The sequence below is a fragment of the Pongo abelii genome, chromosome 3, assembly GCF_028885655.2.
Source record: "Pongo abelii isolate AG06213 chromosome 3, NHGRI_mPonAbe1-v2.0_pri, whole genome shotgun sequence".
NCBI classification, from domain to species: Eukaryota; Metazoa; Chordata; class Mammalia; order Primates; family Hominidae; genus Pongo; species Pongo abelii.
Genome location: NC_071988.2, coordinates 94,576,068 through 94,648,156, shown reverse-complemented (window position 1 = coordinate 94,648,156; position 72,089 = coordinate 94,576,068). Strand labels below are relative to the sequence as shown.

At 36.2% G+C, this 72,089-nt stretch overlaps 3 protein-coding genes across 3 annotated transcripts in view; all 3 read right to left on the bottom strand.

Annotated features, from left to right (window-relative positions):
- AFM (afamin) overlaps positions 1-2,218 on the bottom strand; it is a 22,200-nt gene extending 19,982 nt beyond the window's left edge. Inside the window, exons 1-2 of the mRNA XM_002814855.5 lie at positions 2,100-2,218; positions 1-18 (exon numbers count right to left, since the gene is read on the bottom strand). The exon at positions 1-18 is cut by the window's left edge and continues 31 nt beyond it. Coding sequence (XP_002814901.3) covers positions 1-18; positions 2,100-2,187 — 106 coding nt within the window. The 5' untranslated portion in view covers positions 2,188-2,218. The remainder of the gene's footprint in view (positions 19-2,099) is intronic.
- A 25,028-nt stretch (positions 2,219-27,246) lies between these two features.
- AFP (alpha fetoprotein) lies at positions 27,247-46,658 on the bottom strand. The gene is made up of 15 exons (XM_002814854.6): positions 46,532-46,658; positions 45,663-45,714; positions 44,574-44,706; positions 42,075-42,286; positions 40,771-40,903; positions 39,744-39,841; positions 38,068-38,197; positions 35,884-36,098; positions 34,089-34,221; positions 33,421-33,518; positions 32,695-32,833; positions 30,798-31,021; positions 29,527-29,659; positions 28,131-28,185; positions 27,247-27,791 (listed from the first exon to the last, which is right to left on the bottom strand). Exons 1-14 carry the CDS (start codon positions 46,614-46,616, stop codon positions 28,141-28,143), a joined length of 1,830 nt encoding a protein of 609 aa, XP_002814900.1. The 5' UTR covers positions 46,617-46,658; the 3' UTR covers positions 27,247-27,791; positions 28,131-28,140.
- Positions 46,659-61,607: 14,949 nt separating this feature from the next.
- Positions 61,608-72,089, bottom strand: part of ALB (albumin) — a 17,983-nt gene continuing 7,501 nt past the window's right edge. Inside the window, 9 exon segments of the mRNA NM_001133634.2 lie at positions 61,608-61,772; positions 63,517-63,584; positions 64,199-64,331; positions 65,529-65,752; positions 66,172-66,310; positions 67,487-67,584; positions 68,683-68,815; positions 70,223-70,437; positions 71,736-71,865. Of these exon segments, the coding sequence (NP_001127106.2) occupies positions 63,540-63,584; positions 64,199-64,331; positions 65,529-65,752; positions 66,172-66,310; positions 67,487-67,584; positions 68,683-68,815; positions 70,223-70,437; positions 71,736-71,865 (1,117 nt within the window). The 3' untranslated portion in view covers positions 61,608-61,772; positions 63,517-63,539.

Here is a 72,089-nt window from a genome sequence, read left to right as displayed (position 1 = left end):
GAGTACTATTGAAGTTCTCTGAAAAGCAAGAATATTTAGGTTATTACATAGCATGGTTTTCTAACATTTTTCAAACAAATAACTATACATGGCATTTAAGTGTATAAAATACAAAATAGACCACTGATGACAGGAGATAATTTTGCATATTTAACAAGAAACAAATAAGTCATGTGAACAAAATAGGAAATCTTAATCATTGTTGATTATGTGTTCAAGAAATATTTACCAAATTGAATTGACCTAAATAAATCTTAATCTGACTAGACTTTAAATTTGCCATTGATGGCTCCCCAGATAGAAATGTCAAATACATTACCATGCTAAATGTCTATCATTTATGACTAGAGAAGTGATATGAAGATTAACTAATGGCTGATTCAATGCCATAACAGAGCCTGATGAGAGATGCTGTAGCATGCTGGTGGTCAGCATAGTTTATAGCACTACTCAGTCATAGCTATTTAGGTCATCTCCAGATCCACCTAAAATCATGGATTCCCTCCCAATGAGCATATACTAATTGGAGCACATTTATGTTTGTTCACATCAACTACGTTTATTTTTTGCAAAGTGTTGTGCTGGACCCTGTGAAGCAATCAACAATGACTAAAATATCTCCCTTTCACAACAGGTTCCTAAGCTGCTCTCTAATGGAAGTTACTCATGCATGTGACAATAATCTAATTTAGAATGGGATTAAGTTGGCAATGCATTATGAATCCTGGGTGAGAAAGAAAGAAAAAAAAGGATTATAGGAGGAGTGAGATATGAGTTGAGCATGAGTAAATGTAAGAGATTCAGCTAACAGAAAAATGAAAAACCCTGTCTGTCTGTGTGGAGAGAGAATGATGTGAGTAAAAGCATTAAGGTAAGAAATCTTGAGAAGTATTTAGGGAAAGTCTATCTATTTTGATGAGAAAGTGGGTCACAAAGAGGAATAATGGTACCTAGGATAGAAAGAACCTGGGTCCAGATTATAGGAGTCTTGTATATAAAGCTGAGGAGTGTGGGCTTCATTTGGAAGACATGGAGAGCCCTGGAAAATGTTTATATAGGATAGTAATCTGATCATTTCTATACACTAAGAAATACGAGTCAGGTAGTGGTGTATCTAATGTCATGGGACTTTCCACAGTGCCTGACAAATAGAAAAAGATAGAAAGAACTATTGTCAAATAAATGGGCAAAAGAAGGGTGGATGGGACAAAGTAAGAAGGCAATAGGAGACTTTGCAACTGTCACTCTGAGAAATCAGCAAGTTGTAAATTTTGGTAGGAGTAATGGAAATGAAAAGGAAAATATAGATACAAAAGATATTAAAGAGGCAAAAAATCAAGATTTTGAAACAGGTTGTTACAAAGGAAAAGAAGCAGGAAAACTCAAAAATGATCAGTCTTCACTAGCTGGTATTGTAGGGGCATGTCAAATTGAGTAAGACACGTAAGACACGATCCATGCCTTCAAGGCCACTGCCATGCTTAGGGCACATTTGTTCAACTCAAAGAAAGGAGCTCCTTCTAGGCCAAAAGGATTAGAAAAAGACACCTCGTCTAGACATATGAGGTTCAAAATATTTCCCCTTTGGATGGAAGAAATAAAAAAAGTCATCCCTTCCTCCAGACTGAGATGGCCTTGGCCAGGCTCAGGAGAGATGTTCAAACTGTACAGTTGAAGGAGGAACTAGGTTCTGCATTCCATAAAGATATAGTTGGAAAATATGTTGGACAATCAAAGGTTCCAGAAAAATCCCAGTTAACATCTATCATTCCACTGTTACCATAAACTATACACATATGCAAGAAATACCAATATTAAAATCCAAATGTATCTCCTAGCAACACTTTCTGTCCTGTCATAGACTGCTGATTATTTTTCAGATGTGACAACTCTTTCTTCATATAGACTTGGTAATATAAAAATTACCATCAAAATAAAAATTCTGAAAAGGTTAGTTTTGGATAACTGGTTAGTCTATGTAAATTAGTGAGAGGGTGAAAAAAGCAAGTAAAGAATTAACTTGAAAGAAAACAAAATTTTAAAAACAGAAATTATCCTAACTGGTCATGCTTTAGCTGATATACAAGTAAATTTCTTACCTACATCCTGAGGTTGTGTGGGCAGGGTTAGGGATTCAGTCAAAAAAAACAAGAAAAAAATAAAACCTGTAAGTTTTAATTGTTTCATCTTTCTAGAAACCACATTTACAAAAGAAAGTAATGTTGCTGAGGAAAATCAAGTTTTTATATCATTCTTTCACATTACCAGTAAAAAAGTAACCTATTTAATCTATTTCTGAAATACTGAGTATTTGATTTTTTTGATCAGTCTGCAGAATTCTTGCTAAATATTAACCAGAAAAAAAAATTACCTTTGTGTTTCACTGGAAAAAATCTACTGAGTTGGAACAAAAGTCCACAGGCTAAGTATGCACAATACCTAATCAAATAGACAACCAAAAAAAACTTAAAATACTGCAAATGTTAAAGGAATAAAGGGCCAGAACAGATATAATCCAGCAATCTCTCTTATGCATATATATCCAAAGGAAGTGAGATCAGTATCTCAAAGATATAAATATGTACGCCTACTATGTACTCACAAAAATTAAAAATAAAAAATTAAGAAGATATACCTGCACTTCCATGTTTATTACCTCATTATTCACAATAGCCAAAATATGAAAACAACCTGTCAGTCAACATATAAAAAACTAACTAAATAAATAAATCTCACACGCACACACACATACACACAATGGAATACTATTTAATCTTTAAAAAGAAGGAAATTCTGCCATATGAGAATATGTGAATGAACCTGGAGAACATCATGTTAAGTGAAATAAATCAGACACAGAAAGAAAAGCGCTGCATAATCCTACTTATATGTGGAATCTAAAAAATCAAACTAGAAACAGAGCATAAAATGGTGGTTATCAAGGGCAGGAGGTAGAGGAAATGGGGAGATGCTTGTCAAATGGTGCAAAGTTTCAGTTATGTAGAATGAGTAAGTTCAAATGCATCACATGGACTACAGCTAATAATACTGTATTGTATGCTTAGAATTTGCTAAGAGACTAGTTCTTAAGAATTCACACTGTCTTAAAAGAAAAAAAATAGATAACTGACTAGGCATGGTGGCTCACACCTGTAATGCTAGCACTTTGGGAAGCCGAGACAGGTGGATCTCTTGAGGCCAGGAGGTCAAGACCAACCTGTGCCAACATGGCAAAACCCTGTCTCTACAAAACCCTGTCTCTACAAAAATTAGCTGGGAGTGGTGGCATGCGCCTGTAATCCCAGCTACTCAGGTGACTGAGGCACGAGAATGACTTAAACCTGGGAGGCAGAGGTTGCAGTGAGCCGAGATCGCGCACTGCACTCCAGCCTGGGGGACAGAGCAAGACTATGTCTCAAAAATAAATAAATAAATAAAATACGTCAAGAGATGGATATGTTGATTAGCTGTAGTACTCAAGTCACTATGTATATGTATTCAAAACATCATGTTGCACTCTTTAAATATATATTTTTTATTACATTTTTTTTTTGAGACAGAGTTTCACTCTGTCACCCAGGCTGGGGTGCAGTGGCATGATCGTGGCTCACTGCAACGTCTGCCTCCCGGGTCCAAGCGATTCTCCTACTTCAGCTTCCTGAGTAGCTGGGATTACAGGTGCGCACCACCATGCCAGGCTATTTTTTGTATTTTTAGTACAGACAGGGTTTTACCGTGTTAGCCAGGATGGTCTTGATCTCCCGACCTTGTGATCCGTCCATCTCAGCCTCCCAAAGTGCTGGGATTACAGGCATGAGCCACCGCACCAGGCCTTTAAAGTAAAAAGAGTTTTTTAAATGCAATGGAAGCCGATGAGAACTTGATAATTAAAATAAATAATTACTGGAATATATTATAACATTAATTTTTTTTAATTCATGAACCTATACCAATACAAAATTTAAAATTGGGAAAGGAAAGTTCTTCTCTACAGAAGAATGCCAACTAATAAATGTAGTTAGAAACAAAGCATAAACATTTGTAACCACCATAGTAATAGCCGATTTAGGCCAGTTTCATGAATGCATGATAAAGTCATAGGTGAAAAATTATTGAGGAATAGCATATTTATACTTTCAAAATATCACTTCACAAGTCACTTATTAATTTAAAAGTGCAAAAGACACCTTTGCAGGTGAATACACAAACAATGATATAGTCACTCTATGGATTATTATTTGTCTTTAAATCTAATGAATATTAAAAATATGTCATATCAGAGGAAATATTTACTAAATGACTTTTGGTAAAACAGTAGAATACAAAATTTTATATGTGATGTGTAGAAAATGGCAGGGTAGACAGACTCACTAAACCAAAGAAAGGGAGGGAGAGAGATAAGAGAGAGACAGACAGGGAGATTGAGAGATCGATTTTGTCTCCAAACAGAATTATGTAACAGTATGGTCAGCATCTTTGCTTGCAGTTAGTGAAATGTCCTAATTGTGCTGACCTCTCATTGTTGCCTCTGTTCTAATTGCCTTTTGTCAGATGATTAAAAAGACCAAAACTGTTGCTAAGTATATTCAATTGTTAGTCAGAGATCCATTCACTTTTTATTTTCTTCTCAGATATGGTACTTCTTATTTCCAAGTTGACATCTGGCAAGTAGAAAATAGCTCTAATTCATCTATTCCACAAATTTAGTCCTCCCTACCATTAATAAGCATGGGATATTTTTATGGCCATATGAAGTGAAATAGCAGTCTGTGCCTACTTAGAAACTCAATGTATCTAAGCTAATTTTCTTCCTGGTTATTTTGTATTTGCCTCAAATGATCTAATTACTGACTCCTTCATTAATGAGTAAAGTATTTTTAAATTTTCTTCAGTAAATACTTCAAATTTTGCTTCAACAGTATACATACATACATACATATACATCCAGACACTGAAGAAAGAAAGAGAAGAAGCCAGCAGTATATGAAAAGCTTGAGAAAATCCTGGAAACTATAAAACAGATGGGATCAAGTTAATGGAGAAAATAGATAAGAGCGAGCTTCAACCCAAACCTTGGGAGATGACATCCATTCTTCCCAAGAGCATTCCAGAACTGTTTCAAGTCTAAAGAATATAAAGAACCGATATGGGCCATGGGGAAATAATCAGGAGAAGAAGCTAAAACCTTATATTCTGAACAGCTAAATTAGGATAGGACATTACTTGCTCCTCTCTTTCTCTACCACCACACACAAATATATAACATACTTGGGTAACAGTGTTTGATATCTTTTACATCTAGGTCAAAATCCAAAAATGACTCTTTCTTAGTTTGGATTTCCCAAAAGCAGACCTCTAGGGAAAGACTTGTACTTTATTTGGAAGGCAACTGGAGGAGGCACAGTGAGGAAGTAGGACCAAAAAGGGAGAAAAGCAGCCAGTAATTCAGGTGTTAATGAGAACAATAATAGTGTAGGCAACTGGGATGTAAGCTTCTTCAGAACTATCTGGGAAGTGGAAGATGCCCTAGAATCATCCTGACAGAGGACTGAGAGGCTGGGCCATTATTCCATTAACTAAAGACTACATGAGCAAGAATAACCATCAAGACTAATCAGATATACCTGAGCAACAAAAACAATAATTCATAATTATTCATAATTCAGGAAAAAAAAAAGCTATTGAGGCATACATTCTAAAAACATAATAGTTAAAACAGTGCGATGATATTGGCAATATGCAGATACAACAAAATGAAAGTCTAAAATTTGATCCAAATTTTAGCCTATCTGTACGGTAATATACTTCTAAAAAGATCAGAGATCCAAATGTAGAAATTAAAAAAAGAGAGAGAAATTATAAAAGTACCAGAAGAAAGATAAGTGATGAGGGAAAAACTTCCCTAATTGTAATGCAAAATAAATTCAACTACATAAACAAATTTTTAAAGACTTTGCATGAAGACTTGGCTGGGCAAGACATCCTACTAGACACAGCCAGGTGGAATAGCCTTCCCTGCGGGACTGAGATGACCGGCACACTCCTAACAGATCTTCAGGGGGAAGGCACTGAGAGTGGACAGAGGAAAGACACAGAAGCTGGGCTGAAGTGGGACAAAGCCGAGAACCCTGCATGGGGTTACTATGCACTGGGACTCACTCCCAGACCCCAGCAACTCTGCGGGAATGGGTGAGTTGAACTGGCAAGGAGCAACTCGCTTTCACCATGGGCCTCAGGAATCCTGACATAGGAGACCCCTCAACCACCATGGACACTCAAGTTGGCAGAAAGAGCTGCTTAGAGAAGTGGTAGGGGCCAGCACAACAGCTGATGTGTAGGCCAAAGGGATCGGTACGGATGTATCTGTAACAGAACACAGCCAAAGACACCCATCCCCCTAGGCTCGACTTGCTCCTACAGGAGACTTTAGCCCTAGGGGAACTGCAGGACCTAAACTATACAGGGTGGTCTCGCCCACCAGACAGGGCTGGTCTGACCTGAGCACTCCTGGGTCTGCTGGGCAACCTCGGGTGCCGTGGGGCCCACATCACAGCTCCTGCACTGGCAAACTGTGCCTAACCGGCAGAAAGCCCCAGGGAGGCAGCCGCCATGGCCATGCACCAGCCCACCTGCTCCCTCTCCACACTGCACCATCTCTCAGACACACAGCAACCCTCCACCCCCAACCTGCATCACTTTGCAGGCACATGTGTGCACACGTAGGTTTTGCCTTCCTAGCCTCGCAAGTGTGCCTGTGCATGAGCCCTGCCTTGCCACTGCTTCAGCGGGGAAGTGCACTTTGTCCCCCCTCCTTCCACCAGACGGGCCTTGCAGTTGGAACCTTGGTGGGCACAGAGCCAGACAACACTGCACCCTCCAGTACCCTTCCCTTGCACAAACACGGCCACAGGAGTGAAACTAGGCACGGAGAACAGCAGACCCTCCCATATGCTGAGCAACCATCCCTGCCTGTGGCTCATAGAGAGCCAAACGGACCTGCACCTACCAGTGCCCTGCCTCCCTACCAACACGACCACCAGTGAGACCATGCACACAGTAAGCATCAGGGGTCCTTCACCCTCCCCAAGCCATGCTGCCTCTGTCACTGTGGTGAATGCCCACACCCTGCTACACAGCCAACAAGTGTGCACCCCACCGTGCTGGCTTGCTGACGCTGCCACTGCTGCTGACACATGTAAATTAAGACAGATCCTAGGCCAGGCACAGTGGCTCACGCCTGTAATCCCAGCACTTTGGGAGGCCGAGGTGGGCAGATCACCTGAAGTCAGGAGTTCAAGACCAGCCTGACCAACATGGCAAAACCCCATCTCTACTAAAAATACAAAAATAGCCAGGTGTGGTAGTCCGTGCCTGTAATCACAGCTACTTGGAAGGGCAGGAGAATCACTTGAACCTGGGGGATGGAGGTTGCAGTGAGCCAAGATCATTCCGTTGCACTCCAGCCCGGGCAACAGAGCGAGACTCTGTCTCAAAAAAAAAAAAAAAGACATCCTGATGCCACCACACTACAAAATGCTTTGTGCTACTGGCACATGTGAATTAAGACAGATCCTGTTACCACTACACTACAAAATGCTTTAGCTGACACCATTTGATTACTTGATATGGTTTGGTTCTGTGTCCCCACCCAAACCTTACCTAGAATTGTAATCCCCATAATCCTCACGTGTCAACAGGGTGAAGTGTAGGGGACCAGGTGGAGGTAATTGGATCATGGGGGTGATTCCCCCATGCTGTTTTCATGATAATGAGTGAGTGTCTTACGAGATCTGATGGTTTTATAAACATATAGCATTTCCCCTGCTTGCACTCACTCTGTCCTGCTGTCCTGTGAAGAAGGTACCTGCTACTTCTTTGCCTTCCACCATGATTGTAAGATTCCTCCCCAGCCATGTGGAACCATGAGTCAATTTTACCTCCATCCTTTATTTACCCAGTCTCAGGTATTTCTTCATAGCAGTGTGAGAATGAACTAATACAGTAAATTGATACTGCAGAGAGTGGGGTGCTGCTATAAAGATCCCCAAAAATATGGAAGTGACTTTGGAACTGTGTAACAGGTAGTGTTAGAACAGTTTGAAGGGCTCAGAAGAAGACAGGAAATGTGGGAAAGTTTGGAACTTCACTGAGACTTGTTGAATGGCTTTCACCAAAATGCTGATAGTGACATGGAAAATGAAGTCTAGATGGAGATGGTCTCAGATGCAGATGAGAAACTCCCTGGGAACTTGAACAAAGGTGACTCTTGTTATGCTTTAGCAAAGAGACTGGCATTTTGCCCCTGCCTTAGAGATCTATGGAACTTTGAACCTGAGAGACAGAATTTAGGGTGTCTGGCAGAAGAAATTTCTAAGCAGCAAAGCATTCAAGAGGTGACAGAGCATAAAAGTTTGGAAAATTTGCAGCCTGATGATGTGGTAGAAAAGAAAAGCCTATTTTCTGAGAAGAAATTCAAGCCAGCTGCAGAAATTTGCATAAGAATGTTAATTGCCAAAACAAGGGGGAAAATGTCTCCAGGGCATGTCAGAGACCTTCCTAGCAGTCCCTCCCATCACAGGCCCGGAGGCCTAGGAAGGAAAAATGGTTTCATGGGCTGGGTCCAGGGCCCCCTGCTGTGTGAAGCCTTGGGATTTGGTACCCTGCTTCCCAGTTACTCCAGTCATAGTTAAAAGGGGCCAAGGTACAGCTCATGCCATTGCTTCAGAGGGTGTAAGCCCCAAGCCTTGGCACCTTCCATGTGGTGTTGGTCCATTGAGTGCACAGAAGATAAGAATTGAGGTTTGGGAACCTCCACCTAGATTTCAGAGGAGTATGAAATGCCTGGATGTCAAGGCAAAAGTTTGTTTCAGGGGTGGAACCCACAGGGAGAATCCCTGTTAGGGCAATGCAGAAGGAAAATGTGGATCTGGAGCCACCACACAGAGTCCCCACTGGGGCACTGCCTAGTGGAGCTGTGAGAAGAAGGCCACCAACCTCCAGATCCCAGAATGGTAGATCCACCAACAACTTGCACTGTGCACCTGGAAAAGCCACAGACACTCAATGCCAGCCCATGAAAGCAGCCAGGAGAGGAACTATACCCTGCAAAGCCACAGAGGTGGAGCTTCTCAAGGCCATGGGAGCCCGCCTCTTCCATCAGCATGACTTGGATGTGAGACATGGTGTCAAAGGAGATCATTTGGAACTTTAGGGTTTAATGACTGCCCTATTGGATTTTGGACTTGCATGGTAGCCCCTTTGTTTTTGATTGTCCTATTGGATTTTGGTCTTGCATGGGGCTTGTAGCCCCTTTGTTTTGGCCAATTTCTCCCATTTGGAATGGCTGTATTACACAATGCCTGTACCCCCATTGTATCTAAGAAGTAACTAACTGGCTTTTGATTTTACAGGCTCATAAGTGGAAGGAACTTGCCTTGTCTCAGATGAGACTTTGGACTTGGACTTTTGCATTAATGCTGGAATGAGTTAAGACTTTGAGAAACTGTTGGAAGGACATGGTTGTGTTTTGAAATATGAGGACATGAGATTTGGAAGGGACCAGGGACAGAATTATATGGTTTGGCTTGGTGTTCTCACCCTAATTTCACTTTGAGTTGTAATCCCCATAATCCCCACATGTCAAGGGCAGGAATAGGTGGAGGTAATTGAATCATGGGGCCAGTTTTCTCCATGCTGTTCTGGTAATAATGAGTGAGTCTTACAAAATCTGATGGTTTTATATAAGCATTTGGCATTTCCGCTGCTTGCACTCACTCCATCCTGCCACCCTGTGAAGAAGATGCTGCTTCTCCTTTGCCTTCTGCCATGATTGTGAGTTTCCTGAGGTCTCCACAGACATGCAGAACTGTGAATCAATTAAACCTCTTTCCTTTATAAATTACCCAGTCTTGGGTATTTCTTCATAGCAATGTGAGAACACTACCATCTGAGTGTAGTGAACAGTGGTCCAGAAGCACCTCAACCCTCCACAGTGCAGTTAGATTCCTAACTTTGAGGAGCCAGAGAATGAAGTCAGGGCCTGATACAAATCCTCCAGAATTAGAGCACACAGTCCAGGAGTTGAGAGCTGAGTGTTGGCCCCCCTAAAATCTTCTATAAATGAAGCAAGTCAGCTGAACCTACTTTATACCACAATCAAACCCTTAAGGTCATCAAACAGGATAAAAGGAAAAAGAAACCCGACCAATGGTCAGAACTTCAAAGATTGAAGAAACATCAGCCCACAAAGAAAGAACTCTAACAACTCAAAAAGCCAGAATGCCTTCTTTCCTCCAAATGACTGCTCTACCTCTCCACCAAGTGTTCTGAACTGAGCAGAGATAGCAAAAATAACAGAAATAGGATTCAGAATATGAATAGAAAGAAAGATCATTGAGATGCAAGAGATGTTGAAACGCAATCTGAGAAAACTAAGAATCACAATAAAATAATACTGGAGTTGACAGACAAAGTAGCCAGTATAGAAAATAATATAACTGGTACAATAAAGCTGAAAAACACACTACAAGAACTTCATAATGCATTCACAAGTATTAATAGAGAAAAAACCAACCAGAGGAAAAAAATTTCTGAGCTTAAAGACTGACTTTCTGAAACAAGATAGTCAGACAAGAAAAGAGAAAGAAGAATGAAAGGTAATGAACAAACTTCTAAGAAACATTGGATCATGTAAAAAGACCAAATCTACAACTCATTAGTGTTCCTGAAAGAGATGGGCAGAATATAAGCAACTTGGAAAACAAATTTCTGGATATCACCCATGAGAACTTCCCCAACCTAGCTAGAGAAGCCAACATTCAATTCAGGAAATGCAGAGAACCCCAGTAAGACACTCCCCAAAAAGATAATCCCCAAAACTAATAATCACCAGATTCTCAAAGGTTGAAATGAAAGAAAAAATGTTACAAGCAGCTAGAGAGAATGGGCAGGTCACCTACAAAGAAAAACTCATCAGACTAGTAGCTGATCCTTCAGCAGAAACCCTACAAGCCAGAAGAGATTGGGAGCCAATATTCAGCACTCTTAAATAAAAGAAATTCCAACCCAAAATTTTATATCCAGCCAAACTAAGCTTCATAAGCAAAAGAGAAATAAGATCCTTTTCAGACAAACAAATGCTATGAAAATTTGTTACCACCAGAAGTGCTTTACAAGAGCTCCTGAAGAAAGTGCCAAATATGGAAAGGAAAGACTATTACCAGCCACTACAAAAAAACACACTTAAATACACATACCAATAACACTATAAAGCAATCACGCAAACAAGTCTGCAAAATATCCAGCTAACATCACGATGACAGGATCAAATCTGCACATAGCAATACTTACCTTGAATGTAAACAGGCTACATGCCCCAATTAAAAGATACAGGGTGTGAGCTGGATAAAGAACCAAGACTATTGGTATGCTGTCTTCAAGAAATCTATCTCACATGCAATGACACACATAGGCTCAAAAGAAAAGGATAAAGAAAAATCAACCAAGCAAACAGAAAAAAAAAGCACAGGTTGCAATCCTAATTTCAGACAAAATAGACTTTAAACCAACAAAGATAAAAAAATAGAGAGAGACAGAAGGGCATTACATAATGGCAAAGGTTCAATTCAACAAGAATACCCAACCATCCTAAATATATATATGCACCCAACGCAGGAGCACTTAGATTCACAAAGCAAGTTCTTAGAACCTTAAAAGAGACTTAGACTCCCACACAATAATAGTGGGACACTTTACCACCTCTCCACTGACAATATGAGACAGATCATCAAGGCAGAAAACTAACAAAGATATTCAGGACCTGAACTCAGCCCTGGATCAAATGAACCTGATAGACATCTACAGAGCTCTCCACCCTAAAAGAACATAATATACATTCTTATCACCACATGGGACACATACTCTAAAATCAATCACATAATCTAATAGAAAATACTGCTCAGCAAATGCAAAGAGCTGAAATCATAACAACCACTCTCTCTGACCATGGCACTTACAAATTAGAAATCAAGACTAAGAAATTCAGTTAAAAACATACAGTTACATAGAAATTGAATAACCTGCTCCTGAATGACTTTTGGGTAAATAACGAAATTAAGGCAGAAATCAAGAAGTTATTTGAAACTAATGAGAACAAAAATACAACATATCAGCATCTCTGGAACAGAGCTAAGGTAGTGTTAAGAGGAAAACTTACAGCACTAAGTGCGCACATTAAAAAGTTAGAAAGAGCTCAATTTAACAACCTAAGAGCACAACTAAAAGAACTAAAGAATCAAGAGCAAACCAACCCCAAAGCTAGCAAAGACAAGAAATAACCAAATTAAAGCCAAACTGAAGGAGATTGAAACATGAAAAACTGTTTAAAAGATCAATGATCCCATGAGTTTGTTGTTTGAAAACTGTGATAAAATAGACCACTAGCTAGACTAATAAAGGAAAAAAAGCAGAGAAGTTCCAAATAAACACAGTTAGAAACAACAAAGGAGATATTATCACTGACCCCACAGAAATACAAATAAATATCAGAGAATATTATGAACACCTCTATACACACAAACTAGGAAATCTAGAAAAAATGGGTAAACTCCTGGAAACATACAGTCTCCAAATACTGAGCCAGGAAGAAATTGAATCCCTGAACAGAAAAATAATGAGCTTCAAAATTGAATCAGTGATAAATAGCATACCAACCAAAAAGAGCCCAGGACCAGACAGACTGGGCCAATTTCTACCAGATGTACAAAGAAGAGCTGGTAATGTTCCTACTAAAACTATTCCCAGAAATTAAGGAGGAGGGACTCCTACCTAACTCATTCTATGAGGCCAGCATCATCCTGCTACCAAAACTTGGAAGAGACACAACAACAACAACAACTTCAGGCCAGTATCCTTGATGAACATCGTTGCAAAAATCCTCAACAAAGTACTGGCAAACTGAATTCAGTAGCATGTCGAAAAGCTTATTCAGCACAATCAAGTAGGCTTTATCCCTGGGATGAAAGGTAAGTTCAACATATACAAACCAACAAATGTGATTCATCATATAAACAGAACTAAAGACAAAAATGAAATGATTATCTCAATAGATGAAGAAAAGGCTTCTGATAAAATTTAACACTGCTTTATGTTAAAAACTCTCAATAAACTAGATATCAAAGGAACATACCTCAAGATAATAAGAGCCATCTATGACTAATCTACAGCCAACATCATACTGAATGCACAACAGTTGGACACATTCTCCTTGAAAACCTGCACAAGACAAGGATGCCCTCTTTCACCACTCCTATTCAACATAGTATCGGAAGTCCTGGCCAGAGCAATCAGGCAAGAGAAAGAAATAAATGTCATCCAAATAGGAAGAGAGGAAGTCAAACTATCCCTGTTTGCAGATGACATGGTCCTCTATCTAGGAAACCCCATAGTGTCAGCCCAAAAGCTCTTTCAACTGCTAAACAAGTGCAGCAAAGTTTCAGGATACAAAATCAATGTGCAAAAATCACTAGCATTTCTATACACCAACAACAGTCAAGCTGACAGACAAATCAGGAATGCAATCCCATTCACAAGTGCCAAAAATAAAATACAATACTTGTAAATACAGCTAACCAGAGACATAAAAGATCTCTATAAGGAGAACTACAAAACACTGCTCAAAGAAATTAGAGATGACACAAATGGAAAAACATCCCATGCTCATGGATAGGAAGAATCAATATTGTTAAAACGGCTATATTGTCCAAAGCAATTTATAGTTTCAATGCTATTTCTATCAAACTACCATTGAAATTCTTCACAGAACTAGAGAAAAACTATTTGAAAACTATTTGAAAAACTATTTTAAAATTATTGTGGACCTACAGAATGGGACAAAATATTTGCAAACTATTTATCTGACAATGGTCTAATATCCAGCATATATAAGGAACTTAGGTAAATCTACAGGAAAAGAAACCCATTAAAAAGTGGGCAAAGGACATGAACAAACACTTTTCAAAAGAAGACATACATGCCGCCAATAAGCATATGAAAAAAAGCTCAACATCACTGATTGAGCCCAACATCACCGATAACATCATTAGAGAAATGCAAATCAAAACCACAATGGGATACCATCTAACACCAGTCAGAATAGTTATTATTAAAAATTTAAAAATATCAAATGCTGAAAAGGTTGCAGAGAAAAAGTAACACTTACACACTGTTGGTGGGAGGGTAAATTAGTTGAGTCATTATGGAAAACAGTGTGGTGATTCCTCAAAGACCTAAAAACAAAACTACCATTTAACCCAGTAAAGCCATTACTGGGTATATACCCAAAGAAATAGAAATCGTTCTATCACCAAGATACGTGCACGTGTATGTCCATTGCAGCACTATTTACAATAGCAAAGACATGGAATCAACCTAAATGCCCATTAGTGGTAGTCTGGATAAAGAAAACATGGTACATATACACCACAGAATACTATGCAGCCATAAAAAATAACAAGATCATGTTCTTTACAAGAATACAGATGGAGCTGGAGGCCATCATCCCTAGCAAATTCAGGAACAGAAAATCAAATACCTCATATTCTCACTTGTAAGTGGAAGCTAAATGATGAGAACACATGGACACATGGAGGAGAACAACATACACTGGGGCCTGTCAGAGAAGGGAGGGCAGGAGAAGGGAGATGAGGAAAAATAACTAGTGGGTACTAGGTTGAATACCTGGGTAATGAAACGATCTGTACAACAAACCCCCATGACACAAGTTTACCTATATAGCAAACCTGTACATGTACCCCTGAATTTAAAATAAATGATTAAATATATATATATATTTAAAAATAGAAAAACATAGAGACATCACTGGTATCATAATAATAAAAAGAGTTTACATGAAGAAAATACTACAGGCAAAGTAAAAGCACAAAGGAAAAAAAGAAAATATCTACAACTTATATCACAACACACGAAGAGCTCCTGAAAACTTGAGGGAACAAAAAGACCAATAATCTCATAGAAAAATAGTCAAGTGATATAAACAGATAGTGCACCGAATGAAAAAGATTAATGAACCTTAACATAAGAAAAAATGCACATAATAAGAGAAATGCTTATCTAAGCAATAACACAGCACCATTTGTTACCCATCTAACTGGCAAAAATCTAAAAGTTTGACAACATACTGTGAAGATAAAATTGTGGAAAAATAAGCCCTCTCATTCGTTGCTGGTGGGAATGCAAAATGGAAAAATATCCATGGAGGAAAATTTGGCAATATCTTTAAAAATATGCATTTGTTGTTTGAGCCAAGCAATCCTCTAATAGCCACCTATACTAAAAATACCCTGTCAATATTACTAAATGACAAAAGCACTAAGGTAATCATTGTGGCATTATTTGCAATAGAAAAAGCCTGGAAATAATCCAAATGTCCATAAATAGAAGGTCAAATGAATCAACTATAACATATCTACACAAAGGAATTATATAAAGCTGCTAAAATTTTTGAAGAAAAAAATTATAATATGTAGCAATCTTCAAGATTATATTTTTAAATGAAAAAAGCAAGATATAGAAGAATACATGTAATTTGCAACCCTTTGACTAATAAAGGTTAAGATGACGTAATAGGAATATGCTGCTACATATATTTGCTTAGATCTTTAAAATAAAGAATAGAATGGGTAAACTAAGAACTAAGAAAATCTATTTTCTATAGGAGGAAGTAGGAACAGGGTAGAAGAGATAGAAGTGAAAGTGAGACTTATCTGAATATACTTTGTCATAGAGTTTAGCTTTGGAATCATATATTTTACAAATATAAAAAATCAAATAAATCTAAAAGAACAGAGAAAGCAATCTGAAAATAAACCAAAACAAATGAAACTAGGTAGCTATAAATTGAATTTATGACACAAGCACAAACAAAAAACTATTCTAAATTATTTTAGGGCACAGTGTTTTCACTGTAAATTATTAGTTGAATATGCTTTCAGAGAAAACAGCTGCAAATAAATCTTTTTTAATTGACAATAATTATATATATATTTATGAGATGCAATGTAATGTTTTGATGTATGTATACATTATGAAATGATTAAATTGAGCTAATTAAATCCATACCCTCACACACTTATCGATTTTTCTGGTGAGAACATTTGAAATTTACTATTAGAAACGTTGAAATAAACAATACATTACTATTAACTATAGTCACCATGCTGTGCAATAGATCTCAAAAACTTATTTCTCCCACCCCTAACCTCTCTGGTAACTACCATTAGACTCTCCACTTCTATGAGTTCAGCTTATTTCAGATTTCACCTACGCGTGAGATCACACACTATTTGTCTCTTTGTACCTGGCTTACTTAACTTAGCATAATGTCTTTTAGATTTCTTCATGTTGTCTCAAATGAAAAATTTCCTTCTTTTTTCAAGGCTGAATAGTATCCCATCCCACAATTTCTTTATTCATTTATATGTTGACAAGCAGTAAGGTTGCTTCCATATCCTAGTTACTGTGAATAATGCTGCAGTGAATATAGGAGGACAGATAACTCTTCAACATACTGATTTCATTTCCTTTGTATGTATAGCTAGAAGAGGGATCGCTAAATCATACGGTAATTCTATTTTTGCTTTTTTGAGAAACCTCCGTGCTATCCTTCATATCTGCATATTCTTTCTCTCCAACCTTGCCAACACTTACTGTCTTTTGTCTTTTTGATAATAGTCATCCTAACAGTTGTGAGGTAATATCTCATTGTGATTTTAATTTTTGTTTTCCTGATGATTAGAGGTGTTGATCATTTTTAATGTATCTGTTGGCCATATGTATATGCTCTTTTGAGAAATTCCTATCCAGGTATTTTGCCCCTTTTTAATTGAGTTATTTGGGGTTTTTCTTCTACTGAGTGATTTGAGTTCCTTATATATTTGGGATATTAACCCTTTATCAGATGTATGGTTTACAAATATTTCCTCCCAGTCCATGAGTTGTCTCTTCACTCTATTAATTGTTCCTTTGCTGTGCAGATTTATAGTTTGATAAAACCCCGTTTATCTATGTTTGCTTTTATTGCCTGTGCTTTTGGGAATCAAATCCAAAAAATCATTGCCCAGAACAATATTATGAAGACTTTTCCCTGTGTATTTTTCCAGGAATTTTATAGTTTTAAATCTTACAGAAAGTATTTAACCATTTTAAGTTTATTTTTGTGTGTGGTGTAAAGTAAGGGTCCAATTTCATTCTTTTGTATGTGAATGAAGAGACTGTTTACCATTGTGTCTTCTCAACATCTTTGTTGAAAATCAACAGAGCATAATTCATGGGTTCATTTCTAAGTTCTCTATTCTGTTTCACTGATTGATGTGTCTGTTTTATTGTTTTGTTTTGTTTTTGTTTTGGACAGTATCAAAAGTTTTGATTACTATGGCCTTGAAATATATTTTGTAGTGCAATTACTGCAGCTTTGTCCTTTATATTTAACACTGTTTAGGCTCCTCAGGCTCTTTTATAGTTTTATATAAATTGCAGGGTTTTTTTTCTATTTTTGTGAAAAAGACCATTTGAATAGGGATTACATTTAATCTGTAGATTACTTTGTGTAGTATGGACATTTTAACAATATTAATTCTTCCAATTCATGAATGTGAGATATCTTTCCATTTGTCTGTGTTTTCTTCATGAATATTTTATAGTTTTCAGTAAATATTGATTATATATGATTATATGTGACAACATAATCTTACATATGGAAATCCCCCAGACTCTCTGGCCTTTTAAAATGAGATTGGAAGTACTTCCTCCTCTTTTATTTTTTGGAAGAGTTTGAGAAGGATTAACATGAGTTATTCCTTAAGTGTTTGGTAGAATTCAGCTATGAAGCTATTCAGTGCTAGAATTTTCTTTAATTGGAGACTTCTACATTATTGATTCAATATCCTTATTCATAACTGGTCTTTGCAGATATTCTGTTTCTTCATGATTCTGTCTTGGTAGTTTATATGTTTTATGAGTTTATACATTTCTGTATGTTATCCAATTGTTTGGCATATAATTGTTCATAGTAGTCTTTTATTCTTTGTATTTCTGTAGTTATCAGTTTTAATGTCTCCTGTTTACTTTTTGATTTTGTTTATTTGACTCTTTTTGTTAGTCTAGGTAAAGATTTGTTGATTTTATCTTTTCAAAAACTTAGCTTTTAGTTTCATTATTCTTTTAATCATTTTTCTAGTCTCTATTCCTGTTATTTCTGCTCTGATCTCGATTTTCTTTCTTCTACTAACATTGGGCTTAATTTTTCCTTCTTTTTCTTTGATGTGTAACATTATTTATTTGAGAGGTCTCTTTTGTTTCTCGATGTAGGCATTTATTGCTGCAAACTTTCCTCTTAGAACTGCTTTTGCTGCAGCCTATAAATACTGTATATTGTGTTTTCATTTTTGTCTCAAGACATGCTTTAATTTCTCTTTAATTTCATTCTTCATCTATTCGCATTGTTCAGGAACAGGTTGTTTAATTTCCACATATTTGTTACTTTTTCAAGATTCCTCCTGCTATTGATATCTAGTTTTATACCATGGTCAGAAACAATACTAGATATTAATTGATTAATTGTAGTCAGAAAAGATACATTAAAAAAAAGCTATGATTCCAAACTTAAATTTGTCAAGACTTGTTTCATGGTCTAAGGTATGATCTATGCTGGAGAATGTTCCATGTGCATTTGAAAAGAATGTGTATTCTGTTGCTGCTGGATGGAATGTTCTATATATATGTGTTAGGTCCATATGCTCTGACATGTAGTTCAAATCTAGTGTTTTCTTATTTCTGTCTGGATGATCTGTCCATTGCAGAAAGTGGAGTAGTAAAGTTCCCTACTAGTATTGTATTGCAGCCTATCTCTACTTTCAGATCTATTCATTTTACTTTATTTATTCAGGTGCTATATTTATCATTTTTATATCTTCTTGATGAACTGACCCTTTTATCATTATATAATGATTTCTTTGTACCTTTTTACAGTTTTTAATTTAAATTCTATTTTGTCTGAAGTAAGTGTAGCTACCTCTGTTCTTTTGGTTTCCATTTGCATATAGTATCTCTTCTACCCATTTACCTTCTGTCCATGTGTGTCCTTAAAAGTGAAGTCAGTCTTTCATAGGCAGAACGTAGTCTTGTTGTTTCTTAACCATTCCAAGACTACATTTTAAAAAAATTAATCTTTTTGCATTCAAGGTAATTATTGATGGGTAAGGACTTCCTATTACCATTTTGTTCATTGGTTTCTGGTTGCTTTGTAGATCTATTGTTCTTTTCTTCCACTCTTGCTGTCTTCCTTTGTGGTTTGATGACTTTCTGTAATAATAGACTTTGATTCTGTTCTTTTTCTCCTCCATGTATTTACCATAGGTTGGTGTTTTGTGGTTATCATTAGACTTATATAACCATATTATTCTTTAAACAGTCTATTTGAAGTTGATAACAACTTAAGTTTTATTGCATGCCAAAACTCTACACTTTCACTTACACACACATATTTTATGTTTTTGATGTCATAATCTATATCTTTTCATAATGTATATCTATTGTAGTTGTAGGTTTGTTTGTTTGTTTGTTTTGAGACAGAGTCTCACTCTGCCACCCAGGCAGTGGTGCAATCTTGGCTCACTGCAACCTCTGCTTCCCAGATTCAAGCAATTCTCCTGCCTCAGCTTCCCCAGTAGCTGGGATTACAGGCGCACACCACCATGCCCAGCTTTTTTTTTTTTTTTTTTTTTGGTACTTTTAGTACAGATGGGTTTTCATCATGTTGGCCAGGCTGGTCTCGAACTCCTGATCTCGTGATCTGCCCACCTTGGCCTCCCAAAGTGCTGGGAGTACAGACGTGAGCCACCGCACCCAGCCTGTAGTTGTAGTTTTTTTTTGTAACAGTTTTGACTTTTAACTTCCATGCTAGAGATATTATTGATTTACACACCATCATTACAGTATTAGAATATTCTAAATTTGACTATGTGCTTACTTTTATAATTACTTTTATACTGGGCAGATGTCCTCACAGAAGTATTTCTTGTGTACGATTGTGGTGGCCTTTGTGCAAGGTTGTAATTTTTGCAGAGTATTTTGTGATAGGTCTTGTTATTACACATTTATATGTGAGAACCATCTCTTCATGGCCTTCTCAGCTCTATTTTTCAGAGTATTTAATGCGTGTGACTCTATTTTGATTCTGAAAATTTCCACAGAGCTTAATTAGTTTTTTTCCATGGTATCGCAATTCCTTGATACTTCATAATCCTTGTGTGTTTGCATTATGTACATTTGAAAAAGCAGCCAGCTCTTTTGGACTTCACAGGTGTTCTTTGGCATGGAGAGAACTCCACTATTTAGTCTAGCCTGGGATTCTGAATGGGCCAGCTGGTAATGACCACAGGCAGGCAGAGCTTGCTGTTAGTTCTCTGTTTGGACTGGGCTTTTGCTCTGACATCAGATGGGGCTGCTAACTGGGCTGCACTTTCTGTGTAACTACAGGCTAGACACTTCGGTTAGAGAGAATTGATGGATAGGCATTGCTATTATCTATGACCAGGCAGGTTTACAGACTGTATTTCCTGGCCAGGCAGTACTGCTGTTTGTGTTCTTCCATTGGACAGGGCTGCACACTAGGCCCCATGTTTAAGCAGATTTGTTGCTTGAGACAGACATTAACAGAGCCTATGAGCCATAGAAATACGTAGTTGAAATTTGCCTGATTTCCTGGGCAAAAGTTTAAGATGAGCTCTGAGACTGGGTCAAATTGCTGTTATGACTTCCATATTGGGCAGGGTCAGCCCCTATGCTCTGCATAAATGTGCAAGTTTTTGTTTGCCTGGCCAAGTTTTTATCTCTCCCTTGTTTCTAAAGAATAGCTTTTATGGATAAGGTATTCTTGGTTAAATTTTTTTTCCTTTCAGCACTTTGAATTATCATCCCACTCCCTCCTGGCCTGGAAGGTTTCTATGGAGATGTCAGCTGCCAGATGTATTGCATCTCTCTTATGTTATTTGCTTATTTTCTCTTGCTGCTTTCAGGATGCTCTCTTTGTCCTTGACCTTTGAAAGTTTGATTATAAATATGTCTTAGGGTAGTGTTAGCCCTTCAATTTGATCTTTCTTTTTCAAAGCTGTCTTGGTTATCCTAGCTCCTTTGCATTTCCATATGACTTTTAGAATCAGTTTATTGATTTCTAGAAAGAAATTAGGTGATTCTGATTGAGATTGCATTAACTCTATAGATCAAATTTGAAAGAATTGATATTTTAACATTATTAAGTTTTTCAACCTGTGAACAAGATATAACTCACCCTTTCTAAATGGCTTCTTTAATCTTCCTCAGCAATATTTTGTAGCACACAGGTTATTCACATCTTTTATAACACTTATCTCTAAGCAGAACATATTTTGATGTCACTATATTTTTAAAATTAAATTTCCAACTTTTTGTTGCTAATATAAAATATACAAATGATTTTTGTATATTATTCTGCAACCTTTCTAAACTCACTAATTAGTTCTATTAGTTTTTTGTAGAATCCATTGGATTTTCTATACCAAAAATTATGCTATCTTCAAATGAAGACAATTTTAGTTCTTTATTTCCATTCTAGATGCCTTTTGTTCCTTTTTCTTGCATGATTTATTGTTAAAGCCTCTAGTACAGTGTTCAATAGAAGTAATGAAAGCAGATGACCTTATCTCTTTTCCTTTCCTTAGGAAAAAGCATTCAGTCTTTCACAACTAAATATAAACTTAGCTGTAGGTTTTCATTTATGCCCTTTATCAGGTTTAGGAAGTTCCATTCTGCTTTTAGTTTGCTGACAGTTTTTATCAGGAATGAATGTTGGATTTTGTCAAATGTGTTTTCTGTATCTATTAAGATCATTATGATTTTTTTAAAATAATAAACATATTGAATTATATTCATGGATTTTTCCAATGTTAAAGTAACCCTGTATTTCTGAAATAAATCTCACTTAGTCATAATATATTATCTTTTTGGCTTTTTGGTAGATTCAATTTTATTTATGTTCATGTGCAGGGGTCAACATACTATGGCCCACATGCTAAATTCAGCTTTTAGTTCATTTTTGTATGGTATATGAGCTTAAAATGTTTTTACATTCTAAAGTATTAAAGAGAAGAGAATGAAAGAGGAGGAGAAAGACCAAGAGAAAGAGAAGAGGGGAAGAAGGAGAAGAAGAAGGAGAAGAGAAGGAGGAGAAAGAAAATAAAGATGAAGAAAAAGAGGAGGAAGAAGAAGGAGGAAGAAGAAGAAGAAGAAAGAGAAAGAAGAAGAGGAAGAGGAGGAAGGGGAGGAGGGAAGGGAAGGGGAGGGGGAGGAGAAGGGGGGGGGAGAAGAAGGGGAAGATGGGAGAGGGGGGAAAGGGATGGGGGAGGGGGAGGGGAAGGGGGAGGGGACGATGATGACTGTAAATAGCCTGCAAAGCCTAAAACACTTATCTAACCTTTTACAGAAATTATTTGTTGACCTCTGTTCATAAGGACTATTGGCCCATAGTTTTATTTTTATGCATTATCTTTGACTTATTTTAGTATTGGGGTAATGCTGGCCTCATAGAATGAATCAAAAAATATTTCCATCTCTTCGATTTCTTTGGAAGAGTTAGTATAGAATTAGTATTATTTTTCCTTAAATGTTTAATAGAATTCATCATGAAGCCTGGAGTTTTCTTTGTGGGAATGATTTTAATTACAACTTCAATTTCCTTAATACATAAATAACCATGTTAACTACTTGTTCTTGCATGAGCTTTTGTAAGTGTGTCTCTCAAGGAATCTGTCCTTTTCATATGTCATTGAATTTATTGACATATTTTTTTCACAATATTTTCTTCTTATTATTTTAATACTTGTAATACTATCACCTCTCTCATTCCAAACATTGGTAGTGAGAAATCTGGATAGAGGTTTATTAATAGTATTGATCTTAAAGAACCGCATTTGGTTGCAGTGATTATATCTATTGATTTCTTCTGTTTTCTATTCTATTGATTCTCCTTTGTTCTTTATTATCTTCTTTCTCATGACTAGTTTTTTAATTTGCTCTTTCATCTCTAGATTCATAAGGAAGAAGCTAATGTCATTGATTTGAGATCTTCCTTCTTTTCTATAACACATAGGCCTTTAGCGTTATAAATTTCCTTTAATTTAAATGTCACTGTTTTAGTGACATTCTATAAATTCTGACACATTTTTCATTTTCACTCAGGCAAAAATATTTTTTAAATATGCTTTTGATTTATTTTTTGAGTCATGAATGTTTATAAGCATGTTACTTAGTTAATGGATGTTTGGGGACTTTCTAGAGATCTTACTGTTATTGGTTATTAATTTAATTCCATACTGTGGAGCAATTCTCTGGACCCTTCCTTAACTCTTTGAAAGCAGCATCATTGGAGGAGACAAATTCCTTATACGGTAATCCACAAGTCCTGGGAAAGTAGGCATGAAAGAGATTGGAATGATGGTTTCCAACTTCATCCATGTCCCTACAAAGGACATGAACTCATCCTTTTTTATGGCTGCATAGTATTCCATGGTGTATATGTGCCATGTTTTCTTAATCCAGTCTATCATTGTTGGACATTTGGGTTGGTTCCAAGTCTTTGCTATTGTGAATAGTGCCGCAATAAACATACGTGTGCATGTGTCTTTATAGCAGCATGATTTATAATCCTTTGGGTATATACCCAGTAATGGGATTGCTGGGCACATGTACCCTAAAACTTAAAGTATAATACAAAAATAAATAAATAAATAAATAAATAAAATAAAATAAAGATATTGGAAGACTTAATTTTTAACGGTAGCTGTTCTGCACCCAGCTGTTTTCACCAGTCTTTTGCCCCAGCTGGAGTTTAGCCTTATCCCAATATTATCCTGTGGTCACCCAGCAATTTGAGCTACTGCTTCTGACTTATGCTTCACAGTGGCAGTGAAGCAAGTGGCAGTCTTCATTGTAATTTAGTGTATAGACAAAAGCACAAGTTAAAATCTATCCCCCAAACCTACCCACCCTCTTTCAAGCCAGCTATTCTAAAATGCCACCACTCCCTAATTCTCATTCTACACAATACACACACACACGCCTACACACACATACACATGCATACACACACACACACACACATGCATACACACACACACACACACACACACACAAGTCTTTAACATCCTCAGTGGTATCTTATGGTTTTTATGTTAATTTCTTAGGCCTGTGCTTTTTTTTTTTCTCTAGAAAAAAAATTTTATTAGAGGAAGTTAACAACCCCTCTAGTTTCACCACCTTATAAGAAAATATAGCCCATGGCATGTAGCATTCCTCCACATACTCAAATAAATATTTCTAGAATGCCTATTATGTTTCAGGCACTGTTCTATATGCTGAAGATAGCCGAAGTAAACAAAGCAGACAAAAGTTACTGTTCTCATGGAGCTTACACTCTAGTGAGGTAGACAGATAATAAACAAGTAAAATCTAGTGTTTGTCAGATGGTGATAAGTGTTGTGGGGACTGGGAATGGCATTTCTGAATTAAAATAAGGTAATTGAGTAAAACATCATCATTTAGCAGATAACTATGAGTAGAAGCTTGAAGTTGGTGATGAAGTGAGCCTCACACATATCTGAGGGTATTCCAAGCCAGAAGGATCATGAGGGCAAAACCCTGAGCAGGACATTGATTGGTAACTTGAAGAGCAGCAGGGAGACCTCTGTGCCTGATCAGAGGAGTAACAAAAAAGGTCGGAAAGATATTATCATGTAGGGTCATTGGACAGACTTTGCATTTTACTCTGAGAGAGGTGGGAAGCCACTAGAGGATTTTGAGTGGAAAAGTGACATAATGTTCACTTTTGAGAATAGGGTTGAGGGTGGAGCAAGGTCACTTGTAAAAAGACCAATTAGTAATCTATTGCAATAACCTCAGTGAGGCATATGATTGTGACTGGTACCAAAGTATTGAGAAATAGTCAAATTCTGGATACTTTTTAAAGGTAGAGCCAACAAGCTTTGCTCATAGATTGAATGTGTGGGTGATGTGCAAGAGAGGGGTCATCAATAAATCCAAAATGTCTGACTCGTAAAAACAGACAGATGGACAAGATGGAGGTACAAGTTTGGGACAAGGAGTAGATTCACATTCAATTTGTAATGTGCTAAGTTTGTGTTGTCTATACATTATCAGCATGGAGATGTGAGGGAGGAAGCTAACATAAGCGCCTGGAAGTCGAGGAAGAAATCCAGGCTGGAGCTATAAACATGTGTTGTCAACATCTAGATGGTATTTAATGCACTGAGTCTGGATGAGTGAATTTCGGTCAAGGAAGAACTGTTCTGGGACACTCCAACATTTAGAGGTCAAAGAGTTAGGAAGACACAGCAAAGAAGATTGAGGTGAAACAGCCAATGAGGTTGGAAGAAAGTCCGAACACTAAGTGAGGAAAATGTTTCAAGGAAAAGACAGTGATCAATTGTGTCAAATGCTACTGAGAGAACTCAGATAAGCTGAAGACTAAGAATCCACTATTGGATTTTGCAGTGTGAAAGTTGTTGGTAATCCTGACTACAGCAGTTTAATACCCTGAGTCTTTATTTGTTATTTGCCTAACTTGTTCTGTTAATGAAGTAGAGATGTTTTAAAATCTCCAATTTGCCTGGGCGTGGTGGCTCACGCCTGTAATACCAACACTTTGGGAGGCCGAGGCGGGCGGATCATGAGGCCAGGAGTTCGAGGTCAGCCTGGCCAACATGGTGAAACCCCTTCTCTACTAAAAATACAAAAATTAGCTGGGCGTCGTGGCGCGTGCCTGTAATCCCAGCAACTCAGGAGGCTGAGGCAGGAGAATCGCTTGAACCAGAACCAGAGAGTCAGAGCTTGCAGTGAGCCAAGATCGCACCACTGCACTCCAGGCTGATGACAGAGTGAGACTCCGTCTCAAAAAAATAAACAAATAAAATAAAATAAATTTTAAAAAATCCCCTATTTACAATTGTACTTGTGTCAGTTTATCCTTGTGTCTCCAATCATTTTTTCTTTATATATTTCAACAAAATATTATTTGACTCATAAATTTCCCTAACAGTTTTACCTTCATTGTGCTTTTCCCTTAAAAATAATAAAGCATTTTCCAGTTTAAGGCTTTTATATTGAATGTGATTTTATTTTATTGTGATCTTTAAATTAATACCTTTTAGAATTACACCAAAATCAGACAAAGTTCATAGATGTTGCAGTACAATGGAAAGAAAAATGTCAAGCAGAAAGCGATCTAGTTAGAACTAAAAGGGTTAGGTGTAGTGGTTCATGGCTCTAGTCCCAGCTACTCAGGAGGCCAAGGTAGGAGGATCTTTTGAGCCCAGGATTTTGAGACCAGCTGGGCAACATAGTGGACTCCAACTCAAAAAAAAAAAAAAAAGAAGAAGAACCAAAAGCACATTTTATTGCTCTAAAGCCCTTGTTTTCTCCCAGAGCTCAGGCCAAAGTACGCATGTAATTTTTAGATTTCTATTCAAAGCTAATAAGATAAACAGCTTCCCTACTGGTGGAATGGTCTTTTTGTCACCTCTCGCTGACTTTGCCCCCTCTACCCTTTTCCCTGCCCCATTGCCCATGCTCCATATCTCATGGATTATCTTCCTAAAAGCTAATTATTAATAGCATACCTCTCCTTAGCTATCACTTTGGTCCTCTATTACTCATAAGATATCGTCTAACTTCTTTAGAATAGAGCCATGAGAGTCTGGATTAGCCCTTCATAGCTTCCACATCCTGCCTGGCATTCTACATCTCTACCCTTCCTACCTACCCTGTACTCCTCTAAAACTGTTCATCATGCTTTGTCATACCCAGTACCTCTGACCATGTTTTCCTGTCTCATAAAATGGCCTTCTCTTTTACTTGAACTGATGAATGCTCATTCATTTCCTAAGACTCTTCTTAAACATTTATGGCACCTTCTCCAGTCAGAACTGATGTCACCCACCCTTTGGTTCCCGCAACAATTTGTTACCAACTCCTTGTGGTCATAATCTGAGGCATTGTTATTGTTTTGCTTCCTTCTCTACTGAAGCAACTGGAGAACAGTGACTGTACCCAGCATAGGGGCCTGGTACTCAGTGAGGGCTTAGTAAACATTTGTGGAATAAAAATTTAATTGATGAAAATATTAATTATATTCAATCAAAACTGTAATATTCTTATGTTTTAAAATGTCTGTGAATAGAGAACTGAAGAAGATTGAGAAAAAAAGTAGATGTTAAATTTTCCTAGATCCCATAGAAGAATAAAAATTTCTTTTCTCATCTCCAGATTATCTGTTAGAATACTTCAGTGATGGTCATTTAATGAACCAAATGCCCTGGCAGCATCAAGTAGTGTTTAACTTGGGAACATTTTTCAGTTCACCAAGTGATCTAGTGCTGTAAATCCATCCTTGGATGGCTTTAATATCCTATAATAACCAATACTTCATGCTATTTTAACAGAATCTGCTTCAGACAATGGTATACAAAACTAAAGAAATTATCCATAACTTTTCATAAATAAGCAAACTCGGAAAAGGAAACTTTTGGAGATATTTTATTTCTATGATAAGGAAATCTCACATAAAAGTCTTTATCATTTCATTAATTCACAAAAAATGTTAAATCAGTTAAAATTAAAGAGAAAAGTTCACACCAAATGAAAGACTCGTTTTGTCTTCTCTTCCCCTGCAATATGAGCAAAAATATATTAAATACTAATTAAACTAATAGATGCAGTAAGTAACTGGTTCTATTATTTTATATCAGAGTAACATTGGATACATGGGAAAGTCTTCTAATAGCATTTGTTGAAGCCTTTTAAATAATCAAAAAGGATTTTCATAGTTGAGCCACTAATTTAACGTTGTGAGTATAATTTTGTTCAAGTGTTTATAAAATAAACTTTTTTTTGAATTCCATTTATTTTTAAGAGAATTAATGGCACTCTTCATGATCTATCTCATTATGGATTGATATTTCCGGAGAAACAACATTGCATTCAGGCTTGTCTGAATGTTTTGTTACCTGAAGTAATTTAAACTCCCAAAGCAGCACGAGTTTTTGAAATCAGTTTTTGTCCCTGAAAATTAATAATAAACATAATCAGATAAAGAAATGGATTATTATACCAATTGTACAGTTAACACTCTACAATCCGGGGTGAATTCATAGGTTTGTAGATTAACTAAGTTAAAAATGAAGAAATACATCTCTGATGCCAACAATCTAGGATAATAAAAGCCAGGGAGAAAACAATATTCATTCATATCAACAGTTTTTTTCTATAACAATCTCCAAATCTATGCCTATTCTCACTCAATCTTTCCCCTTCCTCTACAAATTACAAGTTATTAGAAATTAAAAGGTTTGCAGATAAAGCACTGCTACTATTTGTTCCTGTTCTCTATATCTAAATAAATGTTTTCTCAGATTAGAGAACATTAATCTTCTTGTGTCATGTTTTTCAGAAATGTTTCATATCAAATCTGTTTTACCAGTTTTATCTAATTTGGTTATCTATGTCCCACTCCACCTGATCCCACCAAAAACACACACATATACTGATAAGTGCACACACTCAAATGCATCTAATTATATTATTTATAGAAAAACTCTACATTTCTAAATATATCTGTCTTTGGATTTTACATGGTGAGAAACGTAAAACTGACAAAAAGGCTAAGTTATAGAATATCTTTTTAAAGTATAGTGTTGCTATATTCAAATATATGTAGCAATACAAACTAAAGATTTGTAAAATTTAGTCAATTATCTTGATTGTGATAATCATTTCACAATGTATAAATATATCAAAACATCACATGTACACCCTAAACATATATAATTTGTATTTGTCAATCACGCCTCAATAAAGCCGAAAAAAGGTAATTTTTTTAAATGTTAAGTAGAATTCCCCAGTTAAAAAAAATCTAGCTAATTATCCAGCTAAAATTACTATGTAATTAAAATAACTCCTAAGTACTACTCTGCTGATGTACAAAAGCAAGCTTCTAAATGAGCTCAAAAACATTTTCTACAAATATTCTCCTAATATTCTGTTTGCATAATTAATTTGCTATTAAATCCTTTATCCATTTAGCTGAATTGATCAATTTTAGGCCAGAAACTATCTAAATTACCATCAATTATTTATACATTCACTTTATGGGTCTCTCTACTAGGAAATAAATTAAAATTACTAATTCTATTAATGTATTTTAATATTATAATTCTTCCTAATATTAGGTAAGAAAATGTGATTATTTTTTAAATCTCATAAAATCCTTCAGTCTGTTTCTCAATGAAATTTAAATCTCTCTGAAAATATTTTAAAGTTATAAATTTGTAGGGTCTTCCTTTCATTATCCACTACAGAAAATTCCATAGCAAGTATTTTGAGTATGAAATGAGCTGCATGTACCTCTTCAGCAAAGCAGACTTCCTGTTCCTGGCCTTGGCAGCATTTCTCCAACAGGCCTGAGAAATCTGCAATGACAGCCTCAAGTTGTTCCTCTGTTATTTGTGGCTTTTGCTTCACAAGGTTAATGAGAAATCTGTGATTTAAAACAAAACAAAATACAAGAGAAGTCTGTTATGCAATGCTATTTTTCTACAGCCTTCCTAGTAGAGAATTTTCAGAGACTAAACCCTTACTCCATCAACCTGTCACCAGACTGACCACACACACCTTGTCTAGTACTTTCAGTAGAAAGACTGAGGCTGAAAACATGCCGTGTTCCACCAGCCTGGAGTTGTGCAGGTTATGGATGAAACACTATTTCATACTTGACCATACTTACGTGTAGTGGAAGGCAATCTCCTCCCATCCCCCAGGAATATCCTTTCCTGTCCTCTCTTCTTAACTGCGTCTTATCCACACTCAAAGATCCAGATCTCCGAATCCTGCCCATCCAGTTATCACACTCCTTATCTGGGCACTGGCAGCACTAATTGCCTGCACTACTCATTTAGCAAGCCTTTCATGTTGGACTTAGACCAGAGCAATAGAAAGTAGACCAGAGCAATAGGAAAAGCTTGCCAAAAGAGGCAACATTCCTATCATACCTTGAAACATACCTCAGACTGTGATAGAGGAAAAAAGAGAAGAATGGGTTTTCCAATGAAGGAAGACTATTTACAAAACAAGTGAGGATTAAAATGCATGGGAGTTTGAAGAACATAAGCTCCATTGACTTGCATGACCATCACCATTACAAAAGAGCTCCTACAATGAACTGAAATGTACATGTCATTTCTTAACACCCAAACTGCATGGTTGAATTAAGTAAGATGGTTATTCTCTTCAAAGTGTAAATAGTGTAAAAAAAGATTCAATGATGTGTTTCCTGTGCTTGGAATGGAAGTACCCAAATTTGCTGCAAAGATACACTCTAATTCCTCAGAATAGATTGCCCACTTTTCCTCAACCCCCAAATACATATCACAATAATAGTTACAACAGAGATTATTTTTACAAACAGGAAATTGTCCACCCTCGTCAATTTTTCTAGACCTGCTTCCCAAATGAGACTGTGAAGACACTGAGACAAAACTATTTTCAAAGGCATTTTAAGTGCTTTGGGAGTAATGCTCTGTTAGTGAGCCCAATAGTGTTAGGTGAGTGAGGTAGAAGTCTCAGTTACTCTTTGGGGTTGTCATTCTTTTCCATGCTAGCAAGTAACAGTTTCTTACTCTTGCTTCATCGTTTGCAGCGCTACACCCTGAGCTTGGCACAGATCCTTATGGAAAATGAACTTGTCATCAGAGAATGCAGGAGGGACATATGTTTCATCCACCACCAAACTGCTGAAGCATGGCCTCCTGTTGGCATATGAAGAAGTGCAGCACTGGCCAACACCAGGGTTTACTGGAGTCGTTTCATGTCTGATACATAAGTGTCCAATAATAATGTCAGCCTGGTTAGGAGAATGAGAAAAAAAAGCAAGGAGATTGGGCATTAGTCAAAAAGTTGGTTCAGTTTTTCAGAAAACTGCTGCAATAATTTCTAATGTCCAGCAATTTATAATTAATATTACAGGAAAATTTGCTATGTAGGATCATGTGACACTATATTGTAAATTCCAGCATTTACCCATTTGTTTGGGCTAAGCCTTAGCATGTAGTAGCAGATGGTCCATATGTGATGTTGAGGATAGTCATTTAGCTATTTGTGTCAGCTATTTGAAACATGCTTCCAGTTACATACACACTTCTAAAGGACAAAAATGTCTCTGCCTTTATGTTTCCCATGTGTATTTAGTTGAACTTTCCATTTTCCTTTTGATAATCACTATCTGAAGGTAAGAATAGCACAAACTTACCCCCTTTATTTACATACATATACACATGTATACACTTGCAGCTAATATATCATCCTAATTGAAAAGAAATAGGACCTATTTTGTGGGTTTTTAAGACTTTCCTAATGTAGAATCTTGCTACCTTGCCTACTTTGGAGATATTTCTTAATCACCTAGTAATAACTTGTAATAAGAAATAATATGTTTCGTTTGCACTTTATCTATCAGACTAGTGCTGTGTGAATTATGCAGATTATCTTGTTTAAAACAGTTGTCATATGAGGGTGGTATAATCTGTATTCTCAAATGTCAGATGAAAAACTCAAGCTTAATGACATAAGTTGCTTTCCCACTGTGATACAACTAAAGAATAGCGAAAGTAGAATGCAGTTGTTGGCTGGTGGCCTCCAGAACATACACTCCTGAACCATTACACCATCCTGCATCCCTGCAGCCTCCCAACATGGGGAATTCAACAAACAATTGAGGTAACGTTTAATCACAAGAGCTCTCCTTTTACTCTTAACCTTTGGGGAAAAATTTTACGACATGAAGATTAACAGCAAATAATTCTCCATTATGAAAAAGAGGAAAAGGGATAAAATAGTTAGACAATTTTGTTTGCAATTATGACTTTATAGGAAAAATATTTTTAATTCATCCTGTAATCTTATGTATGACACTAGTGACATTAGGAAGTAAAGAATATTGGCATTACTGACTCGAAAGTCATTTTACTATTCAGAACATAATACTTATCCTGTGCTGTACCATATACTCTGCGAAAGGGAACAAATTATTCCTGATGTCATAATAATAATATTATAGTACAAAAGGTGAAAATATAAGTATGGCTAAAATAGCATGACTAATTTTGGCTAAAATAGCATGACTAATTTTAATCAATCGAAGATAAAGCTTTTTTAAAACATCAAAGTAAGTATATGAAAAAGCAGAAATTATGAGTTGAAGTTATGAATTATGAATTAAGTTATGAATTATGAGTTACATATTGGTCATTCTGTCTTTCCAATATATAAAGTTGGCTCAGATGTTGTTGACTAAACTGGCTGCACTTCTACCAGCCACCCTGGAGGAACAGGAAGCATGGCCATATGCCAGCCATCCAGAGCTGGGTTCTCACACCCCTCCAACCGTGACTAATCAAACAAGCCTCCTAAGGCCGTCTCTACATTGGTTTTTACCATCTTCCCTAGAGGGGAATTATGAGGCTGTTTCAAGTCAAACAGGGCAGAAATGAGATGGGACTAAACCAAGCAGACACTCACCGCTCCCTCGCCACAGGCCAATAGTTTGTCCTCACTGAGTTGGCAACAAGTGGCTGCTGTGGCTGCCATTTTTCTGGTGATGGCCATCAGCTCCGATGAAGTCAGCTGGGGGGCTTTCTTTGTGTAAGCAACGAGAAACCTGAAAGAAGCATTTTTTAACTAAGTCCTGCTGAGTCATTCATGAGTTTTTAGCCACCTTGCTTCTTCCCACAGACTCTTTTCTCTCATGCCAGAAGACATGAGGTCAGCTCGTTTGTTTCATCTACATGGTATTTGAACCAACTTTTGAGAGGCATTTACTCTTACAACCACTCCCTGTACTCCTATTATAGAAGCATATCACAATGAAAAAGCAAACTCCAGGCAGAAGGCTGACTTGTATTCTCAACCTCGGAGCTTCATTGATTTTAACTGTGATCTTTTGGTGCTTTAACTAGGACAGACTATGGCAGAATGGATATCTTTACTGCAAAAATTTGCACAGTATGGGGAACTTAAAGCCAATACCACAGATCAGACCTCACAGGTCATTCTTGTTGCTTCCAAAGGAGGAGAATGGGGAAGGCTACATTCTCTTCCAGAATATTGGGTAGTCAGATTACACTGACTTCTAATCTGAAATAGGAACTGAAATTAGAGTAGCTATGAAGTTGCTAATTTGAATTTATATTTCCCTTGTCTGTTAATAATTTTAATTCACTAAAAATACTGTTTACAAAAACATACGCATTTTGTAAGTAATATTCTCCTAGTTTCTGGAAGAGGCCGCAGCTTCGCTTTGCCAATGCTTGGCTCTCCTGGATGTATTTCTGTAATTCTTCTTCCTGAAAACAAAGAATTATTACATATACATTTTTCTCTTCTTGGATGCATAACTTTGTGTATAAAATTGATCAATATTATATACTATTATGAAACCAGAGATTTTTTAATATTAAATATGGTAAAGTGTAAATTTTGATAATTAAAGAAAATGGATTTTGGGGAGATTAAGTTTAACACTTTATGAATCACAAAATCATTTAATGGCAAAACTCAATCTTTGGATAAATGGTTACAGTTCTTTCTGTACCAAATTCTTGCCTTTCTGAAGTTATCCAAAAATGAATAATGAATACTACCTTTATTTGTGGATCAAAGAACTTTTGGTTAACATTTTTATTTCTACACTTGATCTTAGCCAAAAGGCCGAGAAACGATTAACATTTTTATTTCTAAAGCAAGCCACTAGCTGCTGACTGCTAGTTAATAACAGCTTAATATCTAGACAACTAATTAATAGATATAACTGGCTAACAACTATTTAACAACTAGAGGCTTTCAAACAGCAGCATTTTTAACAGATTATATCAATCCAGTTTTTCATACTCCCCTAAAATTCTAGAGCAACTTACTCCTTTATCTTGGCATTCAAGAGGGTTTTCAGTCTGGAAACACTTCTCCAATAACTCCTGGTATCCTTTAGCAACTCTTAGAATTACTGAGACAGCCAGCTGAGGATGTCTTCTTGAATATTCATGAACAAAACTGAAATATGTGGAGAAAAATATTTCAAGTTATTGGAACTAAGAGACAAAAGGAGCCATCACTTCTCCAGTTATTCCTATATAATATGGCAGGTAGAAGTTAAATTCAAATAAATAAACCTGAAAATCAAATATGATTTGAATTATATGAATGGCAAAACTGTTAATACAGACCGTGATCCTTCAAATTGTCCTGTAAAATGGCTTTTTGTCTTCTCCTGCATCTCTCTATTTGACTTTTCAATTATGGACTTTATATTCATTTATTCAACAAATATTTTTCCAGTGTTTACTCTTTGCTAGCATTGCTTTAAGCAGAATGGATTCAGTGATGTGTAAAATAAATACCTGCCCTCTGAAAAGCACACATTATAGGGAGGCAGAACAAATAAACAAGAAATAGGCCATCTCATTTCAGTTAGCGATGAATCAATGAAAATAAATAAAGATGAAAAAGAGAAAAAAGGATGATACCCAAGGTGGAGAGGCCAGTAACTTTGTGTGTGGTCAAGAAAATTCTCTCTAGGCAGCTGATATCAGAACAGAGATCAGCTGAGTGAAAGAAGCCATGCAAGTATCTGGGGGAAGATCATTCCTGGCTGAGAAAATTCTACTGCAAAGAACCTTTGCAACTGAAGAACTGCTTCTATTAAACAATTAGATTTAGATGTGCATGGATGTGTAAACTTAAAGGTAATTCTTGACTTTACTAACTGTATTCCCAGATTATAGGATTAGTTCTGTCACCAATAAGTTGTCACTATGTGTCTCTTAAATCTGAACTTTATTCTAGCTTACATAATTTTATTTAGCAGTGCAAACAATGTGTGACTGTTTAATTTTAATGCAATAATAGAGTAATATCTTCAGGCAATAGTAAAGAGAAAATTGGGCCATTATTTTTATTACTATGTTAGAATCAGACTTTTAAATCTAGAAAGACCCTTGGAAATTATCAAGTATAATGTCCTAAGTGCTGCACAAATCCCTCCTCTAATAGTGTCCACAGTTACATACTATACAATGAAGGAAAACGTATGAACTTGATTGCTTTCTTCCCTTAAAGGCAAATAGAGTGAGAACATGACCTATCAATTGTATTAAAACAAACTACTGTACTGCAAATGTCTCTAAACATGTTTTGATTTTCTTAAAAAATATAAAGCATGTATTTAATACATAGTCAATAAGCTGTTCCTATAAAAGCTCTTCTATCTAGCATTATCTATTGTGTTATCTCTTGGAGAAAAGTTTTTTTTTTTTTTAACATGCGTAGCAAGAGTTCATTCTTAATCATGAACTCTTCTTATTACAAAAATATCCATATCCTACTTGAGAGTTCAGTGGCGGCCTTGATGTGAGTAATCTTTACAGGATGACAATGCTTCTGATTCCAGAGAAATTGATGTGAAATAAAATTCAGCTTCATAAGCAAAGCACTTAATGAGTCACAGTGGTGAACGCTTCACCGTTATACACCAAATCCCATTACTTATTCCCTGGTTATCTACTGAAATCTATTTTGGCTCAGAACATTCTAGCCAAATATCCTCACATATTGAACTCAAAAACTGTAATCATCACTCTCCATTTCAACAACGCAAATCTGTCAGCCACATAATCATTTTTACTTGTATGAACATACATTTACAGAGTGTGTTACCTTGCCAAGAAGATATTTTTTTCCCCTGAAGAAAATTGGTTAAAATCTCTGTCTCCTAAAAACCTGCTTAGATTTGGAGATAGACCTTCAGGTTTTTCATCATTTTCTGCATGAATTATACATTGACCACGTTCCAGTGTGGTCAGTTTGCAGCATTCTGTTATTTTGTTTGACAGAGTGTCTTGTTGAGAACATATGTAGGACATAATTTTTTCCTGCAACAGGGAAAATAAAGTATAAGTTTTAAAGATTTATTCTTTAATAAAGGATCTCAAAGCCAGCTTTAGAAAAAGGAAGAAAGGGAAGGGAGGGAGGGAGAAGGGAACAAAGAAAGAAGGAAAAAAGGCCAGGAAAGAAGGAAGGGGAAAGCGAAGTAGGGATGGGGGAAGGAGGAAGGAAAGAAGAAGAAAGAAGACATTTTAACTTGTCTCCCATTTTAGTGCTTTCTCCTCACTTTTGCCTCTTCTCATTCCTTTCCACTTACCTGTTTGTTCAATTCTTCTTTCCATAGTTGTAAGTTAAACCCTATGTTATTTTAATTAAAAACCTTTACAAATAAGAGGGAAATGTACTCAAATAAAATAGGATGCATGTTGCTATATATATTTCTATTAGCATTCAAACTTGCCACTAAACAACACTTGCAACTGATGTCATAACATGGAGAGCAAACTTTCTGCTCCATGAGAAATTCCATAAGAATGATAATCATCTTTATCAGAATATACTGCAGCGACTGACTATGACCTTCAGAGGGCAGTCTATAGATAATAAAATGGCAATGCACCTAAGTGGCCAGAGAAAGGCAGAGCTTACATGTACTTGTCATGGGACTGAAAATTCTGTACATTCTCAGCAAAGACAATTAGAACCCATTATTCAGCTGTCAAAATCCAACTTACATATCATACTGAAATTAATGTTTCCACTTTAAAGGAAAACGGTGGTTATGAGCTCCAAAAATTGAAAAAACTAACTTTTTAAAAATGACAATGAGAAACAGTAAAATTGTCAGTTCAAAATGGGAAAACTGAGCTCAAAGAAAAACAAAATATTTCTTGTTGGTTTTCCTAGTATGCGATACTTCCAGAAGAAAAACAAGTAAAGTAGTACAGTCGCCTGTCAGGCTGCCTCCTCCCACTTGTTCCCCAGCTCCTCAGGGACTGTCACTCTCAGGCCTCCCCTGCAGCCTCGGCTTCTTGCTGACTTCAAGCATCTCAGCTGAATTGCCATCGGAGTGGGCTGAAATGAGCATTTCATCTTCACTTTCAGCCTTCTAGAAACCATAGTCCAGTGCTGGTTATCAAGCCATTTGAGTACTTAAGAGCAGTAATTTTTAAGCTCCTTGGATTTTAATCTCTTTGGTGTGTCATGGGGCCCATAGAGAGAGAGTAATCTGAGGGTCAACGGTCCTCTCTTGTAATATCTAGGAAGTCTAGGGTTAGCCAAAATAAGCCAATGCCACACTGCTTAAGTCACCACTGACTACAGCACACTCAAGAAATTGTTGCTGGGTTTTTTAAATTTTGTTTTCTAATTCTCCGAGACCCCTTTATTCACACTTCTCTTTGGCATGGCTAACTTTTTACCTTGTAGGACAGTTTCTTGTGCTATTTTTATTGTATTCATTCATTTAACAAACTATTATAGAGTGCCTTCCATGTGCCAGGCATTGTGCTATGGAGATAACAGTAAACCAAGGCAGTCCCTAACTCCAAGGAGGTCACTGTCTTATCTCTCCTATCAGACTGTGAATTCCTCAAGGTCAGCCTATGCTTTTACAACAAGTGTCTGTCATAGTGCTAGCAGATAGAAAGTATTTAATATATATTTATTTGTCAAATGAAAGAATAAATGAATGAAAAAATAAATACATTAAAACTTAGTTTCCTCCCGTCCTCCAAGTAACTATGTAGAAGCCTTCTGAGAAGTTCCCATGGTTTTTTTAGAAGTAAGAAATAGATGGGCCTTGGTTTCACAAAAAGGGGTATAGCTAAAGTGAAAGCCAGGATCAACAAAAGATGGTTTAAGTTTTACTACCAAGAAGTCTGCAAATTTAAGGAGTCACCTAGTTTACATACTCTGTAACCAATTCAAGTCAAACAACCTTCTCCCTTTTAGAATGAGACAAAAAGAAAGAAAAGGGAGTGAAAGTCATCTTTTTTAAGAAGCGAGACTCTTCACCCCATCCTGCAGACAATCCAGCACGTCTCCTCTGCAACAGTGCTCATGTACGTGGGCCACATCCAGGACTAATTTCTGGATTTCAGTAAAATTAACTTTGGTAAACTTCTGACTCAGTTTAGTAACAGTTCTAGGGAAAAAAAGAAATTAGAAATTAATTTCTTGGTTATCTGTCAAAATAAAATAGAATTTATAGAGTATTACTACAGTAGAAGTTTCAAAGAGAAACAACTGAAATTCCCTTGTTTAAAAAGAAAAGGAAACATGTTTTAAGGCTTGATTCCAGCTGTGTCTTTCAAGGTGGTAGCTCTGTAAATTGTGAGCTGGTCCCACAAATGGTTTAGAAGTAATTTCTCTTTTCCTAAAACATGTCTTAAGAAGTAAAGGTACATTATTTTTGCCATTCAACCCTGATGCTGAGCATTTGTATTGAGTGGACATAAAACTTTAAAAGGATAAACGATTCAGAAACGGAAAATTTTCATGGAAATGAGAACCATTTTTTACTGGGGTAAAAAATACTTCTGAGAATCCAGGAAAGGAGGCGTATGTGCAAATCAATGAAATGGGACAAGAAAGTGGAGCAGATTAAACATTTCAGGCATACCAGTGTGCCAAGAGAGTAAAGTGGCCAAAAAAGAAGTAAGAAATAAAAATTCTGGTCTCCTCTGCATATTTCATTAAATTTTAAGAGTTGTCTTTGTAAAACCACTGCTCCTAGAGAAAATAGTGTTACTCCTGCTTCTGATAAAGATGGATCTTCTCTATAAATTTAGACCACTTAGCTTTCACTTATGGATAGCAAACGATAAGGTTATTATAATACTATCTCAATTTCTGTTTTATTACTAAGAAAAATTTTTTAAAAGTAGGTCATAAATTAATCTTTCAATTTCTAATTGAGTTGGAGGGTAGTTAAGGCATAAATCTGACTTCTTACAAGAAGAAATTTCAGTCTTTAGAACTAATACCATTACTAAAAACTTCATTCTAGATTTCCATTGTCTACAATATGTTTTAACGTGTTATTTAACCAAACAGCAATCAAATAAACTCTGAATATATATACTTACTACTATTTGATTAGCAGCTCAGATATTTTCATATACTAGAAATGTTTCATCATAAAAGAGTTGACGAGTACTTTAAGTAAGTTATGTAATTTAAAATGTTCTTTTCTCCTGACACTAGATTCTAATATTATTTCCTCAAGGGAATATTTTTATGGGAAGCAATAAATGCTATAAAGAGCCTTACAGAAGATTAAGAAACACAATTAATGTAAAGAATTTCTTGTTAAGGCAAAAGTTTTAAATGATAGTCAGTGAAAGCTGACTTATTTTGTAGAAGAGCTAGAAAAATATAGTCTAGTGATGAGGTATAATTTGATGGCAGACCAGAACTTAAGTGTCTTAAAGAACAGGTAAATATCATACATTTTAAAAGTCTTTTCTATGTATTATCTCAGCTAGGCTTTAGTAAGTGTTAAACTGACTTATCCGTTAGCTTCCTTCTGATCCTAAGAGTTCATGGTTCTAATCCCGTTAGCCCTCATCAAAGGGGTCACAAAGTGGTCTTCATTCTCTAAAACAGCAACAATTAGAAAAATGAACCCAAATTGCACAACGGTAGTTCTATAGCTCTCACCCTCTTCCCTAGATAGAGCTTGAACTTACATGGCTTGGAAAGTTCGGGTCCCAAAATTTTTCATTACTGCACATGCATGTTGATTTAACAAGCTGCTTTCTCTTAATTCTTTTGTAACTGTTGCTTCCTAGATGTAGAGGAAACAAGATGTCATGAAAGCATATACTAACATTTTCTTTACTAGCTCTAATATTTAGAAAAACAACAAGTATAGGTAAAATGAAATTCCATAAAATATGTTTTTTATTAAAAATTATAAATGTCATACATTATTGCAGAATATTATTGACTCATTTATTCCTTTAGGTTAGTTTATACGCATCTGCGCCAGACAAATTTACTCAAAATAGCTTGAAACAAAAACATAACTTTTATACTGGGGATCATAAATGAACAACTGTACTTTTAAACAGCTTAAAGACAAATTGAAGCCTCCTAATTTCTTAAATGTCTTCTCAGTTACAAAAAATACAATTGTATCACAGCTTGACTCTGAGAGTAGTCACAGTTCTTAGGAAATTTTTGTTATAGGACTGCTGGTAGCAAGTAGTTAATGGTGGATATTATTCTACCTCTCTAAACCTAAAAAAATATTTTCTTCTCTAAACCTCTTTCCTGGTTTGTTAAAGGACAAAAATACTTACACCTCAAATTTGTTCTAACGTTTAAAAAAACAGTGAGTATAAAGCATTTATCATAGTTATTCTTCATTTTTTCTCTCTCCTCTGCTCCTCCTTTTCTCCGTTTTCTTTCACTTACTCCTTCCCATTTATAGCACCCTCTCTTTCTCTTTCTCTCTTTCTCTCTGTCTTTCCTTCTTTATCCCATCAAACTCACTTCCTTAATCATAAAATTATTGTTGACTTAATGAACAGATAATAAAAACCAGCAAATCCAGTTTTGTTCACAGGAAGAATATCAGACTGCTGAACTATTCCTCTATTCCAAAAATGATACTCTCCACATTAAGCACGTTTTCATTTTTAACTTTGTTTTGTTTTAATGAGTCATAGTCAGACTACAGTATTGGTTCAGATATCCACGCAAATATGATACCTTTGTTTGGAAGCATTCAACTGCATTTTCAGCTTTGCAGCAAGATGGAATTATTTTGTCATAGCGAGCAGCCCAAAGAAGAATTGTAGGTGCATACAGGAAGGGATGCCTTCTTGCTATCTCATAAATGAATCTGTGAAATAAAATAGAGCTAGAAGATTTATAAACACCTAAAAATAGGACTACTACTGCTTGGAACTGGACTCTGGGATTTATTTAAAGATTCAAATAACAATAACAACAAAATGCATTTGACTTTGTCTTTACTGTGTTTCTTAGGGGAAAATCATCATATTTTTTCCACATGTTGTCAAAATTTTCCTCACTAAAGATCCTGGGGGGAAAAAATATCTGACAGATGGTACCAGATTCTATTATGAGAAGAAAATAGGCAGACATGCTAACCATGATTCTTATTAAAAGGTCCTTTTCAATAAGCCTACTCAGATATGTTTCAGGGATCAGCAAAGCCAGACTTCTGCTAAGTGCAACAGAAAGATGGACATTTTATCCCTTGTCAGTGCAGAATGGTGTTATGCACCTGGATAGTCACCATAGCAGAGATGTTCTAAGGGCAATCTCTCTGTTTATCTGGTTTAGGAAGTAACATGGAAGGCAGAAGTGCTGAAAAGTTACATACAGGCTTCTCCAACAGAGAACTTGGGATCAAATGTACTAGCTGTGTGCCCTTAGCCAGTTGTTTTAGCCTTCCAACTTTCAATTTCCTATCAACAAAATGGGGGAAAGAAGAAGAATGAAGAGGAAGAGGAGAAGGAGGCTTCAAAGTTTGTTTGTGAGTGTTAATCTGATCCTCTGTGCAAGCAGACATGTTTCCACAACATCCTAAGTGTTCAGTAAACCTTTGCCATGTGTGTGTATCTTGACCATGCTTGACCATGCTTGGATCTCTAACTTTTATTTCTAGGCAATTTGGTGAACACAAAACACCAATATATGGCTCTGGAAAGCACCAGTTTTGTGCAATACTAATATATTCTTGAACAAGGTAAAATCGAGAGTAGAATGGGTAAAAAGAAAAAAAAAAGGTGTATATCTCTCAAGGGACTAATGGAACCTCTAATAGGTTTGTCCTGTGGTCTGCCCTACATCTAGCGTGCTATGGAAACAAAGTTACACTGAATGTTGCTCTCCTAATTATCTTGCCTGGGACCTCAGCAGACACAACACCAAAGAAACATTATACCTCTTACTGGGAGCACATGAGTACATTGCAAAAATACTAAATTAGGCTTGCCATTGCTGTGTTTCTGAGGTTTGCATCTACCTTTAAACTGGATCCTTACTTGTTCATGAATGTCTCCCTGTCTTCTTCATATGCTTCACAACTCGTGACAGGTTCTGGAACTTGGAAAAGTGGGATGGACGCTGGAGTGGGCTTTTTGTGTGCAAGAAAACAGTTATGTCTTCCCTCTTCACTTTGGCTGCAGCAGTCTGAAAGTCCGTACTTTTCCAAAATTTCTTTCTCATGGCAAAGTTCTTCCAGAAAGGCAGGTAGCTATAAGAAATATGTTATGTTTGGTGAAAGACAACTAACTTTGCTTTAAAAATCTACAAGACACATGAAACATTTTCTAATGTCTAAAATCAGAACTATAGATTCTGAAAAATTTTCCATACAAATTCTAATGTATTTTGTTTCAGCCTGATGAAATAGATTTTTTTGCTGCCTTATGGAAAATGAAACTTTAATGTCCAAACAATAAAAGGAAAAAAGCCATGCAATCTCTTGTTTCTCTTTCCCAATTTTGAATTATTTTATTTTTCCTTTTTGTGTTATCAAAAATTTGGACTAGGATATATAAGCTTTTATAAATCTATAAACCACGTTTCATGGACACAGGGAGGGAAACAGCACACACTGGGGCCTGTCAGGGAGTGGAGTGCAGGGAGGGAGAGCATTAGGAAAAATAGGTAATGCATGCTGGGCTTAATACCCAGGTGATAGGTTGGTAGGTGCAGCAAACCACCATGCCACATGTTTACCTATGTAACAAACCTGCGCATCCTGCCCATGTACACCAGAACTTTAAATTTAAATTTAAATAAAAAAAGAAACTGAGCAAAATAATATTTTCATGATTCTCATTAAAGATGTAACTTTTGGAATTGCAAATACATATGTATATATTATGGTATATGCATACATATATATACACACACACACAGACATACCACATCTCAGACATAAATGTTCATTTTACATGCCATCCTTACAAGACAATAAAAAACTGCATATTATTTTCAATTATAAATAAAAATGATTTTGAAATGAAATAATGATTTTTTTAAAAAACACTTTTCTTGGTCATAATTACATATTTAGCTAAAATGTTTTAAAATGTATGTGCTTCCTCCTCTGTGACTTACTCTTACCAAACTCAGATGACAGCACCAATATTCCACAGAAAGCATCTGAGGAATACATGTGTTCCATGCATCTGAGGGAACTTTTATGTAGCTTTTATAGCTGCTACAGTAATATTTAGAGAATCTTGGAAAGCTTACATAAGATTTCTAATTCCCAATCCTCATTTAAAAGACATACCTTTGAATTTACAAGAATAAATCAGTGATCTGTAACATTACCTTGAACCTCTAATTGGTTGCAAAGTTGCAATAGATAATGTATTCTGTGTTTTTTATACACATTTTGAAAAGATTATCAGAACAAGACAAAAATAGAGATGGAAAACAGAAATTTTTGTCAGTTCATAAATTTCAAAGTTGGAAAGTACTTAAACTATATCCTTAAAAGGGCATCTCTTCTATGATATTCCAGGTACATTGTCTTTCAGCCACCTAATTAACCCCACCATAACAGAGTATTCTCTGGGCATGTTGTTTTATAATTGGAGAGTTCTAATCATTATAAAGTTTGTTTCTATGTTGAGATAAAATAAATAACAATAAATATTATTTGTTGAGCTTCTACATTGAAATATCCTTATACTAAGAAAAGTATTTAGTGTTTATCTAAAATTCAGATTGAACCGGGTATTATGTTTTGTTGTTGTTTGCTAAACCTGGCAACCCTAACGATGTGCTATGCATCTTACATTCACTATAATTATAGTGTAATGAAGCTACTAAGACTGTCAATTTTAAGCCAGATGGTCTAGTTCAAATCTCGGCTCTGCCATTTGGTGGTTCCCTTAAGAACGTTACTTAAATTCTCTGCGCCTCAGCTTCCTCAATTGGAAGATTAGCATCTGTCTTCAAGGATTATTTTAAATGTTTAATAAATAAATATAGGTAAGCAAAGCTGATATCCTGCCCAGAAGCCCCAGCCAGCATCTCTTGACTCACTGGACAACCATTCTGATTCGTCAGTGCTATCTATCCCCTATGTCGTAAAATACTTTTATTATCAATATACACATTATGCTCCCTAGAATAATGCCAGTCACATTGTGTGTATAATAAAAGTTAGCTACTATTACTGTTATATCAATTGCCATGCTAACTCTGAAGTGGGAGCTATTATCATCCTTTATTTTATAGATAAGAATACTGAAGCTCAAAAAGGTTAATATGCCCATAGTCATCAAGATAATCTTATTTCAGAAACTTAGCTCTTAGTCATCATATTTATATGGTCTCTTTATAATAGCTACCTATTGTTCTCTTCTGCCCTCTTTAGCAATTCAGAATGAATCTTATCCCTCTTTCATACAATAGCTCTTCAAACATTTAAATGCATTTTTCACTATTTTTGTGTCTTCTCTTCAGCATGCTAAATTTTTGTCAAATATCACAATGCTTTTTTTAAATTATTCACTCACCTGGTTTTCTAAACACCCTGCAGACTGTTCATCTCCAGTGGGTTTCTCAATTGCAGTCAATGCATCTTTCACCATTTTGCTTACTTCCTTGTAAGTGGCTTCTTGAACAAACTGGGCAAAAAATATGGTAGCCCTGAAACAAAAATACGTGTGAATCCTTAAGGAACAGACCTGTAGCAAGCTTATTTTTCTCAAGTATAGTTATTCGTTTGTTTGTTTTGTTTTCTATTTATGTTGTAATCTGTTTCGACATTTGATTTGTAAAATTATGTAAAATTAGCTTCTAGGTCATCCGAGAAGAAACTTTAGTGTTTTTGTTGTTTTCTTTTGCCATAAATATACATATAGATGTTAAAGGCTAAAATAAGTGGATTTCCCATAAGAGTGGTTTCTCCTTCTGTGACCGTCCATCTACTGTAATGTACCCATAATCGAGGGTACCTGTATTCTTTATGGTTACTTTTAAATTTAAGCAAAAAACAATTGGTAATTAGACAGACCTCTAACAGTGTCTATTCCCAGTATGATCAAGGTCTAAAACCCAAGACTACAGTGCTCATGGATTGACTCAAAGCTATCCTTATGCAGATTTGGATGTGCAAGGAGTAACAGCAACACACTACTTTAAATTCTTTGGTAGAAATTTTAAAAATGTGGAATGGAAAGACATCCAAGAGACTAACATACGCTCCACAAATAACAGAAAATAGAATATTTTATCACCTATGGTTTGCTGCTAAGATTTAAATAGTATACAGAAAAGAAAACATTATAATATCACCCTGTTGGTACTCATGAGAAAAATTCCTGAATTAGTATATGGCTGTCACTGATCTGACACTAATCTTCAGTTTCTAAAATCTGATTTGATTTGACTCATGGGATTTCAAGGAATCGAAAGGTTAATGTCGAAGACATCAGTCAACAGTTTAACCAACATCAACTTGATATTCAGTATGAGTAACCTTTCTTCAAATTGTCCAAATTGTTTTTGTGCTTTTAAGAACTCACGGGGTACCCAATTTTATTTAAGTATTTACTTATCCTTGCTTTACACATTTAAAGTACATTTATATAAGCAAAACTTACAGGTCGGTTAAATTTATCTCTGCAGCACATTGGTAAGAATCCAATATGGAAGCTGGAAAGCAAAATAAACTTTATGAAACGTGTTTTCAACTGCAACCAGGAAAGTAATCATTGTTACATACGAATGTTTGTACTTCAGTTAGAACTGTACAGTTTCAGAACTGAAAGAACATTAGGGATAACCTAAGCATCTTAATTTTATACTTGAGTAAACTAGGAAACTAAGGAATGAAGTTAACAAGCATAATTTATAGTAGACCTATCACTAAAATCCAGATTTTGTCTTCCAGTTGTTTGGTTTTTCCCTGTACTGTAGTGCTGTAATTGTCCTGAAAGTCAAATGGTTAAAAATATATTTCAGGCATTCTTTTGAACATAGTTATACTACAGTTTGCCATTCATATCCCAGTCACAATGTTTCTTCTTCAGACCATCAAATAATGACCCATTTTTCTGTATTAAAAATAAAGATTTTACCTATTTTACTAGTCTGAGGGAGTTTATGTGAAGGAGCATACTTCTGGCTTCTTTACATACAAAATTTTATTTCTATTCACATATATGTACATATGTGTATATATATATAATTTTTCAAAGTTAATATGCATACCAATTAAATAAATGTGTAAAAATTAATTCAACGTGAAACATACAAACCATTCATCCATTAAACACTGCTATAATTTTGTAAACCTCTTGCAAAGTTACAAGTTTATCTTTCATTTAAATATATGCATCAGTTAAATATTTTTTCTCCATGTGGAATAATAAATATAAAAAATAAATCAAGACAAATTAATTAATGCAAATTTTATAATTTAAAAAATTTTTATAGAGAGAAAAGACAAGAAAAACACAAAATATCTCACCTATTCCATATTCATTTCTATGTAGTGTTCTGGATTCAGTAAGATTTAGTAGGAAAATTAAAAAAATTGATTCCACCCACTTCATGGTTGCTAGTTATTTTGTTATTGGCAGTGGTGGAAGCAGAATATGGAAAATCGTGCTGAAATTCTTTTATACTCTTTTCAGGCAATGCCTGTTAACTAGTAACCTTTTGTTGGTATATCTGTTACTTTATGGTATTTCCTTAGGTTGAAAATGGGACATTTGCCAATAATTAACAGCATAGCGGTTATTTGTATTTTATGTTCAAGGACACAGACCTCTTTGGGGCAGAAAAAAAACTTGCAAACTTATTTTATTTTGCAAATATAACAAATATTCTCCTCAAACTACAGAATGTTCAAAGAGATGACTTGTCCCTAAGTTGCAGAATAATTAATTCCTCTCAAATTAAGTTAATGAAGCCATAAAGAAAAGAAACCAGATTTGGTATGCAATTCATCTAAATACATTAATTCTTTAAAACTATTAGAGGCCTATCATATGCCAGGCACACAAGACATTGTCTGACCAATTCAGACTCTTCATTTTGCAAATATAACAAATTTTCTCAAACTACAGAAAATTCAGAGATGACTTGTCCCTAAGTTGCAGAATAATAAATTCATTTCAAATTATCATTGCTTGATAATTATGTTGTCATTGTTTAGCTCAGAAACACTTTTCACTTAATATGTATGTCAATAAGGTACATTTTAAAGTATTTAGTATGCGATGTATGGCTTAACATAGAAAACTTAGAGCACAAGCCCTAATAAACCAAGTCCTATAATAATTTTATTTGCACATGTGTCTTTATGAAGTGGGTCAGCTGCATCATTCACTTAGCAACTCAAGATGATGATGTTAATACTAAACGATGGATGCTAAGAGTGGTTCACCTCCTATCATCCCTGCCTATGAGGGTTCCCAATCTTGGCTACACGTTAGAATCGCTGAGGGAACTTTCTGAATTCCCAATGCCTAGTCTGTAACCCAGACCAGTCAAATCAGATCTGTGGAGCTGAGACCCAGGCACCAGTATTTTCTAAAGCTTCACAGGTGTTTCATTATTCTAAAGGTAAGATTATAAAATCAAATAACCCACACCAGGAAATAAATTAATATGGTACATTCATAAAGCAGGGTGATATACAGCCATCAAAATAACTTTGTGGAAGAATATTTAATGAAATGGAAATATGCTTATAATATATTGTTAACTGAAAAACAGGACAAAACAATATATGGAGAGTGGCCTCATTTGTGTATCATTGTACCTCCTCTGTACTCCTCCCACACTCTAAAAACAGTGTTGAATAAAAGACAGAAATAATGGACAACAAAGTTTTAACATTGGGTTTCTCTAGATGGTGAGATAAGTGAATTTAATTCTATCTCTCTCTCAAAACTTCTTCAATGAAAGAGCAGTATGCAGTTTTAAACATAAAATTTTTAAATAAGCTAAGTCTAAGTACAGTACTTAAAAAATAGATCACACTGCAAGCTACTAGGGCACACATTTAAACAAAAAGGGTTTACCATCAGTAGCACTTCCAGCAAATACAAACATTTATCATAGTATAAACAAGGTCTTCAATGCTAATCGAGTACAATTCCCATTCATTTGTTAGTTTTTGTTCATTTTCTGCTATGTGTGTCTCTCCTAGGTTTTGTCTCCTAAGGAACATGTTAACAAAACAGGCCTTGCTCACGTACTCTCCAGGAAGACGTAGCAGCATCCTTGTTTATCCGTTTAGATTCCAGGATAGTATTTACAAAGTGTAGTTCTTCTACTCTTTCTCAAGGGGGACTTCACTCAAATATATGAAAGCCAAAGTATTTGTTATGAAGGAACACCTGAAAAGCAATAGTCATGAAGTATTAGTTATGAAGAACTGAAATAGAGTTTTATGAAGCAAACTATATAAGCTTGCCCAAGCATGGGCAAAATATCCCAAAGTCTTTCACAGTGTGTGGTTCATAGTCAGGACTCAGCAACATTTGATGAATTAATAATAAATGTATTTGTTCCAATATGGGTTTAATGTAGAGAAAGGGGTTACATTTGGCAAATCCCAGATTCTATAAAGTCTGAAATCTTTATAACTTTACAAAACATATTTCAGGTTTTCTGATATAGATATAGATATAGATATAGATATAGATATAGATATATAATCTTCAAGGCCAAGTCATCCAATCTGATCATCTCATCAAAAGACTGGAGGGGACAAATGTAAAAATGCTTGGCAAATGGTAGGCCTTTACTAAATTATGATTATTTCAATATTACAAATATATATATATAAATACACACATAACTACAAATAATATGTACACATCAAGCCAATGTATGTCGTGTCAGCCACCAGTTCATCAAGATGTCGATGCGACTACACCAGGAGTAACAACTTTTCTATCAGTCCAGGTCCTATTCGGACTTTTCCTCTGATATTATGCTGGTTTTGTGTCATCCTCCAATCTCCTTCCATATTCTGCCTTACTGAGCAGATGTCTGCCATTCCATGCCATATGATCAGAGAGGCAGTATAGCACAGTGTTAATCACGTAAAGTTGGGGAACAGGTTTGAATTTTTGCCCTGTCACTTAGCTACATGACTTTGGGTGAGTTAATTCATTTCTCTGGGCTTTATCTTTATCAACTATAAAATAAGGATAGTGATAGTACCTCCTTCGTGGTTAAATGAGAATTAAATAAATCAATAAATATAAATGCCTCAGAACCGTGTCTTGCACAAAGTAGCACTCAATAGATGGAGTTTTATTTATTCGTTCAACAAAATGTTAAGTCTGCATTCCAGGCACTGTTTTTGGATGGGAATAATCAGCAACAAGAGACAGGCATCATGTAGCTCTTGTTGAGCTTACTGCCTAATCAGAGAAACAGACAATTGTATCAGTAATCACAACATGATGTGATGGATGCTGTGATTAGTAGAATGAAAAGAGGAACTCCTGACATCTTTGGAGGGGTCAGGTAAGGCTTCCTGGAGGAAGTAACATCTTCGTGGAGATCCGAAAGAAAATTAGAGGTGGGCCAAATAAAGAGGGAGGGTATAGTGTTCCAGGAAACGTAAAAGGCAGTGGAAAAACCAACCGGTAAGGGAAAACAACGCACACTTAGGGAATGAGAGAAAATGCAGTTTTGAAGAGGCACAAAGTTTAATAGTAGAAAATACTAGATATTGGGAATTCCTGGCAAAGTTGGCAAGGGCCGCATCTCAAAGACTTTTTAAATGGAGTTATACCTCCTTCTGGGGCTATTATAGACAACAAAAGGGAGCTAATAAAAATCATGTTTGTATTTTGAAACTGTCTCTTTTGTTTCAAAAGGGGATAAGACTATGATAAGGAGACCAGTTAGGAAGTTTTCGCAATAATACTGTCAAATAAGTGGCCTGGATAAAGCTGAGTGGTATGAATGAGATAAAGTCAAAGACTTAGTAACTAAGTACATGTTCAGTTTTGGATATATTGAGTTTAAGATAAAGTGACCAGTTTACCCAAACAGTCCTGGCTCTATGCCTATTGACTTAGTGTAATTATTAATCAGGCTCCCTTTTCACTCTCATCTCCCCATAGGTGGGATGAGCACTGGGCTAAATGTAATTAGATTTTAAGGAACAAGAGGACCCTATGTGCTACAGGACACATTTTAGGAAACATTCCAGGCAAAACTCCCTGGTTTGTATGTTGAAACGTCTTTAAGCCCTCCAAGTGGAGGGGTTGATGTGCACTTGAATACTACTTTTGATCTTCTGGAACAAGATTGAGGCTAGAGATAGACATTTGGGAATCATAAGCTTGCAGACAGTTATTGTAGTCATGTGAGTGGTTGAGAAAAATAGATAGTAGTGAAAAGAGAAACCATGAAGAACAGCAAATTTTCCAAGACAAGCAATAAAGAGGAGCAGACAGTTATTGTAGTCATGTGAGTGGTTGAGAAAAATAGATAGTAGTGAAAAGAGAAACCATGAAGAACAGCAAATTTTCCAAGACAAGCAATAAAGAGGAGCTTTGAACCAGAGTTTGTATACTAACAGCAAACAATCCTCAATCTATATGTGTTATTGCTCAAAGTTTAGTCCTAAGTACAGAGTTCACAGCAATGCTTTTGCATTGATGTAATTCTGATGCCGTTTACTTTTTCATAAGTCTGTGAAACCACTCAGAAGCAACATAGAACAGTAAACTGAACTTTGGTATTAGAAAGATTCAAAACTGATTTAAATCTAATTGTCTTATGGTCAATTATTAGCTATATGACAGGCAAATAATTCAATCTGATTTTTAATTTTTCTCATATGTCATGAAAATGATCTATCCCCTGAAGTTTATTTTGATATATAAATGGAATAATATCTTCTAAATGCCTGGTACTTACAGACATTAAAAAATGACAGTAATTATTATCATTATTAGCATGATGTTAGTGTTAAATATTAGATATATTCTTCTTCAGAACAGTTGAGTTATACGTGTAGGTTGTGAGAAAATTCCTTCTCTTACCTCACTGTTTCTGAGATCCTTTTCATTTTTTGTTTGTTGGATTGGGTTGTTGGTTAGTTGAAAATGTTTTCAAATCTCCACTCTCCTTCTCCATCAATGCTTGAAAAAAATGTACCCAACCCTTAAGGTCTATTCAAATAATTATCCATGAATGTATTTCTGATTAGTCTCTAGCTAGAGAAGAGCCCTCTCACCTTTGACAACTTATTAAACCTTTCAGATTATTTTCTCATGGAACCTCTTGTTTGATGGTATATCATAGTCATTTGTAAGCTATGTAATTATTCCTGGACCATTAACTTCTTAAATTCAAAGACTCATCTTTGTGATTCCTGTGGTCCCGAAGAAAACATTTATCACAAGCATAAATAAATAGAAATAAGTATCTTTATAAATAGAAATTGAATGGTCCCATCCCTACCCTTAGTTGTACTAAGGATTTATACACTAATTGTCCTCATTCATTCATTGATACAAATGAATGACATACCTCTCATACTCATCTCACCACAGAACATTATTGAAATGTTTATATTTATATTTTCTCAGACATTCAAGACCCAGAGGCCCCAAAACAGATCTGAAAAGAGGACAGTACTTAGGGCCTTGGGAAAAAGTCAGTGAACCCTGTTGCAAGTTGCCAAGCTTAAAATAAGCCCCATAGAACAGATATAGCCCAAGTGTCATGAGATGGACATCCTCAAAGTCCTCCAGCCCATAGTCTGTCCCTTAATTCTTAAGAAACGAGAGGGAGAGAGAGAAAGACATTTAACCCAATGCTTATCTCACCTATGGGGAGAAAACAGAATTACCACCACCACCCCTACCCCCATATTTCTGAGAATTCAGTGATAGGGGAGTAAGGACTGCGTTTATCCTTTGCATCATTGGTCCTTATTTCCTCTTGCTGTTAAATTCTCTTTACCAAATACTCTGTCTTTTCTCCTTTACATGCTGTTTCTTCCCTGCCCTAAACCCCAAGTCAGATAGTCCCCAAACACTTTTTCAAAAATCCCCCACCACAAGTTTGTATCAAGGAACCAGGCATAAAACATAAAAAGATCTCTTCCACTCGTATCAATACTGCCTGACTCTCTTCTTGTAGAGCCCTGACCGACCTCCTTCTTGCTTGCTCTCTCTCCCTCTCCTTTCTTAATGTCTTCCCATCCAGACCCAGCTTCTATATTCCCCTCCTATTACTGTTTTTAGGCAGAACAAACTATCCCTCCCTTTGTTTAATTTGAGCCTATCTATCTGAATCATGCTCTAGAGTACGAGACTTCACCTTTCCCATTTACTGCCCCCCAAAAGCTATTATACTTATAAATAAAAAAGTATTTGCTTAAAAAAGAAGACCATTTCACTTTATCAAAGGGAACTTGTCCCTAGTTTGTAAAGGGAAAAAAAATACATTTTTTTCTCCCTCCCACACGGGAACAAACTCAAAGGAGTCAGTCAGATTAGGCAACCGATCTTGCCTGATAAACTTAAAAGGATAGAAGTGCCTCCAGGTCAGCAAGGTGAACTAAGACATCAATATCGGTCATGCAGAGATAGAGCAAAGTAAGTCAAGGGCCAACTGAAAATACATTTTACAAAAATCTGTGTTACATTAACAGCATTTCTTATTCTGTAAGTTGGTTGCCTATGCTAGGCTGGGCATAGCTCCTTAAAACAGCAGAACTGGTCCACGTGCTCAAATAGACTGTCAACTGCTTGAGAGAAAAACACTTTTAAAGCATCTCCTAGAACAATAATTTGAACAGAAAATAATACTTCCTAAATCTTTTTTTGTAATGACTTTTTCATATGGACTCCTTCTCTTCCCAGCTTCTATAGCCATGACAGGGTATGAGAAATAACAAAGGGTGTCCATGGCCATCTGCCATCATTGGCATCATTGCTGAATACAAATACTCCCTTTTCTTAATGTCTTGGTCCATTCGATCATTTGTGATACCATAACAAAACACTTGAAACTGGGTAAGTTGAAAACAACAGAAATGTATTTCTCACAGTTTCAGAGACCAGGAAGTCCAAGATTAAGGCACCAACAGGTTCTGTGTCTGGTGAGGACTGTTTCTCATCTAGGTGTCCCCACAAGGCAGAAGAAAGGGAATGCCAAAAGGGCACTAGGGCACCCTTCAGCTTCTTTTATAAGAGCATTAATCCAACCATGAGGGTGGACTAATTACGTCCCAAAAGGCTCCATCTCTTACTGCTATCACACTGGATATTATGTTCCGACTTGTAAATTTTGGAGCAACACATGCATTTAAACTATAGCATTTCACAAGGTTCAGTGATGGCTCATTGTTATAGAAGTTTCTGAAAAAATTCCTTACTTAGTCAAGAGATTTCACTGTCTGTTATGGACTAGATGTTCGTGTCTCTCGCTTCCCCTTAGCAAATTCATATGTTGAAGTCCTAACCCCCAATGTGATGACACTTGGAGATGGAGTCTTTAGGAGGTAATTAGGGTTCGATGAGATCATGAGAGCAGGAACCTCGTGATGAGATTGCTACCCCTATAATGTCAAAGAGCTTGCTTGCTTTCTCTGCCATATGAGGACATAGCAAGAAGGTGGTCAACTATAGGCCTGGAATAGAGCCCTCACCAGAAACTAAACTTTGCCAGAATCTTGATCATAAACTTTCCAGCCTCCAGAACTATGAGAAAATAAATTCTGTTGTTTAAGTCACCCAGGCTATGGTATTTTGTTTTGACGGCTTGAAAAGACTAAGACACACACACACACACACACACACACACACACACACACACACACACACAGGGAAAGAGAGATAGAGAGAGAATTGTCAATATATATTCTTATCATAGAAAATATATAGAATAAAAACCAGAATTATTATTTATTATTCTTAAGCAAGTCATGCCACTTCCCAGAAGACAGACTATTTCTAAACAAGCTCTGTTTTATTTAGAGAAATGTTCTTATTTTTGATGTTCCTAAAAAAGAATAAGAACATATGCGTTCTCTTGTATTCTGCGGGATGTAAGAAATTTGTGAGTGGATTTTACTGTGGCCTCACAATTTCTGTCATTTAAAAAAGTCAGAAGCTAGGTCAGAAGAAATCTCCACTGTCATTCTCAATGCCTCCTGGTCATCTTCGCATTGAGTCAGCATTGTCCAAACATGGAATCTGTTGTCTGCCCCATCACAAAGTTAGGGAGGCCAGCTGTGTCATCCAAGACTGTTCTGAGTATAGAAGAGCCAATCCTTCAGGCAGTGGAAAGAATAAGTAGAGCTAGTATTTGGGTGTTGTTTGTGGTGTTCTACAATTTTTTTTTCTATTACAGTTTTTAAAACCAAGAGATCATCTTTCCTATAGTGCAGAAGCATCCTAATTTTGGCACATAGTCTTCTTGGCAGCCATTGGAGCTAAACTCTATGCTCTGCTCCTTTGTAGGCTCTGCTCTAATGTCCCAGTGCCAAGCCCAAAGACATGGGATAACCTCATTGGAAGCTTGGGAGCATGTGTCTGCCTTGCAGGTGTCCTCTTCCATCACTTGAAGGTATTTGTGACTCCTAATACTCAACTGGATGGCTCTTCAAGTCAGCAACCAAATTACTCCACCTGAGGTAGATGAGGACCTCTCCCCACACAAACAGGATGGACTTCCTCTATTTGGTATTTACAACACCCCTTATTTCAATTCTTATTTCAAATAGCTCCTTATTTCAATTCGTCCCTTGACACTCTTAGCTGGGGTTTTAAGAAACCAGTCTCCAGGGCACAGATATCAATTGAACAAATGAATAAAGATTTTTGCAACAAAAAGAACTGAGTGAGACCTAAGTGGAGACAGAGAGTAAATATGGAAAAGTAATTTGTTCATTTGTATGCAGTATTTTTCAGACATTGTCCAAGTAACTGCTTCACACTCTAGTGTTGAAGAAATTACACAGCATACACATGAATTAAGTAAAATGGGCAAATGACTATTACCCCCCCGTACATCAACCATCACACATAACATTTTATTAACATAAAATATTTCATTGGTCAGAAGATTCTACCTTCCCCAACAGATAAATATCAAAATGCCAAAGTTCTTTTTTTGGTGCCATCCATGTATTCATGTATTTGTTCATCAGTTACTCACACGAGAGAGATAATTTGGATAATTCTAAACCAATTAAAGTGATACAAAAGCAACACCACCATATGAGACATTACTATGTCTGCCACGTTTGGACACGCAGTTCTTGATACTTCTTAATGTGGAGAAATTTGTATTATTCACATTTGAAAAATAAAATTAATCATGGTTATTTTCTTAAAGCACAAATTTTCATGATTCAAATATTTATAAAATTCAATATACTATATATGCTATTTTGGAAGTCCAGGAAATTATTGCAGTCAGGATTCTGTGATTTGTAGTTTAGCATATTTAAAGCCCACGGTATAAATTAATTTATTCATCTAATTTTAATTGCATACTCACTATGTACCAGGTTACACTAAGTACCGGGGAGATACATGGACTTCTAATTCATGATCCCTTCTGATGAGAAACACTATCTAGTTGAAGAGAGACATACGTAATGAACTGATACCATTAAATGAGTCAGCTTTCAGGGTTCAGAACCTTGTGTGTTCAAATTCAAGCCCTAGGATTCAGATCGTATATATTTAAAGTAGATATAAAATCTACAATTATTATAATAAAATATAAATGTGGATATTAACATGAATTTTTTAAAAAGAATGTGAGCGCTGCAATAAGTCAGGTTCAAAGAGTCAAAGACCATCAGGAAAGAAATGACCAACTCTGTTCAGAAAAATTTCCTCAAAGAAGGTAACATTTCAGCTGGATTAAACAGATGAAAAAGACAAAGAAAGACATTCCAGATAATAGGAACTCAAGCATGAAAAGCATGGTGTGCTAATGAATAGTATGAAGTTCAAACTGATTAGGGCATTGAAGGCAGGAAGAAAAAAGAGATTGGAAGGGTAGTCAGGTCTGGACTTTGTAAAGTAATTAAGAAGAGCAAAGAGACTTGTTAGGTCAGAAGGGAAAGGTAGGAATGATGGGCTTCCATGTGTAGTTTCCATGTATCCAGCACATCTGTCACAAAATAGCTGTCTTATCACCATCTCAGCTGCCCTTTCATAAACCAAATCCCTAAAATGTTAATAATAGTAACAAAAGTAACCCATGTTGCTAAATTCCAGGAGGCACCCTTCACATTTTATTTTACATTAATAGTGCCCTCTGATTTATGCAACACCAGCATGCACTCATGTAAAGTATATTAATCTATTAAGATTTAGAATAACGAGTATAGAAGCCAGACTGACATAGTTGCTTACTGTCCAATTGGTGCACATGAAGATTCTTCTTAATGTTCAGGCACCCTCTCTTCCTGTTCAGGTCTACCCTGTTGGTACCCTGTTGGTACCCTGATGGTACCTATTGGTACTATCCTGAGGTGAAACTATCTTCTTTATTGTCAAATGCATTTCATTCCAGGCTAACTTTATATCTCCCATCTCAAAAAAACAAAGTAGCAATGCTGTTATTACTCAAGACACAATGTCTCTTTGGAGGTTGTTTGTACTGAAACAAATAAATCTTCTTGTCTCTACAGTTCTCTATTACCATTGATTTAATTTAAAGCTGGTTACATCATTATTTATGTTGCATCATCCATCACGTCACCCTCAATTCTGGCTTCCAGTGACTCTTGTGTTTCACTGATAATAAGCACAAATGCAAATCTCTGTCATGTTAAATTTACTACTCAGACTTTCTTAATATAAAGAGAACAACACATTTTTCGACCACATTTTCTCCTAAATTCTTAGGATGTGATCCCAGCATTTCTACAATGTGACCTATTTTAATGTTACTTACACCCCTGCCTTCCACACACAACTACCAACAGAAAGAATAGGTGAGAGGCCTAAGGTGAAACAAAAAGAGTGTTCACATTCCCCCAAGAAATGTTTGGCAGGACTTTAAAACCAACCCAGGGAAGCATAATGTAACCATGTTGATGGAGGCAAGAGAGGACATCCACTGGAAGGGTCCACTGGTATTGCAAACCCATGGTCTTCAAAGCCCTTAGAAGAGATAGGCATGGTCACCTTCAAAGACTGCATGACAATTGATGTGGAATCTGTAGAGAAATGGAGTGACCACCCTGGTTACCTGTGGCAGAGAATGCACTGGGTAAAGGATACCTGTCACCACTGCTGCTACCTTTATGTATTGTAGGCAAAGCCTACTTAGGTGGAAAGAGCTACTGGGTGGCCCACACATACAGCTCAAGCCCAAAGGCAAGTCAAAGGCCAGAGCCCTAAACTTATTTTGTGTTCAGTGTGAATGAGCCACCCAAAGTCACCTGTCATAACTTCACAGAAGATGGTAAGGCAAAAATGGAGCTGACCTACATGACTTTGGAGAATAATGTTTTGACTGGAAACCGTATGGCTAAAGACAAAAGGAACTGTACATAAACACTGCACTCTAGTTAGTAAATTTGATTTTCATGGAGGAATGGGTTTATAACTCTGAAACTCCTTTACATGCATCCTGAGGTGGAAGAAATGGGTAGATGGAGGCTAGATAGTAGAAGAGAAGTTTCTTGCTGTCATAGAGGCAAGGAGGAAGCCTAGAATAAGTACTGTGGTTCTGAATTAGAGTCAGAGACATCAGTATGAACTCATCATTAACCAGAAAGATAGCTACATAGATACAGAAATAATTACAGTGATGTTTGTGTGTGTATATTCAAATGAAGATATGAATATTAGTATTCATACCTACCTTTCTTAGCTCCATCCAAAGTATAGAGACGTGTCAAAGGGATAGGGGAGCCAACCAAAAAGAGCCCCCAAAGCTGAGATAATTTGAGCAACTAAATAATGTGGCATTGAAATATAACCCAAAGTATATAATATATATGAGTTTATACTGACATAAATGAACAATTAAATAACAAATCTTTCTTAGGAAAATATAAATAAGTCATGTAGCTACTCCCACTTTCAGGAGCTTATCCCTCTCCCTCTTTCAGTGTGGGCGGGATTTCATGACTTGCTTCCAAAAAATAGAGTATGGAAAGGGAAAAGTGATAACTTTACGGTGAGAAACCTGGCAAACACCACCTTAACCAAGTGATCAATCTTAATATCCCCATGATAAATCATGTTGATATCATATCATGTACCCTCCAATATTGTATGAAAACAACATTTTACACACACACACACACACACACACGCACAACACATCGATGTGCCTGCACCATTGGTACATTCTGGTGTACCAATCTTCCACACTGTGCAGGAAACAAACAAACAAAAAAGCCAGCAAGCCAGAGTGATGCACTTGCCAGACCACTCTGAAACTACAGCAGTGGGTCTGGCTCTATAGGCTCAACTGTCGAGTTCCTCTGGGATTCTGGTCAACTCCATGGGAAGTGGGGAAGCTGGAGCTCAGGGTTACCATATTTGGAGGAATATTTTTCCAAAAGTTTTAAGTTCCTCTTTGGTGCCTGAGACTGGCTAGGGTGGCGTTGCTATTGATACAGGGTGCCCAGACCCGGTCCTCTGTGGGTCCAGTTCAGTGACAGTGTTTTATTGAACATTTTCTAGGTCCATCTCTGGGGCCTTTGACCAGCAAGGGCCCACTATCTCCATTTCTCTTTTTCTGAGCACTCTCTGACTTTTGTGATGATTGCAACAAATGTGAAAAAAAAAAAATGTTTGATACATTCAACATGGACCAAAGTGGGGTCTGCTTAGGGACAGGGGAGTGGAATGGTGGGGAGTGCAGAAACATTCCAGCAATAGAAAGAAACTTTTTGTAACTTGGTACTAGAACCTTTTGTAAGCACCACACTTAAAATGAAACTATTAAGCAGTGTTATTAAGAACAAGTTGTGGAATAGCATGTACAGTATGAAACCAATTTGATAAAAATTTTAAAAACACAAATTAATAAGGATAAAATGACTAAGTATGTGAATTAATAGACAAAGATCTAATAGGCCTGTAAATTCATAGACAAAGGTCTGATAGACTTGTAAATTTATAGACAAAGGTATGATATGAGTTACCTCTGGGAACAGGAAAAAGAGGCCCAGAATAATATTTTAGTGTTTTACAAGAAACATTCACCCTCCAACTCCTCCAGCTCATCAATTCAGTAGACCTTTATCACTTCTTACTGTATGTTTCTCCAGGTATTCTAATTCCCTCTTCCAATAAGGCTTCTCCAAACTTCTTACACTCTTTGGGTGTTGTTATTCTAAACTGTCTTAAATTTCTTCTAAGATCACTTTTTTCCCCCAATTCTGTCAACCACACTTATCATCATCTCTATCTCCTTTGTTCCTCAAAATTTCTTATAGTGTCTGAATAGTAAAGAAAAGCCATGTTTTACTTTTTTGGCATATAATAAGTATTTAATAAATTAAACACCTACAGGACAAATGGCCCTGAAAATGCTGTTGAGTGATGGTATAACATTGCATCATATGGGTGTTTTGTAATATTACTAGCTATTGTATATTTAAATTTTTTAATTTCCATAGGTTATTGGGGAAGAAGTTGCATTTAGTTACATGAGTAAGTTCTTTAGTGGCGATTTGTGAGATTTTGGTGCACGCATCACCCATCACCTGAGCAGTATACACTGGACCATGTTTGTAGTCTTTTATGAGTCCCCAAAGTCCATTGTGTCATTCTTATGCCTTTGCATCCTCATAGCTTAGTTCCCACTTATGAGTGAGAACATATAATGTTTGCTTTTCCATGCCTGAGTTACTTCACTTAGAATAATAGTCTCCAGTCTCATCCAGGTCGCTGCAAATGTCATTAATTCATTCCTTTTTATGGCTGAGTAGTATTCATTGATATATATATATATCCATAAACACAATGGAATACTACATATATATGGATATCCATATATATGTATATCCATATATATGATGTGTATCAATCAACGAGTGGATAAATATGTATATATCATACATATACATATATACATATATACACATATATACACATATATATACATCAATATATATGATGTATATCAATCAACGAGTGCATATATATATATATATATATATATATATATATATATATGTCACTGTTTCTTTATCCACTCGTTGATTGATGGGCATTTGGGTTGGTTCTGCATTTTTGCAATTGCAAATTGTGCTGCTATAAACATGTGTGTGCAAGCATCTTTTTTGTATAATGACTTATTTTCCTCTGGGTAGATACCCAGTAGTGGGATTATTGAATCAAATGGTAGTTTTATTTCAGTTCTTTGAGGAATCTTCACACTGTTTTCCATAGTAATTGTACCAGTTTACATTCCCACCATCAGTGTAGAAGTGCTCCCTGTTCATTGCATCCATGCCAACATCTACTATTTTTTTATTTTTTTAATTATGGCCATTCTTGCAGAGGTAAGGTGGTATCACAGTGTAGTTTTGATTTGCATTTCCCTGATTATTAGTGATGATGAGCATTTTTTCATGTTTGTTTTCAGTTTGTATATCTTTTTTTGAGATTGTCTATTCATGTCCTTAGCCCAATTTTTGATGGAATTTTTTTCTTGTTGATTTGTTTGAGTTCATTGTAGAGTCTGGATATTAGTCCTTTGTCAGAAGTATAGATTGTGAAGATTTTTTTCTCACTCTGTGGGTTGTCTGTTTACTCAACTGACTGTTTCTTTTGCCTTGCAAAAGCTCTTTAGTTTAATGAAGTCCCAGCAATTTATCTTTGTTTTTATTGTATTTGCTTTGGGTTCTTGGTCATGAAATCTTTGCCTAAGCCCATATCTAGAAGGGTTTTCCCAATGTTATCTTCTAGAATTTTTATAGTTTTAGGTCTTAGATTTAAGTTCCTAATCCATCTTGAGTTGATTTTTGTATAAGGTGAGAGATGAGGATCTAGCCTCAGTCTCCTACATGTGCTTGCCAATTATCCTAGCACCATTTGTTAAAAAAGTTGTCCTTTCCCCACTTTATGTTTTTGTTCGCTTTGTCTAAGATCAGTTAGCTGTAAGTATGTGGATTTATTTCTGGGTTCTCTATTCTGTTCCATTGGTCTGTGTGCCTATTTTTATACCAGTACCTTGCTGTTTTGGTGACTATGGCCTTATAGTGTAGTTTGAAATCAGGTAATTTGTTCTTTTTGCTTAGTCTTACTTTGGTTCTGCAGGCTCTTTTTTGATTCCATATGAATTTTAGAATTGTTTTTTCTAAGGTAAAAGCCATGTTTTATATTCCTTACCTATACCATAGTTTTTGTTCTTTTATTCAGAATTATCGTAATGTCAAAATATTATTTTGAATGTTTATAATCCATAACTTAGAAGAGTATTAATGATTTATTTAATTAGCCCACAAGAAACTAGAAATCCTCTACTGAAGTGGAATAAGAGAGAGCACTGGAACTTCCACAGAACCTACAGAATTTTCAGGATAGCAACACATCTTTGAAAAGTAACAGTGCTGGACCACTCTATTAGATTCTTTTCATTTTTTATTAATTGAAGCACAGAGAAAAGAGGCAAAATGATTAAAGAAATTTATGTTTTTTAGACAGGGTGTTGGCTTTACACCAACAAAAAAGAAAAACAGATGAATAAGCTTTTGATCTTCATTTTCTTTCTCTTATTCTCATGGTAGGCTGAAAATCAAAAGGACAAATACAAGTCTTATTTGTAAAATGGCATGTGTTTTTCAAATCCATTAAAATAAATGCCAAATTACTTAGATCATCTTTCTGCAATTTATACCAGTGAAAACAATTTAAGCCTGTCCTAGACTTCTGGCTGCTGAATTCTACTTCTGTTGGGCTAGGCAACGGGACACACCAATAAATGTTGTTAAGTTCTTTTCTCACCATTGGTGAAAGGGAACACCATTGGTGCCATCAGACTCCTCAAGCTTCAAAGTCAGAGGCTTTTCATCGTCATTCCTCGGAGTTATTTACTCAACCCCTACTTCTCACCTAAGTTATTACAAGCAAAAACGTATCTTCTCTATTTTTTTTTTTTTTTTTTTTTTTTGAGACAGTCTCGCTCTGTCTTCAGGCTGGAGTGGAGTGGCGTGATCTCGGCTCAATGCAACCTCTGCCTCCCGGGTTCCAGAGATTCTCCTGCTTCAGCCTCTTGAGTAGCTGGGACTACAGGCACATGCCACCACGCCTGGCTAATTTTTGTATTTTTAGTAGAGCTGGGGTTTCACCATGTTGGCCAGGATGGTCTCGATCGCTTGACCTCGTGATCCACCAGCCTCGGCCTCCCAAAGTGCTGGGATTACAGGCGTGAGCCACTGCGCCCAGCCAAAAACATATCTTCTCAAAGTTAGAATGCTATGAAGAAAATCTTTCCACTTAGGACCAAAACAAATCACATTTTCACACAACCAAATTTGTGGAGATTCAAAGTTTCTTTCTTGCCTGAATGCATAATATGTAGGTATTATCATATGGGCAGAGAGGAACTTAAATCATAGTAGTGGAATAGACATCACAGTCAGTTTGTAAAATATGAAAATAATTCATGTTTAAAAAGTAGTTGAAGCCAGGTGTGGTGGCTCATACCTGTAATCCCATAACTTTTTGGGTGGGGCTGAGGTGGGAGGATTGCTTGAGCCCAGGAGTTTGAGACCAGCCTGGGCAACATAGAGATACCACCCCACCCCCTAATCTCTATTTTTTTAAAGTAGTTGAATAACTTATTTTTAACAACAACATGTTTTGTCATTATTCTATTTTTTAATTCTGCCAAAATATTACAAACAAAATGGGTAAAACATGTTTATGTTCAAAGATTTACATTTTAAAGTGGGCCCTTTTGTCATAAGAAGATAAGTCCTATTAAAGCTCAGCATTGACAAATTGGAAATGTAATAGCAGATTGTTCACTATAAAGTTCACAGAAGGTAGATCCATCATATTCTCCAATGGAAAGCATGAGTTGAACTATTAGGATGAACCAGGTGAAATCATTGATATTCAACTGTTTTTTCCCTAATAAAGCACTCTTTCATACGATTCAGCCTAATTCCTAGAATGCCCTGCTGAGCCATCACTTACTTGGATGGCTCTGTGTACTGCATCATATAAGTCAGAATAGGACAATGGGCAACACTGAAACTTTGGTTTGAATTTTGAATTTTGACCTTTTGGAAAATTACTTAATCTATGCTTTGATGTTTATCTTCATTTTCTCATCTACAAAATAGAAATAATAGTGGTTCCCAACTCAACAACTATTTTGAGAATTTTAAAAGCTAATATATACATACATAAATAGTTTAGAATAGTGGTTGGTGCTGGTCTATATGGCTCTTGGAAATGGTCAATCTTTGTTATTTTAATAATAACTATTATAGTTACTTTTTTAAAAAATTCAAAATATAGTTACCTGAGATGCTTTTAATTGTGATGTTATAAGCCTAAGGCAGCTTGACTTGCAGCAACAAGTTTTTTACCCTGAACACAAAGACATAACAGATGTTAGGAAAATATTAGCATTACTATTAGGATACAAAATTAACATTTATGAAGCTACTGATGATTGCAAAGTAATTTCACATGCATCATATCCTTTCATTCCAATTTACTACTATAATCTCTGGACGGAAGCTCACGGACATAGTTGTCCCCAAATGAATAAAAAAAAGTTACTGTCAGGCCGTAAAGGGCAATTTTAAGTGATTCAGACAGTTGAATGTAAATTCTCCCACTAGCCTATAAAATCAACTAAATCACAAATCACCAAATTTCAAGTAAATGTTTAAATAAATTAATGTTTTGATTTCATGGTCAAAATATTTCAGGCCTTACATATATTCCTATTAATATTCATAAGCATCACAAATTTGGAAACAGAACAGGCATTATAAACATTTAATAGTATGGCACAATAGAGCAGGAGATAAAAACAAAGTGCTGTTTTATTCATTTTGTAAGACAATTGTTTGTAAAATGAGATCCCTGTCCCACATGTACAAAGCCTCCTTTGATACATAAATCCCTAAGCCCTAGCCTAACCAAACAAGCAAAAATGAATACTGGACATATTAAAATGAAGAGAACTGTAGTACCTCCTCGGCAAAGCAGGTCTCCTTATCGTCAGCCTTGCAGCACTTCTCTACAAAAGCTGCGAAATCCTCCATAACAGTTTTCAGTTGCTCTTTTGTTGCCTTGGGCTTGTGTTTCACAAGCTCAACAAGTGCACTGAGTTTGAATGGAAAAAGAAAAAAAAAAAAAACAGAAAAAACATTACTCACATATAGAAAAATGGAGAGAGTAAGGATGGTAGTCCCATCATTTAAGATTATAAATCTTGGAGCCAGGCAACTCTGAGTACTTTGGGGCTCAGGCACACCACTATAAGTCTCAATATTCTCATCTGCATGATGAGGATAATAAAATCCACTTTCATGGAGTTGGTGAGAAGACCAACTGAAACAATCAGTATAAACCACTCATCACGTTATGTAGTGTCAACAAATCTCTTTGCAGTAAATCTCTGGAAAGAAGTATGTCATTGCAATTATATATTATTCAGATTTTGGAAGTGCCATATTATGTCATATTGAGTTTTATAGCTATTAAAGAGCTAAAAACGATCCTTAAAAATTTAATTATCTTGGACTTTATTTAAAATTTTTCTCATCTATAAAGATGAGAATCTTTATATTTGGTCCTTAACCTTTGCTCCATTCAAAGCTAATAGTGGGGAGGCTATAGAAAATAAGGCTATACAAACTCATGGGAGCTGCTGGTTCTCTTTCATTGACATCTGCAAAGACAACAATGCCAGGGAGAGATTTGTGTGGGCATGACAGGTTTTGCAATATCACTCTTAAGCCTAGACGATGATTACAGCCCACAAGAGATGACAGCAACTTTCTATAGCTAAATTTTATGCAATTATAACCCCTGTGATAGCAATAGGGAGTTGAGCTTCAGGGCTTGCATTTCTAGATGTTTTTTATCCAAGTCTCATTCTCAAAAGTCACATCTTGGGGATTTGTCTCATGTGTGGGGCCACCATAGGGCAAACTTAAAATAATTATTTACATCTAGAAATAAATTATCCTATGGTTCCTACTAACTAATTTGCCATGTGCACAAATTTATCAGTTAATTGTTCATCTTTTTCTACTGAATATGGCCTAACATGTTATTCTATTGTGGCTTTAATCCACAATATTACTCTGAATAATTTCAGCAATATTATAACAGAGGATTTTGTCTTTAAAAAGTTATTCATTTTATTCTGGGTACTTTTATCAGCATAATAAGGGCAACACTCCAATACTTTCCTTTAAGAAATATAATCACTACTTCAGGAAAAAGCTGCTAACTTGAATTGACAGTTCTTGCTATCAAGACTACAAACACGTGCAGTAATGAAATACTCCTCACGTTTGTTTCTTGATTTGTCTTTCCTTCTCAGAAAGTGTGCATATATCTGCATGGAAGGTGAATGTGTCAGCATTAAACTCTTTGGGAACATATGTTTCATCGACTTCCAGAGCAGAAAAGCATGGTCGCCTGTTCACCAAGGATTCCGTGCAGCATTTGGTGACTCTCTCACTTACTGGCGTTTTCTCATGCAACACACATAACTGGTTCAGGACCACGGACAGCTAAAGAACAGGCAGGAGAGCAGAAATTCAAAAGAGGCGAAGCTGAAAATTTTCTACTAAAAATACAAAAAATTAGCCAGGCATGGCGGCATGTGCCTGTAGTCCCAGCTATCTGGGAGGCTGAGGCAGGAGAATCGCTTGAACCTGGGAGGCGGAGGTTGCAGTGAGCCGAGATGGCACCACTGCACTCCAGCCTAGGCAATAAAGTGAGACTCTGTCTCAAAAAAAAAAAAAAAAAAATTTATCATCCTCGGGGCCCTGACTGCCAATATCACACATACACACACATGCGTGCACACACACATGCACACAAACATGCACACACACATTACTTCCTTCTGCTTATGAAAGCTAGCATTATCAATATCTAAAGGTAAAATTTTTTCATTATTAATTTATTATATTTTTTAAAGACTCACATAGTCTTCTGCGCAGGGCATTCTTTTTGGTTCAGGATGTTTACAACATTTGCTGCCCACTTTTCCTAGGTTTCTTGAGACCTCTACAAGAGTTGGAGTTGACACTTGAGGTACTTTCTTGGTGTAACGAACTAATAGCCTGAAAAAAAGAAGTCATGTGTTTTCAGCAAGGCAAGAAACTGTCTAACATAGTAGATAAAACAGAGAACACTTGGCCGGAATCAACCAAGATGTTGCTATGTTCCATTCATCGTATTATCTCCATCTGCAGAGTAGTGGGTTAGTGGAGGGGAGAAAACGTTCTCCTGAACAACTAGTTAAACTTGGCTTTGAGTTCCACCTGTACCACTTGTATAATCTTGGGAAAGTGAGTTACCTAATTCAGTGACATTAATACATTTATTAATTTCTTCTTTCAGTAAAACCTGGAGAGAGCTTCATATATATCAGCATGTGCTAAACTTGAAAGATACAAGTAGAAAATGGAAGGAAATATATCTGACTCAATAGGGATAGTTCAAGGGTTAAATTAAAAGTAGTAAAGTATTATAATTAATCTGACAGGGTACCTAATATATAATAATCATGTATTAAGAATGCCAGTCACCATTAAAAGTCAATGTATGACTGTAATCTACTCGAGCGAAGAAACTATGTCTCGTTCACTGTTATTATCTCTAAAACCCATAATCAGAAGAGCACTATGTGTATGAGCCACACAATAAATATCTACTGTATAATATGTCTCTTCTTGTTTTTAACCTTCATAGATAAGGCTCTATTGAATTGGGACATTAGTCCAGCAAGCCATTCTGTCTCTGTCTCTTCTATGGAGGGAAAGGTTTAACCATCAAAGACTAGGTGCATCTCCCAAACAACCTGAATTTAATATTCAAATATGTATCTAAATTCATTTCTTACATTTTTGTGTTCAGGTTACATATTACTTTTTGAGCGACTGCTATTGAAAGCCTACTACTTCCTGCTCTACAAAATATTGCCATGTTCTATTTGCCCATTAACTATTTCTTAACCTTCAAGGGACATGCTCAGTTCTGATATACCAAGATTTGGTATTTACCCTCCCAGCCTACATACTTCCAATCTTAAGAGAACAATTTTTAGACTACATTCAAATATAGGCCTCTCCACCCCGTCAACTATTTTATCTCTCCTCTCCTATCTTTCTTGACAAAGAGTGATTAGAAATATGTAATGTATTTTCATTCCTAAAAGTTCTGTGCTAGGTGGCTTGTATATTAAGTCTTAAATAATTACAAATTGATAAAAAAAAAAGCCAATAAAAATTACTTACTCATTCTGGAATTTGTACTCTCCAAGCTGCTCAAAAAGCTCACAATTTTGTTTGATTAAATTCTGAGGCTCTTCCACAAGAGGTTTAAATTCATCAAACTGAAACATAAAAGAATTGTGTTGATAGTATTATGCCTGAGGATCAGATGCAGGTTGTTTTTAACCCCTCTGGTAAGAATGATATCCTTTCTCCTTTCTACTCAAAGCCACACGAATAAATGAATATCAATGCCATTCTGTCACAATACATTCGAACTATTTATTTGGTGAGCTTGCATCATGTAAGTGGCTAAGAATATTCAGGCTCTGGAGTTCAATGACCAGTATTTGAGCCAAGTCATGTAACTCATTCTTCAGTTGTGCAATTTTACTTACCATCTCCACATTTCAGAATCCTTATCCCTAAAATAGGGGCAAAGATGGCACTCATCTCATAGAGCTGCTCTGTAAACCAGTTAAGCTAATGAAATTAAACAGTGCCTTGTATATAATAAAAGTTTAATAAATGATGGCTATGATTGTACACATTATTATTATTAGTTCACCTTTCCAGTTAGATTCCAGGCTCTCCAAAATGAGAGATTTTACCTTGGTCATTGTTTGTGCATGGTGCCTGGCATACAGTAGCTTCTTGAAAGCGGGAAAAATGAGTTTTCTCTGATTCTGAATAGTTTGGAAACCATTACATATGCTAGTGGGAACCCTAAAAATCCTCCAGAACAGATTTCCTCTCCTAACTTAATTTCTTGTAAAACTATTCCTAAACATTCTCAAAAAGATTTGAAAATATTCTAAAGGGATAGGTTCTATAATTTGCCTTAAGATACTAATTCCAGTACTTGATTAATCCTGGAATCAGGTTAACTCACTTTACATCTAAGTTAAATATCTTCTAATTAACATTTAAATTTACTTTAATTTTTTTTTGTTCTCAGGATTGTGAAAAACAGAAAAAAAGATCAAAATTTTTTAGAGATTGCTCTATTCAGATCTTTCTATTCTAGACTAACTAGTCTAAATTTTGTTAATCATTCTAAGGCTACTTTTTCTTTCACGTTTAAGATTGCAGAATTGAAACCATCTCAAGAAAAGATCTAAATTGCACTGTATATTATTTTACATTCTTGCATTATTTTTCTTTCTCATTATTGGAATCATCAGTCAAAGAACTATATTTTTTTCCAACAATAAACCTACCACTTTGGCATAGCATTCATGAGGATCTGCAGCGGCACAGCACTTCTCTAGAGTGGTTTCATATGTCTTGGCAAGTCTCAGCAGCAGCACGACAGAGTAATCAGGATGCCTTCTTGCATATTCATACAAAAACCTAATTAAGATGAAAATAAAATAGACTTTGTTGGACAAATGAGCACAAAAAATATCACAGAGCTAATCTCAAAAGTAACTCATATTCCAAAAGTCTTAATTTGACTAAACCCCATGCAGTAAAACTTAGTAGCTAAGGACTTGGGGTCCAGAGTTAAAGCTACCAAGGCTCAATTCCTAGCTCTGCCACTTATATTACTGCATCACCTTAGGCAACTTATTTAAATGATCAGAGCCTTAGTCTACTTCTCGGTAGAATGGAGATAATAACAGTATCTGTCGGCTGGGCGCAGTGGCTCACGCCTGTAATCCCAGCACTTTAGGAGGCTGAGGCAGGCAGATCACCTGAGGTCAGGAGTTTGAGACCAGCCTGACCAACATGGTGAAACCCCATCTCTATCAAAAATACAAAATTAGCCAGGCACGGTGGTGCATGCCTGTAATCCCAGCTACTCAGGAGGCTGAGGCAGGAGAATTGCTTGAACCTGGGAGGCGGAGGTTGTGGTGAGCCGAGATGGCACCATTGCACTACAGCCTGGGCAACAAGAGTAAAACCCTGTCTCAAAAAATAAATAGTATCTCAGAAGGTGGATTATGAGAACTACATGACATAATCTACACAAAGAACACACTGCTTGGCACATATGAAGTCTTTGATGAATGACACCTGTTATTTTTACTAACATTTTGTTTGATTTAAACTACATCTCAAAAGGATTCTGATAAATAGATGGGTAGAGATATGTTCTTAAAATATTCTCTTTCTTCTCTGTATGAGTGAAATCTTGTAGGGTACATAATTTTAGGAAATATTATTTAGTGCATTATCATAATCCAACAACAAAAATGCAAAGTTTATCACCACAATTTCTGACAATATATAAACATTTATTTTGTAATAGACTTGCATACCATATTGCCATTATACTAAACTTCTGGTCGTTTCACCAAATATAAAGCACCTGGTGTCAGACTCTATATTTCTTTTTATACTTCTTTGCTATCATTGCATAAATTAGATAGATAGACTAGATTAGATTAGATTAGTTAGACAAACAGGCAATACATAGTCACACACATATATTATAGATGTTCAAGAAATACACTTGGAATGAATGAATGAAGTATACATAATTTATATATACACAAAATGTTTCTAGAGGTATTTTCAGAAATACCCCTAAGGAGTAAGGAATGTTGAGCTTTTGCCATGAGCATGTATTATTTTATGACAATGTATTCGACTAATTAACTATTTCAAAAATTGTTAAAGCCTAGGAAAGGGAAGGATGAAGAAACATTCTGGGCAGCAGGGAAATTGTAGCAACTCCACAGAAAAGCTTAGACTATCCTCCTAAGTTGTGAGGTCATGCCAAAGCTATAAAAGAATAATTTCTTATGTACTCACATGCCCAGGAAGACATCCTTTGCCTCAGCATAGTTTTTGCAAACATCCTTACTTTCAACAAAATCAGCAGCTAATGAAGGCAAGTCAGCAGGCATCTCATCATTTTCCACTTCGGCAAGACAGTGAGATTTTTCCAACAGAGGTTTTTCACAGCATTCCTTCAGTTTACTGGAGATTGAATCTTGATTTTCACAGATATACTTGGCAAGGTCCGCCTATAAGTAAGTTGGTGGAAATTGTTCAACACGAATTGACATTGCTACACTTTCTCCTCAGACCTTTATTTAGTTGGCAGAACATATTCATTGTATTCTAAGACCATACATGTGTTCCTTCTATGGACATACTCTGTTTGCTCCTAAACCTGGAGATGTAGATAGGACTACAAAAACATTCCCACTTAATTAAAATAGACTAATCAGTAGCAGGTGCTCAGCTCAGTTATTTATTAATTTTATGTTTCTACTGTTAGGGCATTTAAGTTTTTTTCATTAAAACTCAATGCTGTTTTTTCCAAATAATCCCCCAAAATTAAGTGCAGGCCTTTTGAAACCAAATAACTAAATAAAATATAGAAGATTTTTGAAAAATGAGTCAAGATCATAGTCATAGGCCCTGCTTACATACATAAAATAACCACCTTAAATTTTCCAGAAAGTGCCATGAGAGATTAGGATTCTAGTATTTGCCCATAAGTTTAATCTTGAAGAAAGGGAGAAAGAAAATATTATAAGTTTGGAGAAAAGAGATATCATTCCAAATATTTGCACATCTAACAAAGAGAGTTAATTAAGGGAAGGAGTATAGAGAAGAACAATACATCACTTCCAAAAATCTCTTCAAGTAGTGACCTTCTCCAAGTCCACCTACCTCCCTCAAAAACTCTTCTTAGGCCAGGCAAGGTGGCTCATGCCTGTAATCCCAGCACTTTGGGAGGCCAAGGCAGGTGGATCACCTGAGGTCAGGAGTTCGAGACCAGTCTGGACAATATGGTGAAACCTCGCCTCTACTAAAAATACAAAATTAGCCAGGTGTGGTGGTGCATGCCTGTAATCCCAGCTACTTGGGAGGCTGAGGCATGAGAATCACTTGAACCCAGGAGGCAGAGTTTGCGCTGAGCCAAGATCACACCATTGCACTACAGCCTGGGAAACAAGAGCGAAACTCCCTCTTAAAAAAAGAAAAAAAAAATTTTCTTAGACATCTACCTTGCAGATGTTCTACCAAGTAGAACCTTGTAACTGTTCTACTTCAGTTTAAGCCTTCATTTACAGTTAGAGCATGACTGAAAGGAGTTACAAATCAGTGAATGGGTTTATCTGGTAATTTATAGCCAGGTTAAAAACAGAAAGGTACCACCACCACAGGCAGGGAAAGATTGAAGATAGGGCAGATGAAAGCACAGAACACAATCTCAACCCACTGTCAGCCATCACCAATGATACCAAACGCATCCATTCTATCAACTTGAGCATGCAAGCTACCAAAAAGCATATCGACGACGACTCTTTACCCTGTCATCAGCACATTCAAGCAGATCTCCATGGCAGCATTCCGTGTGGACTTTGGTAAGATCTGTCACTAACTTGGAAACTTCTGCAAACTCAGCTTTGGGAAATCTCTGGCTCAGGCGAGCTACTGCCCTAAAAAGAAAATCGCCAATCAAAACGGTGTTATCATGTGATATTTTATATGAAAGCACTAGGCAAATACTATTTCTCATAAGAAAATCCAAAATGGACATACAGAAATAATTTTTAAAATTCATTAGTTCTAGTTCTGAACCAAATGGTAATCATTTTTCCTTAGGGCAGAATTATCCATTTAAGAGTGTGTGTGGTAGGTAGAAATCTAGCAAGTCATAAAA

Coding starts and splice junctions, on each gene's coding strand:
- AFP (XM_002814854.6), bottom strand. CDS start 46,616: ATGAAGTGGGTGGAATCAATTTTTTTAATTTTCCTACTAAATCTTACT. Junction 44,707..45,662: donor GAGATAAATTTAACCGACCT/GTAAGTTTTGCT, acceptor TTTTTGTTTCAG/GGCTACCATATTTTTTGCCC. Junction 34,222..35,883: donor AAAAATATCTTCTTGGCAAG/GTAACACACTCT, acceptor CACATATTTCAG/TTTTGTTCATGAATATTCAA.